Consider the following 72,089-nt stretch of genomic DNA (forward strand, 5'->3'; position numbering starts at 1 on the left):
ACTTAACTGAAGTATTTTTGGAGCTGGATCATGAACCCTTCTCTTCCTGGAAGTGCTCTATGTTTTCAGTTTTCATCAGAATTATACTTGGATGAATTTTGTAGAGATTCAGTGAAGGTTCACCCTTGAATTTTGCAATCAATCATTGTATACATCAATGAAATAAATATTTTGTTGAAAGGGTTTTTCTTTCCATAGTTCTAGCAAAAATTTGTAAAAGATTATAGAAAATATTTAAAAAGAAATAAATGTTTGATTTTTCGTTGTGTGCTCTACTTAACAACAAAAAACAAATTGGCTCAATTTTTTGTGAGTTTACATGTCATCTCCAACTTCCCAAACGTTGAAATTTTTTCATAAGGCAAACGTTTCTTGTCTCCTGGTTTGGACAACAAAACATTTTATTGTTCATTGGGCTGGCTTTGTCATCCTCTTCGGGTTCGAAAAACTCAACTTTGTCATTGATCTCTTTGTCAACATGTTGGTATTGTTGTACCATCACTCTCTATCTAAAATCTTGGCAACTTGCTTGCATCACCAGTCACCCAGTTTTTTACGACAAACTGGACCGACCTCGTTCGACAAAACCCAAAACGGTCTAGACAACTCAGTGTCTTTTTAAAACTGACCCGACCTTGTTTGGGGAGACCCAAATGGTCTCGACAACCGAGTTGTCCCTACACTATCCCAACCTCGTTCAGTGAGACCAAAATAGTTTTGACAACCCAATTGTACAAAAACTGGCCCGACCTCGTTCGGTGAGACTCAAACAGTCTCTACGACCCTGTTGTTCCTAAATTAGCATGACCTCGTTCAGCGAGATCTAAAATAGTCTCGTCAACCCAATTTTCATTTTTAAAACTAGCATGACCTCATTTAGTGAGACTCAAAATGATCTTGGTGACCCAATTATCTCCAAAATTAGATTAACCTCATTTAGCGAGACATAAATGGTCTCGATAACCCAATTGTTTCCAAAATTGACCTGACCTTATTCAGCGAGACCCAAAATGGCCTCTGTAACGCTCCAATTTTCCAAAACAAAACTTGGTAAAAAATTCATGGGTTTCTTTTTTTTTTTTTGCAGCAGCAAAATTTAGAAAATGTTTTTAGCAGTGAAAATAGACGATAGTTAATCATCAGTTTTAGAAGATGCCAGGCAAGTCACAGGTATGTGGCAAAACACTCATTGACCACCAAAGTATTTCATTTACAGAAACCAAAACAAGTTATTCATTATAACAACACTGCTTGGTAGAATAGTATTATATAAAACTGGTTTTATAAATGAAATGTCCAACACAGTTTGGAAAACCCTAGAACTTGATGCCTCCCTGCTTTGTATATTATATCGCAAGTTTAGTACCTATATCCCCCATAAAATAAATTTAAAAGCATCGCTGGTTTGGTAGGAAAGTATTTCAATTCTAACAAGTATAAAACTTGAAAACACAGAGCCTCTTTAGGCCATAGTTGAAAACAACGTAGCTTAAGTGTCCACGACTTAGCATATAAACACGAAAAGCCTTTTCAGGGCCACAATTAGAACATTGTAGCTCAAGTCTCCACAACTTAGCATATCGGTATCCTACGAATCAAAGCAAGAGCTCCTCGAGCTTAGCTTAGCCATGTATATACAACTTGGGTCCTTTGCCCAATCAGTCTAGCAATGTACCGATATCAATACCTTTCATAAGGTTATGCATGAGTAATAATAACACACATTCATTCATTCATTCATCGTTATAACTATAACTAATGCATTGTTTTGATATTTACTTGTTCACCCCTTGATACGCAAGAAAACTTAGTTTCGGCATCAAACGAAGCCATTTAGAGGTTTATTATGCTATGTATTTTGTATACCCTAGAGGCCTGAGTGACCATGTTCGTAATGGGGCAACAGTTTTTATGCCTGAAGACCCCTACCAGACCATTTCAAATGCATCCTTCTACTGTAGTAGCCGAGTTCAATCCTTAAAATTTAAGGATAACCCAACCTCCTAACCTTCGAGTGACGGTAGGTCACCTAAACTCTTTGGTCTATAACATCATACAGGTCACTCGAGGTGGTACCATCATCGTCATGCCACGGTGAGCGCAAGGCCTGAATGGATTCGATAACATAATCTTTCTTATTAGAACGTCAAGTGCCATATAAGCAATCTAGTGCATTATGCACTAAGGAAACATGTACCCCAAATCCCACTCAGTTTTTCAAAGCATGCACCAATTTCTATGAGGTCTAGAGACTACCATTATGTTTTATTCATATGCATGCAGGACTTCGCTCACGACTTATATGGCCTTGACGAGCGCTTCACCCCTTACGGGTAGACAACCAACTTTGGCACAATGACTCTTATGAGTCTTGTTGTTGTAGTACAATGTTTTACATGTGTATGCATAGACAATGATCACTTTGAATCAACTGCTCGACGTTTGTAGCCGCAACAAGCAGTAACCTAACAATACACAATTGCTACTCTAGCGCATCGGCTCTTACGAGTACGGAGCCCTTGAAGGCAGAAATGGAAGGAGCCATCCAAGAAGGGTTTCGACAACGGGGTCATTATCGTGCCATTCATACTGGTTCAGGCAAGTATTTTGCTAAAAATTTTGGTTGTGCTTCCTCTATTTGATGGATAAAGCATGGCGTTCCTTTTTACTATGAAAGGTAACTTATCAAAAAATTTGGCAACACCTCCTCTGTTTGACGAAAAAAGCGCTACGCACTTTTAGGTGAGCATCTTTTCAAAAAAATCAACAACACCTACTTTCTTTGATGGAGAAAGCGCTATGCTCTTTTAAGCTCGATGAGCATCTTTTCGGAAAATTCAGCATCACCTCCTCTCTTTGACGGAGAAAGTGCTACATTCATTCAGGGATAGATGTGCACCGTTATGCGTACTTTGCATATATAAGGTTTATTGGAAACCCAGGCCTTAGTTACGCCATATGCTAGTGACTTAGATGTTTACTTAAAAGTGGTTTTGCACAAATTATAAAACATTTTCAATAGGGGTTTTTTTGCCAAACAACATTTTGAACAAGGAAGGGTATTTAGAATCGCTTTTCAACAAAGAGCATGGTACATTTGTATGCTTATTATGCACAACTATATTTAGTAAAAGCGAGAGCCTGTGTATATATCAAGGCGACAATAATATAAAAACCATATGTAAGGCCCAACGGGTGAAACCGAACTAAATAACTTGCAGAAAGCTAGAGCCATGGCATCATTTGACATGATAGCAATATTAAATGCATAAGCAAAGTACATAAATAAATTATGAAAAGTAAGAGCCTTGGCACCGTTCAACGCAACGATAATACAAAATACATAAATAAAATACATATATATTGTAGAAAGAAGAAGCCTTGTCACAGTTCAACGCAACGACAATACAAAATACATAAGTTTATATATATATATATATATATATATATTGCGGAAAGCATGCGCTTTGGTGTCATACAATGCGATGACAAGACAATACATAAGCAAAACATCTATCAAGAAAAGCATGAATCTTGGCACTGTTCGGTGCGCAATCCTATCAAAGATCGACGATGGTGGTTCAACGCACCAGTTGAGGCACTCCTAGGTCATGGCCGACATGTCCTTTATGTCCGGTATGGTCACAAAGAAGAGTGTCTCTTACAGAACTCAACAATGCAACAAAACGGCAAGGTTTAGACAAAAATTGGATTGGACCTAGTTTAGGTCCAACTGGGTTTGAACCTACCTTAAGTGGGCTAGGCTAGGTCAGATGAGTTAGACCTGGTCAAGAAAATTAGAGTAGGTTAAGCAGTCAAGGCTAAGGGGTTTTGTTCCAACAGGGTTCGGTCTAGGTCAAGTATGTCTGACCTAGGCGAAGACCAAGATAAGGGAAGAGAGAGAAAAGTTGGCCTAGTAGGACAAGTTGACTTGACCCAACTAGGCTCAGCCTAAGCTAGGCAGGCTCAAGCTCACCTCGGGTGGGATTGGTCTAGGTCAACTAGGCTTAACCTAGGCTATAAGCAAGAAAGAGAAGAGAGAAACAAGAGAGAGAGAGAGGGCTAATTTTTTTTTTTAAAAGAGGAAGGGTCTCTTCTTATTTATAGACAATAATATAGATCTTGGATCCATGTGTGGTCTGGTTTCGAAATCGTTAGTCCACCTGATCCAAGATCCAAACTTAAGGGCAAATTAACATAATGACATCCATGTCCCTGTGGGGCACACTTAATAATTCAATGGGATATTTATGTGGGGCCCACAAGATATTTTTGGCCAGATATTTTCATGGGGTCCACCAGATATTTTTATGGGGCCTACGTATTTTTTGGGTTTCGTCGATATTTTCACAAAAAATATGAGTACACTATTTTCTTTGTATCGACAAGACGAAGCAGATTGACTCGTTGAAATCTTCTAATTTTGTCAAGGGAGAGAGTTATGGCTCCTTGATTGTTTGAGCATATATCCCCAAGGATATATACATCTTAAGTATAATTGGCTTGTTGAAATTTGTTCATTTCGTATTTCGAGTCAATATGATATTTTTACATAAAATACCTCATAGTTTTATTCAGAATTTTTATTGAAAAATTATGGGTCTTACAATCTTGGCAACCCAGTTGTCCTTAAACTGGCCCAACCTCATTCGATGACATCCAAACAATCTTGACAACCCAATTGTTTCTAGACTAGTCTGACCTCATTTGGCAATACCCAAAATGGTCTCGCCAACACAATTACCTTTAAAACTAGCACGACCTCATTCAATGAAACTTAAATGGTCTCAACAACCCAATTTTTTTCTAAAATTGACTCGACCTCATTCAGTGAGACCCAAAATGGTCTTCACAACCTAATCCTTAAATTGGCATGACCTCGTTCAACAAGACCCAAATGGTCTTGGCAGCCCAGTTGTTCAAAAACTGGCTCAACCTCGTTTGGTGATGCCTAAGTTGTCTCGACAACTCAAATTGTCTTAAAACCGACCTGACCATGTTTAACAAGACCAAAATAGTCTCAACAACTAAGTTGTCCCTAAACTAGTCCAACCTCATTTGGCGAGACCTAAACGATCTTGGCAATCCAATTGTCCCTAAAATTGGTCTAACCTCGTTCAGAGAGAACCAAACAGTCTCGACAACCTAGTTGTTTCCAAAACTGGCCCGACCTCATTCAGTGAGACCCAAACGATCTTGGCAACCCAGTTGTCCCCAAATTAAATTGACAACTCAGTTATCACTAAACTGGCCTGACCATATTTGGCGAGACCCAAACAGTTTTGACAACATAGTTGTCTCAAAACTTGATCGACTTCGTTCAAGGAGACCAAAACGGTCTCGACAACCTTGTTGCTTCAAAAATTAGTTGATCCCATATGAGAGTGTCTATTTCTTTGTTATAAATCAAATCATATTCGATTAAATACAAAGAGGGTTATCTATAGGCACCCAAATTTTCACGATGCTCAAATGCTAACCAATTTTGAAAAATGTGTTTTCAGAGTTTAAGGTGGACATTTTAAAAGAAAATTAATAATTTTATAAAAAAAACCAAAAGATGTCCCTTTCCCATGTGATGACAAAGACTTTTTTCATTTGATCCATTGGATGACAAACCAATTTATCGTCCTATCATGGGACGACAACCGTGTTTGTCATCTTGCCATGGGATGACAACCCAGTCTATCGTCCATCATATGGGATGGCAGGCAAGTTTGCCATCTTGCATTGGGGATGGCAAACTAGTTTATCCCATTTGTCGTCTGTTCGCGGGACGACAATCTGCTTTGTCATCTATCTGATTGAAGATAGGTATATGCCTCAAAAGAGGCATATCCCAATCAAACTCAACCTCTTCCTACGAGTTTCTAAGCAAGAATCTTCATGGATGAGCCTTATCACCATTTGGGATAAGCATGGATCCATTGAAGTTGGATTCGGATCCAAAAAACCCTTGATCCATATCTCATCCATGATTATTATAAATATGGGCTATCCCCTAGAGCCAAAAATCATATGAAAATCTCATGTCTGAGTGTTGGCCCTAGAGAAAAACATCTACCCTAGCCCTGCCTTTACTCTAAGCCTCTCTTGGCTCGATCCCTAAACCATTGTACCCACGTGAATGTGTTGCTGGACCGAAGAGGAGCAAAAAAGATCTAGCGAACCCAAAGTCCAAAAAGGGTGATTTTTCAAGATCTCTTTGATATTTGTGTGCATTTATTTTAGTTTTTGTTCCTTTTTCATTATTTCTTGCATAAATACTCATGCACATTTGATTTTTATTACATATATCGTATTGTTATAAGTTTAAACCTCGAATCCGAATTTTCTCGTTAGTGTGTTATGAGTTGTGGAGATTGAAAACCTGCTTCTGCTTTACCTTCTCATCAAGAAGGACAACTAAAGCTTGAAATGAGCATCCCACATCTTTTAAACAATTTATAAAGGGTTTTGCAAAATCCAAGTGAGTCCATAATTGTTTTACCACAAAATTTTTGTTAATAGTTTATAATCAATGATCATAAATATGATTTTAGTTAAGATAAAAAATAAGATCAAGCTTATTCAAATGAACATCTGAATCTACTAAAATAGAAACTATTTGATTATCATGTTATTTTGGATATCAAAGAGGAGGAATTTGCTTTGACTTAAAAAGAAAAAATTTAGAAAATTGAATAAGCTTTCTAACACATCAAAAATCATTGAATTATGATATACATTTGTAAAGTTACGACTTTCACAAGCTAACTATATCAAGTGCTATTCAATTTCGGGTATGATCCGACCCAAATATATGTATAGGATCCATGAATTTTAATAATATACATAAATCAATAATGACATTAATAAAGAGAGAAAGAGAAAGCTTACCTTTCACTAATCAAGGCTCTCAAATCTATGTTGATTGAAAAAAAAAATAAGGCACAAGGTTAGACCAACTTACTTTAACTTGAACAACCATAAAAATATAATCGGGCTCAAGCTTTTTGTGTCCGCCTTAGGTTTATGAGCTCACCAAATGGGGTCGGACCTGGGTTTGCCTCTTAGCTACATAACACAAGGCTACTCAGAATAATTTCTCCATTGCTCCTTCCTAGGGTGTGAGCCTCTATTTATAAAATATGGGGGTTCCAGTCCCATATTAAGAAAAGAAGTCCCAATTGATGTCAACCTCCAACCACATTTTCTTAATTGACAAGGCCATCTTTTATTAGGTAATATTTTTAATTTAAAATAAGACTCTAAAAGTTTTAGAGATTTTAGAGATACAAAAAGTAAAATTTAACAAACACTATAATTATAAATATATCTCAAAAACAAGAGTTACAAGAAAACTTGTTTGGCATGTATATATTATATACACACATGAGGAATGAGAACCTCCCCAATGAAAATGGTCCCAAACCTATCTAATGGAAAAATTTTGGTGTTTTTTTTTTAAATTTTGATCGTATAGATGTATTTAGCATAATTGATTTACTAGAAATCAACACTTGGATCATGAATTTTGGATAGAAAAAATGGTATTTGAAGCCTCAAAAATTTATAAAAATTGAATGTTAATGATTTTTGAAACTTATAAAAACATATTCATGCATCAGAATCAAATGCTCCAAGAATTGATTCCTATAAAAACAAGCATATAGATCATATCTGTATGGTCAAAATTTTGAAAAAAAATAACAAAATTCCAATCAAACATCTATTGGATAGGTTTGGGAGGGCTTGCCATTAGGTAGGTTACCATTCCTCTATATATACACACACACTAGCATACTAACTGAGAGTACATTGAAAGATATACTAGAAGTCTGACTTTAATATAATGCGCTCACACCAGTTACCATTACGAGCATAAAAAAGTTTTGCTCACTCAATACATAGACATACAATGCCAATATAAGACATGTTGATTGTCTAAGACCAAAGTTCATGTAGCCAATCATATCTCGAAGGCTTCTAACAAGTATGATTATTAACTATTGCCTCTCAATAGGGCTACTTGCCCCTACACATATGAAATTACCTAACTAGTAGATAAACAAGTTGCATGCTAGCCCTTGAGTGATTTTTTCATACTATCAGTATGAGTAGGTCTATATATTGAAGGCCCAATCTCCAAGAGACCCTACTGCAGAAAAAGAATAAGGGACATTGCCTTTGATGTTTCACAAATCATATTAGGGGTATATGCCTGTGAGTTTGAGTATACCCCTAACCTTATTTGTGAAACATCAAAGGCAATGTATTCAAAGTTCTGAGGTTGGGGTATTTTTTTCATATCCAAATTGATTTAACTTATATAAAATTCTAGATGAGTTCATCGAATAACCAAAACTGGTAAAACCATGATAAGATCTTGCATAAGTCACAGTTGCATGTAATACTAAAACAACAGTTCATGAAAATAATCATGGTCATATTTGAATATTCATAGATATCATAAAAGTTATGCAAGACCATATAAAATATCCAATATCTTTTGCTTCGAGTTTGTTTACCAAGGACTTCAATTCTACAATTTTCTCTTTATTTCTCCTAAGAAGTATGAAAATGGTTGTTAGCCATGGTAATTCAAATTACCATACACATGGATAGGAAATTAAAAATATTAAAACAAGCGTAAACTATTTGTTTTTTATTTCTCCTTTGAAAAAAGAAGAAGGTATGCTATTATGCTTATAGTGACACTATTTTTCTATCATAAACGATCCTCGTGGATCAGGGTCCATAAACTTTCTACTAGAACAAAATGACAATAAGTTGGGGTAATTAAGAGTAGGCTTAAGATTGAGTCCATACTTCATGCACAACTTGAAGAGAGAATGTGGAAAGGACAAAGAATTCACACCTCACACATTATTGGTACAGATTTCTCTAGTCGAATGTAAATCTATATATATTTTTAAGGCAAGTTGGCGTTAGGCAGACCCCCACCAATTATTATTCAACATCCCACCACAAGGAGACATGCACTGACAGCTCCTACCAACTATATAGAGCTTGTTGGATCCAGTGTGGCCATAGGGTCTCACACCATATTTTGTAAGTGCCACACAATGGTGGGTAGGTAACTCATGTAACGTGTGAGTTAAATATTGGATTGAATGGGATTAAAAACACCATTCAAGGCTAGGATAGCAGCTACCCAGGGAAGGATTATATATCCTCAGCCCCTGTGCACTACATGTAGAGAACTAATAAGACCCCCGATGTAGGCTGTCTCTATCGATAGGGTGCTTGCCTTCACTTCCCACACTCTTATCCTAGATTTCCTACATTGGTATTAGAGTAAGGTACTGGTGTGTGCAACAAGAGGAGTCAACTGTCTGCCTTGGCATGGACTCGGCCATGCCAAAGCAGGCTCATGCATTATGCGATGACAGTGCAGGGGTGAGGCCACCACAAAAAAAAAAAAACTACCTGAATCAGCTCGTAGGGGAGATCGAGCGTATAACTCATCGGGGAGATTGACCATACACTATGGATGGAGATATAACATTGGATAAAGGGCCAACTCCTCTCGAGAACACCCTCCATCTCGTCCGCCTACAATATGAGGCCTAACCTTCGGCTGCTGCTCGATTGATTAAGCCTACACCAGCCATATGAGGGAAAAGGAATCAACAAAATTCACCACCTTGGCATGGAGAAGCAGCAACCATGCACACACACTCAGAGAGAGAGAGAGAGACGTCATGGCTCCAGAGGGGGTTGTTGTTGAGGCGGCGGTGAGATCGGGTGAGGGATGACAGTGGTCATCTTGTCTACATTGATCCAACACCAGGAACATCCTCATGGCAAAGGTGCTATCGAACCTTGTCTTTATGCACAGGCAGAAGACATCCTTCCCTAGCACAACGACATCACTCACCTTCTTTCTTCGTAACCTTTGCCAACACCTCTGTTGGGACAACCCCTCGATCTGGTACTCCTTGCAGTTGAAGTCCCCTGCGTGCACCTCCACCATGACGAACGTGTTGTGGTTGCCCGTTTTGATGATAGACGACCTCCTCACACTGAAGCTGGGCTCATGATCTCAATCTCGTGGAGGTAGCAGAGCCCCAGCACAATTGAGCATGTGTGCCACTACCAGGGTCTCCACCAACTCAATTTGAACTAACTGACATGAGTCAGTTGCTGATAACTTGTTGCCAACAAGCCCATTTGAATCATCATCAGCACTAGAGCTGCCTGAGGTGCAACAGACCTCCAAACGTGTGGTTGCTGCTGATGAAGGGGTTACAGAGGGGGGCGGAGGCCTTCCTTGCCGATTGCCTGGGCCTTGCAACCCGCATGGCCTTTGTGCTGTAGGAAGGAGCAGGAGAGGCAGAGGAAGCCCCTCTGTCGAACCTCCACCGACCAGATGCTCTGTGTCAGTGGTTCTGGAGAGGGGCAAGTAGAGCCTGCCAGTGGTGTGGGAGAGAGAGATAAAAAAAACACAAAAAAAAAGAGGGGAAGAAGGAGACCCGTTGGGGCCATTGCTGAAATAAAGGCAACAGTGGTGTGGTTGTCGATTATGTAAACAAAAAAAATGGGTGAAGGGCAATGGAATAGTCGAAGGCACAGGCGACGTTCGTAGAAGACGGAGACATCCCGATTCTAAGTGAGGTCTGGATGCAGAGGAAGGAGTTCGCAGCGGGGATTCTGCTGGAGTTATCGGGGGTGGGGTCAAGCGATGCTGCCGACATCGTATCTTGCTTCCAAAGCCGAAGATGGTGGAGTTACCTCCACCAGACAGGAGGGCCTGCGGCCCGTCGGAGGCAGCTGCCGGAGTTCGGTGACAGTAGAGGAAACAAAAAAAAAACAAAGAGAGGAAGGGGGCAGCAATTGCCGCCTTTCCCTCTTCCCTCTCATAAAGACAGAACCCGATTGTCTATAGAAAAAAAAAGGAAAAGATTTTGATTTTTTTAGTTATTTTTGTTACATCAGAGGCACTGTTTCTAGGTAATTTCATAAACAGGCCTATTTTCTAGACAATACCTGAGACATGATTATATTTTATATTTTGTTTAGAACGATCTTCGATCTTTTTAAAATTACAGAAGCACCCATTTTTTTATTTAAATCAAAAAACTTATGAATATTCTTCTTCAGGGTTTAGGTTTGTTGTTTTACCTAGAACTACCTTCCAACTTTTTTATTTTGCAAAAAAATGCTTTTGGTAACCGAAATACCTCCTAAAACTTTATCTATAAAGGTTTGGATTTGGATTGGATCAAATTGGTAAAGGTAGTTTTCTTATGAACCTGATTGGATCTAGTAAAATTTTTTGAACCCACTTATGATCTGCTTTGGATTTAATTATAATTTAGATCAAGGGTAAGTTTAGATCCAAATAAGTTTAATTGGATCCATAAGTTATTTATTTGCGTAATTCATTAACTATGTATGCTTTGTTTGGTACCTATTTGGATCCTCTGGTCATATGGGTCCAGATCTATATTTGATTTAGTTTTATGATAAATTCAGACAGTGTAGATACATTTTGGATCTAGGTATTGATCTAATTTTTGGGTGCTAATTTATATGGGTCTGGTATGACTTAGTATTTGATCCAATTTTTATATGGATCAAGTGTAATTTGACTAGGATCCATTAGATCTGATGTTTGGGTCAAGAGTAGATATGATCAATATTAAAATAAATGTTTAGATCTAGTAAAGTGACATAGACCTAGTTTGATCCATTAAAGCAATATTGGATCGGGTTGAACCGGTATGGATTTGGATAGATTCAGTTGAATAAGTTTAGATTCATTTAAGTTAGTTTTAGAACCAAACAATGCTATTGGATCTTGTTGAACTTGAATGGTTCTAAATATATTCAGTTAATAAGGTATGGATTCAAATTTGATCCAGAGATAAATCAAGAAATACACTGCTGGATATTGGATGTAAAACTAGTTTTGATCCATATTTGATCTGGATTAGGGATGGCAGTGGACTGAGGCGGGGGGCAAGGTCTTCACCCCCGCCCCGTTTCAAAATCTGGACCTCCATCCCCGCCTCCATTCTCGCACGGGGATGGATTTTAACCTCCACCTCCGCCTCCATTCCCATTTCATGTCCTCCATCCTCGATCTAAACGGGGGCAAGGTAGGGCGGGGCCCCGTTTCCCCTTGGTCTATAGTCATCCCTTGAAGGATTGGGGACGAGGCGGGGCAAAGTGGGGATTGAGACGGGGATGGGGCGGGGCGGGGCGGGGGAAAGCATAAGTCCATCCCCGCCTCCATCCCTGCATGAGGATAGATTTTAACCTTCATCCCCGCCTCCATCCCCGTTTCATGCCCTTCATCCCCGGTCCAAATGGGGCGAGGCGGGGCCTCGTTGTCCTCCGGTCCACTGCCATCCCTAATCTGGATAGTATCAAGACCGAATATTGGATCTAATAATAGTATATCTTGGTTGGGTCTTGGTTTGATCTAGATAGATCCAGATAAGAATAATGCTGGATGTAAGATGTGGATCCATTTCAATATTAATATGGATCATGTTAGACTTGATAAATAACATCTCAAATAAGATTTGGTCTAATGGATTTGAATCTAGATTTTTTGAGTGGATTCGTTAATGGATCTAAACTTATATATTCATAAGCTTGTGGTTTGATTAAAACCTTAGAATTGACTTGTCATGTTTGACATATCCAAATGATAATGAGATAACTCTCATGAGATTTAGATCTGAATATATCGATTAAAAAATGATTAGGTGGTGATTAACCTGATAAGAATTTAAGCATGTTATATATGATAATGCACATGGATAGTGAGATCATAGGCTATGGTGAAATGTTTGAAAAGTGCGAGTATTTGTTGTGTTTGACAAATCATATTTTATCATGAATCTATGAATTAATAAAAAATCATAGTACTCAACTAGTGTGTATGTGGACATAATTATATTTTATGGCATAGTCATGGAAGAGCAATAAGAACCTCATGATTTATGTGAGACCCACACTATAACGTATTCACTTTGCTCTAGAACTATAGACTGCACGATTGCATATGTAGTGGATGGTAAATACTGAAAATATATTGTTGCATATTATATTGCACATTAAGGGTTATGATAAAAATTATAACATGATGTGAAATCCATATAGTTATATAAAATGAGTGCATGAAAAGATTATGATGGAAAATCAACCCAGTATGTGAATAGCATCATGATAGGAAATATATCATGAAGGAAAAATCCAACTAGTGTATGTAAAACTTCATGATGTCATAACTAAACTCATAATATATGTGAAAAAGTATCATGGTTCATATGATGATAAAAACCTATATAACTGTGGAAAATAACTTATAACATATCTGAAAACCTCATACTTGAAATTGAATTATGTAGGAAATAACCCATAATGTGTGAGAAAAACATCATCGATATAATCCAAGAAATTATGTATGGTTATTTGGTGCATGTTTTATCATAAAGTGTTATATGTTATATATGATGCATGGGTTACGATACAATATGGGTGTTCACCCCGTATGACCAAGTGAGAGATATTGGATCCACTGTGACCATAGAGTCTCACACCGAAATCTAAAGTGCCACACAATGGTGGGCTGGTAACTCACATAACGTGTGAGTTAAATATCAGACTAAATGAGATTAAAAACCTCATTCAAGACTAGGACAACGACTACCCAAGAGAGCATTATATATCCCCAACACCTACGTATTGCCGGTAGAGAACCGTTAAGGTACTCCCCTGATGCAAGCCGTTAATCACTTTCTCCCATTCCTTTCCCCTCACTGTGCACACCCCTATCCTAGATTTCTTAGGGAGCCCCATTGATAATGTAAATCCATATTCCATACAACCTTAAGGCCCTGTTTGAAAACTTCTTGTCTGTGGCAACTAGGGATGCAACTATGAAATCCCCAAAAATTGTGGTTTTGATAAACCCACATAGTTGTTTGGGATAAGTGGAATGGTTCAGCTGAGGATTTACCACCTCCACTACTTTGACCGTTTGGGATGCATATGGAAAGCTGAAAGTAAAACTAAAAACACCCCTGAGATGGTTGTCGGAGCAGTTGGATTGTTCACCGGTGTGGGAACTGGTGGAGAACTTGGTAACTACCACCTCATCCAGGTGGGAAGTGAATTGAGGATCTGGAGTTAGAAAATACCACTATAGTTCCATCATTTCCTATAACAGCATCCATCCCAAATGGTTTTGGGAGCTGGGTATTCCCCATCTCCACTTTGGCTGCCTCTGACCAGTAGTTTTCAAACAAGGCCTAAAGCTTGTTGAATTTGTTTGAGTGGTGGTATTGAGAAGAAATTGATGAAAATAAAATGGTGATAAATATAAAAAGAATTGAGAAGAATAATCTTACCTGGAAGCATCTTGCCATGAGCTTCAAATGGAACTAAAATCCTTTTATAGAAGAATTCGGCAATTATGTCCTAAGGAAAACCAAAACAAAGATTTGTAAAGAATTGGTTAATGTGGAATCTTTTCCTATGTGAAGATTTCACCAATTATTTTTCCTCAAACAATTGTAGCAATTGAAAACCTTGATTCCCTCCAATTTCTCTATGATTCCCACTTCCCAAACAAACCCATATGAAAAGACAAGTAAATCCAGTTTTAGAAAGAGAAGAACCATAATAAACCATATCATATTCACTTTCAAAATTATATTCGTTGTATGAACAATGCTGCTTACACACTAAAAATTTCTTTGCCAAACCACATGAAATAAATTGCTTTGTTTTTTTATTCTCATTTATTTTGCTTAAAAGTTTGAATTTTTCTAATGTTCTCTGTATTGTGTTTGTTGGTGTTCCTATACTATCAAGCTCACTTTTTTTCCAATAAGAGGTTGTTGTAGTCGGGTGGGGCCCTGGTCACTATACAGGTGGTGGTCAAGGTTCAATTTCCATAGGTGTCTCCTTTCTAATCATAGTGAGCTAATCATTGTTTAATTATTTATGATTTAAAGTATGCTTTAAAAGCAAATTAAAGACCAAAGTTCCTATCGAAGCTAATCATTGTTTAATAGAAAAATAACCTTGGCTTAAAGGCAGGATATTCCCTTCTTTCAAAAGATAACCAAATTTCAACCAAAAAACTACATTTAAATCCAAGCACACAAAAACAAATCAAATTCTATTACCTGTTTTAATTTTTTCTTCATGAAAATTAATGGATTTCACTCATTTTCAGCGAACTCAACTCATATTTGACCTAGGGCTACATTCTAAAGCCTGAGTTAGGATCTAGACTTGAAACAAAGACCTATTCTTCAATAAGTGGAATTTTGAATGAAGTACCAAGCCCAAGCACGATCTTACCTATATATAGGCACGTAAACAGTTTGGATTGGCAAATCAGGGCCAGATTTAGATTCGAATTTGGATGGAGAAAAGGCGATGCCAAATCCAATTAAAAACATGCATTCAGATTGGAATATCCGTCTGTTTTGTTAAAATATCTTAGACCAAATCAGAATCATGGAAAAATCAGAGTCTGATTATTGATAGGATTTAGTTTTCTTTACCAAATTCATCCGATCAGAGTCAAATTCAGACCAAATCAGAATCATGGAATAATATTTGCTGCAATCGATTGTACTTATAATCAATTTAACAAAACTCTTTCTTTTTTTGTAGTAAATCAAACCTCATAGGTGTGATCTATATGTTTTTATTTACCAAGAATGGACTTTTGAATCAACAAATTCTGACATGTATAAAGTTTTTTTTTACAATGTAAAGATCACAACATAAATATATTTTGTTTTACCAAAAAAGATGTGCATTTTTTATAAAAAAAACACGAACCGACATGCAAAGCTCAAATTCCCACTGAGGGGCTGTTTGGACGACAGGGGTCTAAATCTGGTATTTAACAAGCTAGGTTTTGCCTCAAACCAGGTTATTGGCAAACATGGCTTTCCCAAAACTAGTTTTGTTGGGTTGTTTTTAGGTTTTTGGTCACAAAAATAAAATAATAAAAGAAAAAAAATTGGGCTGTTTCTCGGCTGGTGGCCGACCGGAAAATGGCCAGCCAGCCATTAACTTTGAAAAAAATAAAAAAAGGGGAATGGCTGGTCAGCCATTAACCCATCGGCCAAGTCAAAAATGAAAAAAGAAAAAAAAAATAATAGGTGACTAGTCATTTTCCTACCAGCCACTAGCTAGGAAATGGCTGGCCAGCCACGACAAAAAAGAGTTTTCCGACCATTTTTCAGCTGACTGGTTGGTACCAATTTTGTCGGGTGGTACAGTCCGGTCACTTTCCGACCAGTGACCGGATTTAGAAGTTGTGTTGGTAGGTGGGGAAGGGGGGAGAGAGAAGAGAGAGAGACAGAGAGTTGGAAAGGCGGGGCGGGGGGGGGGGCTGATAAATCCGGTGGCAAACCTATCAGGGTTGAAAACCAAGTTTTGGTGTCACCCAAACATGCTAAAACTTAGTTTTTAAGCACAAAACCCAACTTACACACTGGGTTTTGGGTGTCATCCAAACCAGTACCTAAATCGTATACACTGAGCACAATTACCAAGTTAGTTCGACTCCCACGGGCACTACTACCTCTCTGCATAAGCCGAAGCTCAAAATATGAAACATAAAAAAAAAAAAAAAACGCATAAATAAATTTATTTCAGTTATTAAAAATTAATTTAATCTATTGGTGAGAACATCTCGCCGTGGCCACACAAATGGCTTGTCTTTAGCTTTTTTTGTTGCTCCTCTCCTTCTCTTCCCAATGGGGGAACGTCCTCCGACTGCCAGTCCTCCACAAAATCCCACCCTTCCATCCCTCCTCCTCCCACTGTTAGACTTAGGGTTAGGTTAAGGGTTTCTTTCTTCCAGCAACCAGAATCTCTCTGCACCTCTGCGTCTATCATGTTGATGAACACCTGCCACTCGCCAAACTCCTTGAACTTCCCGGCGTCCCTGGGTTTTCCGGCGACGATCCCGGCGCACTCTTCCCGTAGTTCTCGGAAGAGATATGTCCTCCCCCGCGCTCAATCGCTCGCGAAGTTGTCGCAGGGATCGAGGCGTTCTGGTGGGAGTTACGCCGGATTCTGCGTCGGAGTGGGACCGGCCGGTAGGGGGCGGCCTTCCGTCGTCTGCAGAATCGCCACCGTGAGCGAGAGCGAGTTTGCAGAGGAGGTCTTGGGGTCGGAACTCCCGGTCCTCGTCGAGTTCGTTGCGGATTGGTGCGGGCCGTGCCGTCTCATGTCGTCGACGGTCGATTGGGTGTCTGAGGTATGGGAATTTTCCGATTTAGTGTAAATTTTAAGTGATAGAAGATCCTAAGGGTAAATTCTGCATGATGGAAGATGCTAAACACAGATTTTGGTCCGATTTTGTTTCATTTTTAGTTCGTAATCATCTTCACCCATCCAGAACGTGGAAATATAGGGTAAATTTTGCGTGATAGAAGATCTTAAGGGTAAATTTTCATGATAGAAGATGCTAAACACACAGATTTTTGTCCGATTTCGTTTGATTTTAGTTCGTAACCGTCTTCACCCATCCAGAACGTGAAAATTTTGCTGAATCTGACAATTTTTAGCGCATAAGGTGTCCTGTATTATGAAGGATTTGCGCATAATACTTCCGTAGAGTTATGAAATTTCATTTCGCAGGACGTGATTTGAAAACAAGTAGTTCACATCATGTTGCCTCAATCAGTGAGGTTTTTATTGGTGTATAACCACGGCCGCTGGGACTCAAATATGTCGACCGTCTCTTAGATAGGTTTGTATTGATTTAGCAGAGAATGCGTGGTTAGAGGGTTGCGCTTCCTTAGTATTTTGTTTATGCAGCAAGATTCAGGATCGAACACGCTAGGTAATGGTATTGAAACCATGCCCAAGACCCACCTGGTTTTTGTTCATGAAACAGCTGAGCTCGAGCCTGGTTTTTGTTGGTACCGAAGCTCAGCCGAAGCATTTCGAGAGCTTGGATTGGCAGAGTTTGAGCATTAAACAGATCTTAAGGAACTACATTTTTGTTACATCATTCAAAGTGAAGGAGGAAGAGATGACGTCTCATGACCTCCCTCATACAAACCCGTGCAAATCCAACCATAACAACGCTACTTTTCTATGTCAAGAGAAACGCCCATGATGGCGCAGTTATTTTGTAGTCTGTCTGCGAAATGAAACATACAGGACATGCATAGGTTTTCTATTGATGCACAGGCTGAATGGCAGCTTTGTCCAAGGTTCTAACTATCCTAGTTTTTATGCAGAGATCATCTGATGGACTAGCAGTTAGGTAGTTTTTTTATTTATGCCTCTGTCTGTAGGAAATATTGTCTCCACACTTTGACCTAGCATTGCTTTGATGCTTTGATCGTCTCACCAACCTAGGAGATGGTGGTCTTGTATCTTGAGGGAAGATGGCATGTATCACGGGCACATCTCAGTGTTGATTTTCCTCCAAGTTATTTTTGTGTCATATACTCAAATTTGAAGACGAATTTGGTTTTTGTGGCTGTCCAAACACACTAAAAATGAAATGATGAAGGGATAGGAAAACTTGCAAACAACAATATTGTCTAAAAAGAAGATCATGGCAGATATAGATGATCAATGTAGATCCAAGTGGAAAAGCAATCTCTCTGCTTTTCTTTCAGACAAAACAATCCTTGTATACTGGAGTGAAATGTTTGATTCTCGTGATTTAGCTCTAAGATAGTGCATATGAGGCGTTCTCACAGAAGTACTAGATTCTCTCACAGGCTTCACCTTTACAGCTTTGTTTGGGAGGAATTATCCAGCATTTGCATATGAAGACTTTAGAGCAAGAAAGAGCAATAGGGTCCCCAAAGTGAGTAATTCACTGTTGGATTTTTTTATTTGCTTATTCCATTGATTGTATCAATGACAAGAAGCCTACCTTGTTGAGGTGGTGCAAAGTAGAGACACTATTTTTTTGTTCCTCTGAGTAACGCATGGTAATTGTTCCTGACTTTTATGCTTGTTCATGAAATTCCTTTCTTCACCTAACTGATTGCATTTTCATAATTCTGGTTCCTGCTTGTATTCTTAACTAATTCTGATAGAGGAGCTGTTTGTGTTTAGATTGGATAGGATTATTTTTTGCATTCTTATGAGTTCCAGGAGGGAAAAAAAAAAGAAAGTGACTGCAAATTTCATGAGTTTTAAGTAGTGTTTTTTGTTTTTTCAAATGCAGTGGTGCTTTCTATTCCTTCCGAGTTGATAAGCTAAATCTGTAGTGGCTGAAATTGGCGTACTGGTACTTGCTGATGTGCTTGTCACAAATGTTGGTCCACGAGAAACATATATTTTATATTTACGTTTCTTGGATAAAAAACTATGCATTTCCTAGTTTATATCTTCTAATTATATTTTTATAAGAGCTGTTGCAATTTTGCAGGAGTACAAGGATAGATTAAAGGTTGTAAAGATCGATCATGATAAGAATCCTCAACTTATCCAAGAATACAAGGTTTTTGGCTTGCCCACGCTCATTCTTTTCAAGAACGGGCAGGAAGTTCCAGAAAGTCGAAGGGAAGGTGCCATAACAAAGAATAAACTCAAAGAATACATTGATAATCTTTTGGATTCTGTTAAAGTCACATAATCCATGAACATGCTTCTCTAGTAGCTGCCAAAAAGGGATTCAATCATTTCTTGAGCACAATACCTGATTGTTTTATCCTTAACTGCCTCAAGGAGACTGATGTTTTCCCTATTCTTTGTTCTGGGAATGTACCGAGGATCGTCTTGAGATTTAGTTTTTAAGTGTGTTGTGCCATTTTTTGAATGGAAGGTTTTCTCGTGTATAAACAATGTACAAGTGAACACCGATTTCTCATGAAACCATCCGCACCAAAATCGTTCATGGATGATGATTAGCATGTAATTTGCAAAACATTTGTCATATGCATTGCTTAAGCAGAAAGTCAGGGTTTCATCTAATACTAACCATTTCACCTTAAGTTGGCAGAAACTTCTTTTTCTCTTAAAAGGAGATTGCTATAAATTATTTATGTCAGCTTAGGTTTTAAGCATAGGAATGAAATCATGCTGCCTCAGCCAGAGACCACTTTTACAAACTCTCAAGCATGCTTGCAATTGAGGTGACAAATTGAGCTGCTGCTGTCAACCTGTCACTTGAACTCAGGAGTCAGGATAGCATTTTATCTGACAAGCAGTCTGTTTTGAGGTATCTCACAATTGTAGTTGTTATACAGGCACAAAGAAAAAAGCCTTAACCGCTTGTTTTAGCGTGTTTCTTAAGATATAGGCTTTCCCAGCAGGACCTGGATGATAATTTATTGTTATAATGCTCTTTCTACAAGGAAGATACAGATGAAGGCTACCTGTTCATTTGTTGGAGGTGCAATTCTTGTAAGAAATTGTTAGAGCTTGGGACTTTTTTGCATCACATCCGAACTCTGGGTCAGGAAAGAAGGGGAAAGGGTGCATAATTTACACCTTCATCCCAACGACTGCATGGACCACCCTCCACCATGTGATACTCTTGGAATACTGGAATGCTTGAGTTCAATCCAACTGCATCCAGGATTTTTCTTCACTTCCCTTTTCTCCATCATCTTTCTCACCTTATCCACATCATCCCAACTACACAAGTCTGCATAGATGTTAGATAAGAGTATATAGGTCGAAGGATCACATTTATCTGATGCCAATGCACGTTCTGCTGCTCTTTTGCCGGCCTCCAAGTCCCCATGCATACGACAGGCGCCAAGCAAAGTCTGCCATACGAATGTGCTTGGCGGGTTAGGCATAGTGTGAATCAAAGCCTCCGCCTCTGCAACACGTCCAGATCTACCAAGCATGTCCACCATGCAGGCATAGTGATCATCTTCAGGCTGAATTTCATGTTCTTGTATCATTGATGAGAAGTACTGCATTCCTCTGTCAATCAACCCTCCTTGGCTGCAGGCATACAAAACACAGATGTAAGTTATATGATTAGGCTTCACACCCTTGGCACACATTGCATCGAAGAACTCAAGTGCTTTATCCACACGCCCATTCTGCGCACACCCCATGATGATCGTAGTCCACGTCACAACTGACTGTTCCCTCATCTCTTGAAACACAAGGCGTGCGTCGTCCATGCACCCGCACTTCGCATACATGTCTACGAGTGCATTGTCCACACAATGGTCGGCTTCCTCCCCTAGCTTCATCCTTAGTCCGTGGACCTTCTTTCCTTCCTCCAATGAAACCAGACTAGCACATGAATTTATGGCTGTTGCTAGTGTAAACTTGTTTGGCATGATACCAATCAACTTCATCTCTTCAAAGAGTTCAAGGGCCTTGTTGGGCTGTCCATGGTGCAGGCAACCGGCAATGATCTCAGTCCAACTGATAACATTATGACAATGCAACTCATTGAACACTTCCAACCCTTCTTCCAAGTCACCAGATTTCAGATACATATCAATCAGGGCATTTCCAACGCATGTATCATTTCCGTAGCCAGACTTCACAAGCTGCGCGTGAACTTGCAGCCCGTGTTCTTTGACAGCAACAGCGGCCAAACCGGCAAGAACGGTAGCAAAAGTGAATTGATCAGGCTTGGCATCTTCGTGATTCATTCGCCACCAAAACCTCCAAACCTCTGAGCATGCAAGCTGCACATAACCTGTGATCATGGCGTTCCACGAGACGACGTCCCTCACATTTGCTTTCTCGAAAAATTCCACCGCTTCAGCTAAGTTTCCATGGCGAATGAGAGCGGTAATAAACGCATTGATGACGAAGACATTCCGTTCAAACCCAAGCTGCACAACACTAACGTAAATTTGCTTCGCATGGGACAACAGGTCGGACAGCGAGCACGCATTGAGTGCGCTAACAAGAGTGAAGTGGTTGGGCATGATCCCCTGCCTCTGCATCCTGAGAAAGAGGGCCAGTGCCGAGTCATGTTGGCCGTGCTGCACGTAGCCGGAGATCATGGCTGACCACGAGACGACATTTCGTACAGGCATTTCGTCGAACAGTTTGTGGGCATCGTCCAAACGACCACACTTGGCGTACATGTTCACCAAATGGTTGAGCAGGAAGGTGGAGGCCAGGTGGGTCTTTGTGATCCGAGCGTGGATGGCTCTCCCCTCGTCCACACGTGCGTCGTGCGCACGTGCCTGCAAGAAGGAGGAGTACTTATCCTCGTCTTCCTCCATGGTGGATTCTGCTCCACGGGGGAGGCTCCCCGAATGCCATCCACGGCGGGTTGTGAGGAGCCGAATGCCGACGTTGGCTGGTCGGAACGGCGGTCTCATTCTACACACGCCATCACTTTGACAGTCTCCGGGCCTCCTTGGTCAACTAAGTTGGCCAGCTCAGGTTCCGGTCCGTGAAATATTGAAATATCTCCAATATCTAACACATCCATATGGGCCTCATCTGGCAACAACCTGCTCCCAATTGTGCCGTATAGCATGGTTAAGTGTGGGCATCAACGTCACAAAGACACGGAACTGACTCTACTAGGACAATGTTAGTTTTCTTTTTTTAGTAGTTCTCATTTTTTTAACCCATTGATGTGTTTTAAGTAGGTTTTCATTTTTTTAACCCATAGATGTGTTCAGCATGATTGAATTACTAACAATCGACACTTAATTCATGCATTTTTTAATGAAAAATGTTAAAAATTTATTAAAATCATAGGCCGTTGATTTTTGAAACCTTATAAAAACCCATCATTGTAATATGTTTCATTTAGCACCATACCCATTTAATAGGTTCTCTCTTTCTATATATGTACATAGTCCCTAGAGTATGAGAATTAGAAATATGGGCATGTGGATGGGCTTGACAGGGTGAATTTGTATTTTCCATGGATTTTTTTTTGAATGCTTGAATGTTTAAGAAGATTATGAGCCATTGATTTTAAAGCCTTAAAAAAATCTCATTTATGCATCAAGATCTGATGATTCAAAAGCGATTTCTTATAAAACCAAGCATATAGATCACATTAGTACGGTTAGATTCAAGAGAAAAGAACAAAAAATTCATAAAATCATGGTTCATACATTAATTTTCGTATTTTCAGTTCTCATGTTCTATTAATTATATATATAGTGAGTGGTAGCTTACATGCTCAACCACGCTGGCCGTCCATCATAGGCATGATGGATGACAAAAAAAATGCAAAATAAAAGCAAAAATATATATTTTTTTTGCATTTTTGCCCTCTTTAGTGGTGGTTTTTAACAACATAAAGGTCCCATTTTTCGTTAGGACCTTTAGCTAAAGACTCTAAAATGAAAAAGCATATTTTAACATTTCTTTTTTTTTTTACTTTTTTATTGGCCGTCCATCAAACCCTACGATGGACGGCCAGTATGGTTGGGCATATCTCTCTCTCTCTCTCTCTCTCTCTCTATATATATATATATATATTTTCCACCTAATAGAAATGAGAGATCTATATTGCATTTTCGCGATTATAAAATAAGATTTGAAAAAAAGTTACACAAACATCACAATCGCATGAAAAAAGTTACACAAAAAAGTTCTATTTAAAAAAAATGCATGTAAATTATATCTATAAGGTATGACTAACAAAAAAGCTCAAAATTTTAGAAAAATCAAAACTTTCACTAGGTGGGAATAGGTGCTCTCGGAACACCCCCATCATTAGTAAACCACGCAGAACTGGTTTTGACCGTCGGATCAAATTTGATCCAACGATGCTCTCCAATTTCAAAGTTCATTAAGGTTTCTGACGAAAGTTTTGTTGGTTCTTTCAAAAAAAGACAAAAGGTGGGCTTCATAACTTATTTATTTATTTCTCTCTGACTCTCATCTCTCTATTTTTACGAAATGCAGGTTCTCCTCTCTCCCAACCCTAAGGCAACAGACTAAACCCTCTCTCCCTCTCTCTCAGGTGACGACTGTGGACTCTGCCAGATAGGTTTTCTCTTTCTCTCTCATTTTGTTCTTCTCTCTACCGGATTTCATCGACGACACCGGAAAACCCCTTCTCTGCCTTCTTCGATGACTACAAGGACCCGATCGGCCCCGAGGAGCGCTACTTGGTGATCAGCGTCATCCGAAAACCAGCCACCCTAATCATACATCAAAAAATGCATCCCCCAAAGCCCTCGCTCCAAGAGAGAGAGAATAGAAATGAGACATAGAATGAATGGTGTTGGTTTGGGGACATAGAATGAATGGTTTGCAGATTTGGTACATAGAATGAACGGTTTGCAGATTTTGGTTTTCTTATAAGTGGCTTTATCCTTCCCCCCTTGAACCGCACCATTTATGCTGGATAGGTGTGTCCCCAAATAATAAAAGTTAAGTGGGCTAAAAATCCTAGAATTTGTTAAGGGGGGACAAACACATGTCCAGATCCGGTCCAAATGCATGATCCAATACTGTAGGGTGATTCTACGCTGATCTGGGCCAAATCTAGCCTTATATGCTCGATATAAATGACGTCTCCTTGACTCAATCCATCCTCTGGCAGAGACTAGTGCCCCCTCTTTTTATCTTTTATTTATAGTAGTAGCTCTATTCTTGTGTCTACTATGGGATACATTCTCTTTGTACATTTTTCCTTGCACAACATATCGCTGCCATGTTTAGAACCAGTTATGACTGTGCATCAGTTATTCTGCCCTGCCATAGTCATGATGAATCCTGCCTTCCATTGTAGTTGTATCTTTTATATTGTTATTGCTTAATTATATTATACTTATTTTTCTTTTCTGTTTCTTGTGTTCTATAATGTTATCATGAGCATCCATATAATTTTGTTTCTGGTATTTTCATTATTCATGGCTTGTGGGTTATTTGCCATTGTGAGATATCTTAAAACTTGTTTTTTGTTTGTTAAACATTTAGGGGCGTAAAATATTTCCTCACGAAAAACCATGTCTGCAAGCATAATAAGGAATTTTTCAGGAGAAAAAAAGGGAAAGATAGTGAGCAACGAGATAACACAGTATGGAATTCATGCTGATATTATGTTGCTGACCGTCTGATGAGATTATGTTGTTGACCGTTTGCTGATATTATGTTGTGATGTTTCTTTCCTCTGGTTCTGCTCAAAGGTCATCTCAACTCTTTATCGCCTGAGAGACTCACAGTCGTCGCCTGAGAGAGAGAGAGAGAGAGAGAGAGAGAGCCGAAAGTAATTCAACATTGCCACTCATGAAGATCAACAAAATGTTGAACCCTGAATAAGAACAAAAGCCAAAACAAATAAAGAAAGCACAAGAGAAAAGAACATCAGACAGATAAAATGAGCTCATGCCGGAGCTGCTTGCCCAGATTGCGACAAAGGATAGGTAGCATCAGCAGGAGATAGTGGAAGATCACTAAGATGAATACACAAGATCGCATAAACATCTAGAAAGAGGTGGAGGTTCATCTGGCGGAGAGAGAGAGAGAGAGAGAGAGAGAGAGAGGGGCTTTAGTATATGTTGCATTGGGTTGAGAGAGAGGAGAACCTACATGTTTTAAAAGAGAGAGATGAGAGAGAGAAAAAAATAAAATAAAAAGTTAATGAAGCCCACCTTTTGTTTTTTTAAAGAACTATTTGATCTTTTGTCATAACCTTTAATGAATCTTTGAAATTGGAGAACCAGTCAGCACTGTTGGATCAAATTTGATCCGATGGTCAAAACCAGTTCTGACTGGTTCTCAAACTTTTGAGTTCTCATATTCGGTTAAAATTATTAAAAAATGACGTGTCAAACGTGACCCCCCTGTGTTCCTATGATACAGGTGGATATGCCGTTGGCCACCTCCAGCCAACCTTTTGAATTTTATCATAAGAAATCCATGTGCCATGAGGCTGCGTTTGTTACACGTGCACTCACTTGGTAAAGGGTTTTATTTTCGCATGAAAATAAGGGTTTTCAGTGTGAAAAACATTGGGGCTGATTTCATATTTCCCACTGGTGCTTTCGATCCAACGGCCGTGGGGAAAGATTCATTTTCATCATGAAACTGGCTTATTCAAATCCTATTGCTTCCACCTTATGAAACAATACATTTTTTTTCCAGCTTGACCTCAACGGAACGAATCTAGAGCTTAAATCCAACCACTTTCAACTTTTTTTTAACATTTAGATGGGAAAATCGCTCCCAGAGACCTAGCCATGCTTGGCTTTTTTTGTGGTACTTACTACTTATGTTCGTTGTCCTTGCAGCGGAAAACTCTTTGGGTTTACCCGCTTGCCTTTAGGGAGTTGTCATGCTTTAACTTGTGCAAGGGGAAGATTTGAACCTAGACCACATGCCTAGCGGCCTAGCTCCTATCCCACTATGCCAAACCCCTTTGGGGTCGATCACTTTCAACTTTTAAACAATGTATTCTTTTTTTATGAGCCATCTGCAGATGGTTATGGCTCAAGCATGGCTAGGCTCACAAAAAACAAGCCAAGCTTAGACACCTCAAGCTCAGCTTGTTTGGCTCGTTTACCAGCCCTAACCCATATTCACAGATGGTTGAGAATAATCCAAATTTCGGTTTAATCCATATTTAAATGGTTCCACCTAACTTTTTGGGGATATAGGAAGGGATGACCCGGATCCATTTTATGGGATGGTACATAGGGATGAAAATGGATCATATATAAACCCAATATCCAATTTGAATCTTACATTTAAATTCAGATCCTTACATTAAGATTTAAATGTGGATCCAAATTTATTGATTTTTGATATTCTTTTAAAATTGGACTGGGATCAAAATTTTAGGTTAGATCTAATTTGAATCTGAATCAAAATCTGATTCAGTTAGTTTTTATTGTTTTTATCAGGTCCAGTATTACCTACAAGAAGAGCAAGTTGTGGAGGTCACAAAGCTGATGAGATACATCACAAGTTCAAAACCCACGGCTGGTATCCCTTGCCACAAGGACGAAGCTGGGTGTACTCTCTGGTGGGCAGGAGGGACCTCAAGGGTTTTACCGTTTAGAGGGCAACCAATGTGCCATCCATTGATTTTGAACCCGGATCCGATTGTACCATACTGAATGTGGTTGGATTGGATCTTTATCATAGAATTCAAATTTGAATCTAGCAAGATCCGGCCCGACCTTCGCAGCCTAGCATGTGAGACTAGAGGCAGCATGCCATTAAGGTCTTAGATGACCAAGGATTCAAACAAGGGTACATGAAAGCTTATAGAAGATAGTCTTTTGGAGTCATGGTTGCCTTATTGACAATAATGCACAAAAGCAACTCAACACTGCAAGTTTTGAAGTACTTTTATGTATTATCATGATTAAGTTTATATATTTGAGTTTATTAAGTATGTTAGATTCATGTATCTTTAAATTTTAAATTGCATAAGATTTTTAAGTTTTGAGAAAAATATAAAAGATTGAAAATGATGAATAAAGTCAAAGCTGAATTGAAGCAAATAGGTGATCCTGAGGTGGAATATCACTCAAATGATGCCTTAGAAGACTCCAAAAACTTAGAAGACACACCTCACTTCATTATCAAGAAAAGCTGGTGATCAATATAAACATTTTATTGTGTAAGTGTTTGTGATGGCCGATGAGTGAATGATATATTGTGCCAACATCAAAAGATCCGTTGTGTAAAAGTTAAAATGATCCATTTGAAGCCAAACATTTGCCATCTTAACAAAAAAAAAAAACACTAATACACAATTTCATCTAATAATAATTTAAAAACAAAACAAAAAATGAAAAATATGTACGACAATAATGACATGTTTCCTAAAAGACCTTAAAATTTCATAAATTTGTTTGTCGTACAAAATAAAAAACATTGTTATTTTGAGGACATTTTTAGCTTTCATACATATCATTTTCGGTGCGAATTTCCTTCATATGTGATTCTTTCGTCTCCACCAGAAACGCCTTTGCCACTGCCATCACTGACAAACCTCAATCAACACTTAATCTCTATCACCTTGTCAAAAACCAATCTTCAATGGATCTCCTGGTGATGCGGGTATAACGGATTTTGTCGTGACTGGAGGAGCCACCACTTGGTGGGGGAGAATGACTTGGGTTTTCTGATCGAAACTCTAACCTCGAAACCTCACAAATACTTGAGTTATCACGCATTAAAAATTTATCAAATTCATATAAAATAATTGTGAACGAATTTTCTTTTAAGCTCAAATTGACAAACATCGTCAATACTTGAGTAACTCACATAAAAAATATAATATCGTCACATAAAAAATGTAATATCACATACAAAATCTTTAATTTTTTTTTAACTCGAACGGACAAACCTCGCAAGTGATGGCTCATCGAGTCGATGTAACTCAAGTATTTGCGAGGTTTATCGATTCAAGTTAAAAAAAATTCATAGATTTTTTATGTAACATTATATTTTTTATGCAAGATAACTCAAGTATTTACGAGGTTTGTCAGTTCGAGTTAAAAAAAAAATTAGTTTTTTCATGCGAGGTAACTCAAGTATTTGTGATGTGTGTCAATTCGACTTTAAAAGAAAGTTTGCTTGTACTTATTTTATGTGAATTTTAGCAAATTTTTAATGCGCGATAACTTAGGTATTTGCGAGGTTTCGAGGTTCAAGTTTCTACCAGAAAACTCAAGTCATTCTTTGCCGCTAAGTAAGTTGCGGCAGAATTCACCATACACGCACCACCGAAAGATCCACTAGAGACTGGTTTTTGACAGAGTGATAGAAATTAAGCATCGGCTGAGGCCGATCGCCAGCGGCTAAGGCGTTTCCAATGAAGATGGAGAAAATTCACATATGAAAAAATTTGCACCTAAAATGATAGGTGCAAAGGCTAAAAAGTCCTAAAAACATCAGTATTTACGATTTTGAACAAGTGACTAATTTCTGAAATTTCAAAGTCTTTCATTTTTTCTTAAAATATCATCATTTTTTGAAAAAAGAAAACATTCCAAATGAAACTGGGATCATTGTTTGCATCCATACAGATGCACCAGATCAACTAAGTAAACATTCCTTAACAAAGTCACATTTGACGCAACTCGAAGTCGTGCCTCATGCGGTAGAAATAATCTCCACATGAGGGAAGTTGTCCAAACACTTGATAAAGGGAAAGTGAGACCTGATTACGACCCGAGTTTGGGCCCGAAGGTCCGATTAATACATGGACCTGGGTATAGTTTGTAAAATTTTATATCAATCCCGAACCTAAGTTCCAATTAAGACCCACAGTTTTCCAATGTAAAAATGATAAAAAATATGGTTTTATCTGGTATGGTTCATGTTGTTCTTATTGGGTCTAGGTATGGTTTTTCTTATAATATACCTGATTAGACCTGAGTTTGGACCTGATACCGTTCTAAAAAATTAGGTCCAAGTCTAGTACCATTGGGTCCGAACCAAACCCGACCCGTTGACACCCCTACCTGGGTTTTAAATTTGGACCCAACCTACCTTAGGATATCTTGTTTGAACCCTCAAAAAATCCTGATTTTACAAAGTCTCTGTCTGGAGATATAGATTTTACAAGTCTGGTGTGTCTGTCTCAAAACCCAGTCTAACCTAACTGTCTGTCCCATTCTTAAAATCGTACCAACTTGTCCCGATGTTGCTTGACCCTAAAATTTGGTATGTGCCTAGTCCAAGATGTCTGAAATCATCTCTTTAAACTTGAGATTTTTTCTCCACATTTGAGCATATCAAATTTTTTACCGAAGCTTGTCAAAATACCAAACACTGTTTACCCGATTTTGACATTAACTTAACTGAGCTCACCTAAGGCCCAAACCTTGAATCTAGGTCCACAACCACACACAAATTGGTATCAAAGCCCATCATGTGTCTAGCTTGAGCTTGCTCGGCTTGTTGTGCACTCCTGCCTATAGTCCTAATGAAAATATGTCTAATAATAATAAATGAGTGGTTTTAATCTTAATATTGCTTTTCTTGATTATTGCATGTTGGAGCAATTTGATTGTGAATTTTACTGTTTCTTTCAGCATTCTCTAAGATGCAGTCTTTATATTCAGAATTGCTTAGTTTGAAGCATATCCATAAGTCAACCATGAGATGATTATTTATTTGGCTTGATCAAATGAAAAAGTCGGAGTAGATGTGTATCAAATTTGAGAGAGAGAGAGAGAGAGAGAGAGAGAGAGAGCTCATGTCAACTAGATCATGGTCCATTTGACAAGCTTTAGCTTAGTGGTTTGGATGTTGGGAGTCTATTGAGAGAGAGATCATCAAATAGATCACAGTCCATTTCACAAGCTTGGGCTTAGTGGTTCAAGTGTAGGGAGTCTATTTGTTTGACTTCCATACATCGTGCAATTCAGGCCATTAGCTTTTTGTGTCAGCATTGACATTTGGGGAATTTAATTTTGTTCTTCTACATTAGGTAATACTGGCACATTTGTTTGGCCCAAGTTTGAATTGTCTCACACCACTCATGATGTGCATCATATTTTTCATAGGAGATTACATCTAATACATGACATGGTTTTTAAGACAAGATCAAACATTTTATAGTGTACATCTTCACGACATTCTTTGCATTTCATATATGTCAAACATGGCATTCTACAATCATTTCATGGCATCATTAAGGAATATCATGTCATGGTTCTTATTCAAAACATGCATCACAGTTTACATGACATTCATTCCATGACATGATGTGCAAATTTTATGGCAAATTATAGTTTATTTATGAAATAACATGTTGATTAAGCATGTTGCAAATGAACTAATCTACTATATATGCTCATATCAACTTTATTTATCATAAAACATCAAAACCCTAAAACGTTTTTGTCAAAACCTTCTTCAAAATGATTTTTATGTATCTTTAACCAAGATCTATGCAAGAACCAAATTTACAGCATCAAGATCTATGAAGAAATACTAAAAAATGTTCTTCTATATTAATTATACATGCTAAACAAACAAATAAAATACATATCTAAATATTCATATGATTTTTGCTTTTTAGGGTTTTGAAACTAGCCTTTTTCAAATCATTTTCTCAAAACCAATATTCCAAAACACCGTTTTGGGTTTTCAAAACTCTTTTTCATGCAGATCTAATAGCCATAGACATTCTAGGTATAGATTATATATAGATCCATGCTCTGGATAAAAAAGAGTGCATACTAATGCATTCCAAAATCAAACACCATGAAAGTCTCATTTTTTTTATCTATGCGTACATCGTTCTGGGCTGATTTAGACATTCACAAAGGTAGTTACATGTCTCTAATGGAGGTCTGAACTACTTTTAGGGTTAGAAGGAAGAAGGAGATGTGAGGAATAAGAAAGGAACACAATAAGTTCTCTTTCTTTTTTTTTTTCCTCTTATTTTTTTCTTAGAATATGTAACAAGGGGGGTCATGAGCCTCTCTTTCACATGCTTTAGATTCCTAAACCTAAACAAACTCTTAACCTTTTATCTTAAAAAAAACTAAATTCTTAAATCCCTATTTTTTTTTCAACTATTTAATTATTATATATTATAAACTATTTCATCTTTCATCTTTAATATATATAACACATATGCTTAATTTGACTTCATATTAAAGTCCACACAAGAGGGCCCACTATGGAGGACGCCCCCTCGTGGATAGACCTCTCAAGAGTCCAATTTATTTGGTCTTCTACCTTACTTTATCTTTTATAAATTTAAAAACCTTGATTTTCTTTTTTCGTTCTTTATCTCTTTATTTTGTTATTATTTAATATTTTATATTTTTTTCCAAGCGACCTGACCATATGTGGGGTCCACAATGGACGTCCAGCCCATTGGACTCCATGCCGATAATCAATATAAATTTTATTTTTAATTAAAATCCATGATTTATCCTTAATTGAATATTTTATTAGATTTTTTTACTGGATTTCAAATCCAATTAAGATCCAATCTACTAAAAGTAAACCATATCAAATCCATATCTATATTTAATTAATAAAACTCACATCCTAATGAGGATCCAAAATTATCTTAAATTTTTATCAAATTAGATTAAATTCCTGTGTGATTAAATTTCAATTTCATGCCTAATTAAATTCTATTTAAACTAGTGACTCAATTCAATTTATAATTTCAATCTCAAGTTGAAAATTAGATAAATTTTTAATTTCATCAATTTATGGTATAAATAACGATTTAATAATTACTACAAATCGCAGGCATTACATGTTTGCTTGGCGCGAATTGTTCTCACACCACGGAAGGGTTGCCCGCGTGGCCAGCAGATCAAACTCCACTGACCTGCGTGTCAGTAGGTTTCAGAGGTGAGCCACACAAGGCAGGGTGATCATGAGCCCCCCCCCCCCCCACCCAGGGTATTTTTCACTTCTGCGAGACTTCCTTGTCGTAAAAAGAAAAGTGAGAATTGTTGTAAGAGAACGATTCTCTTGTTTTCTCACGTTCATTGCGAGAGAACTATTCTCATTTGCCCCATGTCCCGGGTGCAAGCAAATGTAAAAGTGAGGCAGTGAGATTTGAAATAACATTGGGGCCATTCTACTTTTCATATGATTGAAATTCACATTGGGCACCCTGTGGTTTAGAATCATATGATTTCCAATCACATGTGATTTCAAATCACATGTGATTTCAAATCACATAAGATGCCATGCCTTCAATAAAAAAGCTGACACTGTAAGATCTGATTACACAAAACTTTTATGCGAACCAAATCCAGCTAGACACAACCAAGTCCGACCACAGCATTCAATTGACAAAAATTTATGATCATAAACAAACATGTTGCCATGTTTGTTTAATTCAGTTTAAAAAGGGTTAATTTGTTGCGGAGTTTTCTTCTTGAGGAGAAAATCCATATAATATGATTTGTTACCATGGTTGGATCTTCAGCAAGCCTGACTTTGAGTCTAATCTATAAAACCAATCATACTTAGCGGATGTGGTAGTCTTGATCCAGTGGGGTCTGTCTGATCCAAATTTGTTGTACGCCTGGATCTAGTAAGGTTGTAGGGGACCATGGATAAACTCAATGCATGTGCACTTGAAAGAAATAGAGGTTGCTTTAGATGATCCAACTCGTGCTCTCCCGATGCCAATGCCTGTTCGAATCCACAGATCACCAAGGTCGAGTGGGATTACGGATTACCATCTAAACTGAGACCGGTTAAAGGATCCAATTATCCAACCCGAGTGTTCTCTTATGTATTTCCACGTGAAATTATCTTGAACCATTTTTTAACTTGGTTAACTATCATCATATATACTGTGTGGAGAGACGGTAGAGAAAGAGGGGCACATATGGAGGTGGGAAAAAGATGGGAAGAATGTGGATGGAAAAGAAAAGGTACCAATTATGTGATTATTTCAACAGAGAAAAATTTTCATAGGAAAAAATTTCCAAAACGCTTTCATGTGAGAAATTTCTCCACCTCCGGAGGTGAAAAGATTTTTCATATGACTGACAGCCGGGGAGAACATTTTCATATGCCAGTCTCTCTCTCTCTCTCTCTCAAAATACTGCTTACTTTCTCTAGTTTTCATGCTGATGCTATTCCTCCAACGAGCAAAATACCTAAACCCCACCTCTCCATATGACCAAGCACTCTTGTTCCACACTAGTTTTCTACAATTGCAGCAAAGATAATGTAGATGTTCTTCCTTTTTCTCTGTTTTCTTCCTGTTGTAGGACAATCCTTAAGGTCCTTGTCCACTTTCGTTAAATGGATGAGGAAGAGTTCTCCAAAGACGCCTCAAACTGATGTGAATGGGTGCGTTTGTGAGGTTTCGCTTGATGGTACGTGAGGATTGTGGAATTTTGGCTATTTTTCAGATGGGTGGAGTGATGTTCAATCTGAAAACAGGCGCTTGGTTGATACTGATAGCATTGAGGTAGGAAACAAAATTGGGGTATTGCGTAGTACACCTCAATTATCACAGTGTACGTGTGCCTTCCTTTCTAAATATGCGTCTCATCAAAATCTCCTCTGAGGCATAAAGAGGCGGCTCACCAATTGTTTGTTGATATGTCTCAACAAACAATTACAGATTAAAATGTACAGTGTTATTACTTCTCTCAAGTATTTTTCGCTCGATGTTCTCATATCACACAAACGATATGGAGATTTTGTTTGGGTTCTCGAATGTAATTTCTTTTATAATTTTTTCTTTTTTCACTTCTAAAAGTTTGCCTCGTTAGAAAGCCATTGATTGGAGAGTAGGAAGGAAAAGTTAAGTACATAAAACGCCAGGTAAGAGAGAGTGCGTGTTATGTGTGACTGAAAGCCTACATCCTTGCCTTATGTCAAGAGGGTGTGGTCCCAATTCCACCATGTGACCCTCTCTCTCAAATCATCACATCGGTACCTCCTACTCTTCTCTCCCTCCACAGCACACGCGCATACACAAAACCCTTCAATACAAGGAAAGATTTCAACAGTTCCGCCTCTCTCTCTCTCTCCAGTTGGATACATACCCAGGAAAGATTTCATTAGTTCTCTCTCTCTTCTCTCTCTGTGTGTTCGATGTCTACGGACGGTGGGGGAACCACCACGAGCACCACCACCAGCGGAGGAGGAGGCCCAAAGCTATCTCACCCCAACCACCAACAAGATCAGCAGCGGTCCACCACCGCCACAACCCCCTCCTCCTCCTCCACCGCTCTGGCTCCCGTCCCGACGCCATCCCAGCCGGCGAAGAAGCCGCCTTCGAAGGACCGGCACAGCAAGGTCGACGGCCGCGGGCGTCGCATCCGCATGTCTGTCATCTGCGCCGCCCGCGTCTTCCAGCTCACCCGCGAGCTCGGTCACAAATCTGACGGCCAGACCATCGAGTGGCTCCTCCGCCAGGCCGAACCCGCCATCATCGCCGCCACCGGCACCGGAACCACCCCCGCCAGCTTCTCCACCTCGGTCGTCGCCGTCCGGAGCCCCTCCTCCTCCGCCACCCCGGCCTCCCTTGACCAGAAGTTCGGTTCTTTGCCCCCTCAGGCCTTCATCCTCGGCAAGCGTCTCCGCTCCGATGACGACCCTGCCACCGCTTCCTCGGCCTTCCTCCCCTTCCCTGCCCGGCCAGAGTCTGGGCAGCTCTGGAGCTTCGCCTCCCCGGAGCTCGTTGCTACGCAGGCGACCGCCGGAGCGAGATCTGGCTGCTTCGCCTCGTTCCCAGCTCCGGCGCCCTTGATTGGCGAGGCGTCCGCTGCCCGGCTTGGGAACTACCTCCCTCTCGGGCAGGGCCACCTGAACCTCCTTGCTTCCTTCTCCGGCTCCCCCTTCACCGGACGGAGGGAGGAGGACCCACGTTGACAAGGTGGAGGGATTAGTTTCCCCTGGTCTTCTTGAGAATGGTGGTGGTGATGATTTGTGTTCCTTGTTATATATGAAGCGTATTTGTGGGTTCCTGTGAAGAACTTGGAAGGTGGAGGATTTTCCAGCGCGTAAGTTTTTCTCTTCTTTTTTGTTCTTAATTGTCTGTTTTTCAAAAATGTTTATTTTTTCTGCTATTGGGATCCGGGGATCAAGCATTTTTATCAGAGCCATTAGTTTGGAAAAATAACGAGTCATGTCGTGTGCAATTCCTCTGTTGCTTCTGGTGTATTTGGATCGTGTGATTGGACCGACTTTGTGCAATTTGATTGATTGGCTGGCTCCCTCAGTGTGAATAAATATTTAGTTGGGTTTTTGTTCCCATTGTGTAATTCTTGTTTTTCTCTCTTTTGTTGGGCTTGATACATGGTAGTTGTAAATTTGTAACAGTAATGAGTTATCGTCTTGTTTTGAGATTGTGAATCTCGAGTGTGGATTAAGCGAGCATCTTTGAGCTTGTTTGATCGATCCCTGTAACTTTGCTGAACTTCTTGGCATTGCCGACCGAATTGTGGCGCAATTTCTTTGATATGAGTAGACTAATGGCCTTTGGCATGGCTTTCTAACTGCAATGTGAAACACCCATATTGAATTATGTAAGATGCTTATCACTTTTGAGTAGGCATTCTTGCCGAGTTATTGAGTTTCATGGTGCCCTTTAGTGATCTTGAGTGCATAGGCTTTTCAGCTGGAACCTGTTCACTGTTCCGTCTTCAAGTTTTGATTGATGCCTTCATTCTCTCCACCTCTTTCCTGGTTTACTTTAAATTCCGAATGCACCAAAGGGATTATTACTAAATGATTGAGCTCGTTTTAATTGTTTTTGTCATCATGGATTATAGTTGAGGGATCATACATACTCCTGGCTGTTATTTCACATCTTAGATTCATCTGAGGCAGAGGATTGGGTATTGTAAGTAGTTCAGTAAACTCCAAATAAAACTTGTTGGGACAACTTTTATTTGAATTTGCAAGGTACCGAGATGCATATTGGAGAGGGCTACTTTAAGCACGGAGATTAAATGAGGATAGAACTTTTTATTTTTTGTGATGAACAGTGTTTCCCGAGTTCATAGCAGGATATTGTAGGCGACAGTGGTCAGTTTTCCATGATTCTTGACAGTCAGCCCGGTTGCATAGATTTATTATTTGCAGACTGTCTGAATAAGAGCATTTTTTATCTTCTTTCTGGCAGTCATTCTTTAAAATTAGCTTATGGTAGAACCTTTGCTGGTCTCTCTCATCTTGAATGCTCCACTGTTCTCATTTCTTCTTATTCTTTCTGGTGATAAAAAAATCTTTTATTGCAGTATGCATTTCCTTTTCCTTTATGGATAAGGAAACTGCCCCAAAATTCACGACTGAGCAAGTTTCATGTTTTCCTTTCAAACTATAAGGTGTTTTGCATTTTCTCCTAGGATGACTCCTTCACCTCAGTGACTTGATTAGTACTTATTTCACGAATTTATTGCTTCAGATGCATTTTCAGCATGATACACGAGTCTCTGTTTCTTTTACCCTCGTTGAAGGTACCCTCGTTGAAGGTTGCTGTAATTAAATAATGATAGCCATAGTATGATGTCTTCATTTCTACTTTTTCTTTAACTGAAATAATTATAACTGTTCCTAGAGGAATCATGTAAGTTGACGAGGTTGCTTCTTATTTTCTGGTTACTCTTGTCCTCAATTTTCTTCTTGAATATAGTGATCTTCCATTTGTAGCATGATTTTGGCTGTTGTGTGAATCACATGAACATTCTTCCATAACATGAGATCTCACTAGCTCTTGAATAGACTTAGGGGTGTCCCCACAATTAGATTACAGCTAGTTTATAGTAACCTATGATGTAGGCCTTTCTACATGTCTTTATTCAACTGCTGCCCACCTGCATAAATGAAGTTGAAAACTCTGCTTTTGCCCTCTAGTATGCAAACATCTTGTAACGTGCCAAAAAAAATCCTTGTTAAAACTTTCCCTAAAACTCAACATTTCGAGAATAAAAAATTTTCATTTGTTATAAAGTTTTATCCGAGTCTCATGAGTAATGAGTCAATGAGTTCATCTACGCCTGAGCGCAAGTGCGGAACCAACCTTAGAAATAACCCGATTGAGGTTATTACTATAAGTGATGTCATATATGAAAATGTAGAAGACGACATTTATTTAAGGTTTAAGACAATTGAGGAGTTAGCGTAAAAATTTAAGATTTGCAATCATACACACAATTGTTGCGTAAAAAAAAAGATAACATTTATAAGGATTCTCATTCCAAAATATTTACAAGTTCTTTAAAGATCCAGAATCACAAAGTTTAATTGTTTACAAGTTTATCAAAATCAAAATGTTTAGATCTCCCAGGAATCATAGTAAGAGTGGTGTTTTCAAGTGCGTAACAACCTGTCTCTCGCTCAGTCCTTTAGGATAATATCTGTAATGTTGTAGGCCATTAACTACATGCCTCTAGAAAACTTAAAACCAAACTTGAAGAATACAAATCAAGTTTGTAATAGTATAACCAAAGTGCGATTTCTATCATTTATAAAATGATGATCAAGAGAATTCACAACAATAAACATTCGCATAACATATATATTTATAAAGTTGTATATGACAAACATGTCAAAATCTCATTCGACCATTCCAGCGGACTTGATACTCGCATGCTTTTCAAGTGAATAAGACATAATAGTCTATAAAAATGTAAGCATTCACATTCTTTTCTCAAAAAACGCATACACATGTCTAACTCATGACTATGCTATGGTTTCTTACATTTATCAAATCATTATGTATGTTCTTAAGACAGTCAATGCACTTTAGCATTTAAACAAATAGGGAATATGCTCTAACTCGATCATTCCCGTGTGTCTCACACATACAAACACCTCACATGCAAAAATATCAAGTTCGTGACTTGAAGCAAAAGGTCAACCAGTTAACCTTAAACATGAATTTTTCATTCACATATAAATTCATATGCAATGACATATATAAACATTAGAAAACTCTATATGTCTATATCTATATGTTTATGCACATGATTGCAGTGATTCTAAAAATCTAATGCATTATTTCTTTTATTTATTTAGACTCATTTGGTACAAAAGAGAGTATAGCTGCCTAAAAACAATTATATGAGTATTTATTATTTTATGTATTTTATTTTTCCTTCTATAGCTTAATTGGGTCTATCTCTGGTTGTCAATCATACAATGCAATGATTGGAAGATGGACACAAAGTTCTCATTATCAGCCTACGCTTGCGTACGCCGCCCAAGCTAAAAAAAAAGAAACATTTTTCCTTACTATCTAGAGCTTTGGCCTTACCTTGTAGGTCTCTCCCCCATACCTCTGTGGGGTGGGGGACGGGGCACACGTAATCCTTCAACTTTCAAATTATCCCATGAGATTTGTATCACATTTTCTCTCCAAGGAAGACAAAATATTAGGACAAATCCGAACATCTCGTTTGAGATCGGGACAAACACTTCCATCTTTGAGAGCCTGACTTCATTGGCGCTTGAATTGGACCCATGGTCATAGTAGGGTTATCTTTATTATTAAGTGATAGGTCATATTTAAGTGCCATTATCTCAAATGATAACTCTCTCATGCCTTTATGCATGATTCAACAGTCCATGCCACATGCATGATTCAAACAAATATTCTGTGATTTATATTACGTCACGATCCATTCATGTCCCTATGCATGAATCATTCAATTCAAAATTCATATGCATAATACATTTATTGCATACATCACATGCAACATTTGTACAAACATTCAATTTTAACCATGCAGTCATAGCAATCACGCAATATTCAATTCAATCATGCATATGCATACATGTACTTACAAAAAATACTTCATATTTCGCTATCTAAAATCATGTCAAACATGATCTCCTAAACCACAATAAAAGAACACTTATATTCTCATACATTCTGTGTAAGTTTTATGAAATAGATTTTTAAAGAGATATTTTTGATAAAAATATTTTGTGAAAGCCTGATACCAAATAATAAAAATTGGCTCACACTAGGGTGAGATTTGGGTCGAACTCAGGAAATGAGAGAAGAAACTTTGTATTTCACAGGATGACAAACTTTATTGCCTTTAAAAATAAATAAGTAAAAGTAACTAGCTATTACAATAAATTACCCTCTTGCAGAGGGCTAAAAAAGAATAATAAATGACCTTATTACAAACCCAAATTAATGAAATAAATAAACCTAATCTAAAAGAAAAGAAAAAAGGTTTTCAATTGCTTGAGCTCTAGTCCCTTTGATCTTCACTACTTCTCTTTTAACCATCAGGCTTATAAAAGCTACTAATCTTTTATTCTGAGGGGCTCGAAGAGCCTTTTCAGGAGACTTTTTGGGGACCTTAGAGGGCTCTTGAGGGGGTACTTTTGAGGGCCTTTTGCACGCACAACCGTTTTCCTGCAAAACAAAATGACAAAACAAAAACCAAGAAAACTATGTCAAAATCTAAGGTTAGTTTGATCCAGAAAACAAGACAACAAACTAATCTAACAAACTTTAACAAACTAATTAACATGTAACTAACTAACAAACTAAATAACAACTATGTAACAACCTAACTTACTTGAAACAATAAAAAAACTAACTAATTAACTGGGAAATAAGTAAAACAAACTAACTAATCAATGCAAACATGAATTTAAACTAACTACATTTTTTAAAAGACACAAATATCAAACAAAGTACTACCTAACGTGAATAAGAATTAAAATGAACGATTGAGAAACTGCAGCACATTTTTAATTACGCGGGCCGTGAACAACTAGCGTCTATCACAATTGATTGCGATTCATGCATGTCGTGTTGGCTTGGTATGATATGGTACAAGCGCTGTGTGTTTTGGAAGACAAGCACTGTGTTGAACCCAGCATGTATTAAGATCACACAATGCCAGCCGATCAGTTTGGTTGATCGGTCCCAAAAAAATGTGCTATGCATGATCTATGTTATACATTTAGCATTAGCTGGAAAATTACGTGATCTGTAAATCACACAGTACAACGTGTTTTCAGATCATTGTATTTTCTCGATTATCCAATACAGGTAGTGCTTTGTAAAATCGCAAGATCATACACAGGTCGAACGATCGAACCATGTGCTAATGCAGATCACAACCCAACGTTCGATTCAGTGGCCTGAAGAGTACAATTTCACTATGCTACATGTTCTTTAAATACTGAAAAACGTTGGGAAGACTTGGATATTGGTGATTTTAGCTTTATTTTGATTTTAAAGCAGTTTTTCAAAAATATTGATAAGAATGAGTTTTTAATGTTTTTTTTCGATGGATTGTGCAGATTAAATTCCCTCATGCTTATCGTTTGTTAGTCCTTGAGCAAATTGACCCTAAATAAAACAAAAGTAAACTAACAAAACAAAAACCTAACTCACTTTTGTAAGAATCACGGTTGCATTTAGCGTATGCAACACACCCTTTTAAACCCTTGGGTTACCCCAGTGGATGAGTAAGGTCTCGTGAGGGTTTGTAGTGATGTTACCCACAACCATCCTTGCCATGTATACATAAGGATTTCAATTTCACGAAATATTAGGCAATTAAGTTGTTTGTTTTCACGAATATTTTGTGTCACTACACTTTCAAAACATAATTAGAGCCTTTTACCTGCCACTATAGAGTAAAACTTTTTCTTTTACTTTTCTAAAAAAAACCATAATCATTTATGTTTTATTCTTAGCAAATCCAATACACACGTGCCATTGTTTATTTATCCTCACTCATATGTTTTTTGCATAGGTTTCTCAAAAATTATTCCTAAGCAGTGAACTTTATCTTTATGCTCTTGATTTTCTTTCTTTTTCTTTTTTTCAGATTTTCAATTTTTTCACACTTTTTCTTTCTTTTTGTTGAGAACTATATCAAAATTCCAGTTTTTGTGACCCGTTTAACGAGCTTTGAGTCAGTGACTCTCAGACTAGACGACCTTAGGTCACCAGATACAAAGTATCCCTTGGATTTAATTGCTCGAGTCATTAGACTTTCAAATTTTATAGTTTTACGTATAACTTTCTTCTTTGCATATGCAATGTCAACATCCCTTAGTCACTCTATAAAGTCCATGTAACGGGCTCTCGGGTCGGTCGCTCCCAAACCAGATGGCTTTAGGGCACTGAGTGTAAACACCTCTCGGTCTCTACTTGCTCGAACCAAATAGGCCATATATATCAATTTAGACAAAAAACTGATTTTCTTCGTTATCTTTTTTGACATGGGAATCAAATATTTCAACTTATGTCTGAGCCCAGTTACTGAAAAATACAAAGAGATCAAACAACTAAACATATGCTCATTTTCACCTTTTGAGCACTTATTTTCAATGTTCATTTGCCTAGTTTTAAAAAATAAACCGTGCATATTCATACTTGTGATTCAAAATAAAACTCTATCATGCATCTATCATCTTTTCTTTCAAATCCACACAAGCGACCCCATTTTTCTAGATTAGTGGCAGATTTTTTTTTCGTGGGGCTTAAAAATTCTCTAAAAATGTTAGATTATGTAAAGCATTCATATAGGTTAAGACTCCTTCCTTAAAAGCCTAATTTTTGTGAGTTTTCATCAATGTAAATACATGGACAGAAAGAAAAAAATTTGGGTGTACAAACTACCCCCCCCCATGCTTGAATGACACTGTTCTCACTGGCACTCCTTCATGCTTACATGAAACTAGATGAATGCACATTATGAAACAAAAGACATGTAAGGAAAGGAGTAGAAGTCACCTGATCCGTGCTATGGAATCTATCCTGTCACATGTAACTCATAAATCATATAAAAAAAATGAAATGTATACATGATCTATCATATATGCTCAGAAATCAAGACAGAAAGAAATATGCAAAAGACTATGAAAAACTATAAAAGAAATCAACCTAAATACTAATGGTACAAGATACATGCACTGTGCACTGCCTCACATATCAACGAGGTCAATGACCTCGATGTTCTGACTAGTAACGGCCTCAGAAATGTAGGGCTTCAACCATTGCCCATTGACCTTGAAATTGTTGCCCGTTCGTGGGTCCAAGATATCAATAGCACCATGCGGAAAAATTTTCTTGACTATAAACTGGTCATCCCATCTAGACTTCAACTTTCCTAGAAATAGCTGGAGTCGTGAATTGAAAAGCCAAACCTTCTGACCAGGCTTGAACTGTTTCCTCAAAATATGGTGATCATGAAAATGCTTAGTTCGAGCCTTGTAGTTTTTGACGATCTCATACGCATCGTTTCACTCATCTGCAACTTGCGCTCCACGTCAGCTTGTGCCATATGAAAATTAGACTTCTTAATCACCAATACGCCCTGTGCTCCAACTCAACATGGAGATGACATGGATTCCCAAAAACCAATCAGTAAGGGGACATGCCAATCGAAGTCTTGAAAGCAGTCCTGTATGGCCATAATACATCGTCTAGGCACTGGGACTAGTCCTTTCGGTTTGGCCGGACTATCTTTTCAAGAATCCATTCGATCTCCCTGTTGGAGACCTCGACCTGGCCACTTGTCTGTGGATGGTATGATGTAGCAATTTGATGATGGACCGAATACTTCCTGAGTAAGGAAGCAACATGCATATTCTTGAAATGCTTACCTCTGTCACTAATCATAGCTCTCGGGACACCGAACCTACTAAATATGTTGTGCTTGATAAATTGAAGCACCTCTTTGTGATCATTGGTTCGTGTGGGCACGACCTTGACCCACTTGGACACATAATCAACCGCCACTAAGATATGGACATAACCGAATGATGGCAGAAAGGGACCTATAAAGTCGATATCCCAAACATAAAAAATTTTGACTACAAGAATGGGCATAATATCACGCTTGAAAATACTCTCTGTCTTTGCTGACATCATAAGCATCTCCTACAAAACTTATGAGCATCTCGATGCAATGTCAACCACCAAAATCCAGACTAGAGGACCTTCGCAGTGGTCTTTCGACTACAAAAGTGGTCTCCACAGGCCAATGAATGACAAAACTCTAGAATGGACGTGAACTCCTCCTCGGAGACACACTTTCAAATCATCTTGTCGGGACATAATCAAAACAATTCTGGATCCTCCTAGAAATAATGTTTCACCTGCACCATAAAACGATCTCTCTCATTCTTGTTCCAATGCACATGGAACTCCTCAGTCACCAAGTAGTTGATGATGTCCGCAAACCAGAGCATACGCTTAATATGAAGAAGTTGCTCATCTGGGAAGAAATCATCAGTCTATCCTTGATTAGTAGATGTCTCCACAATCGGTCTGGACAGATGGTCTGCTACAAGATTTTCGCATCCACTCTTATCTTGAATCTCAAGATCAAATTCTTGTAGCAGAAGGATCCACTAAATGACATACAGTTTGGTATCTTTTTTACTCATCAGATGCCACAAAGCAGCATGATATGAGTAAATGATAACTTTGGTGCCCAACAAATACGACCAAAACTTCTCTAGGGCAAATACTACAGCTAACAGTTCTTTTTCAGTGATTGTATAATTCATCTGATCATCGAAGAGGGTTCTACTAGCATAATAGATGACATGATACATTCGTTTGATCACTTAACAAACATACGAGTTTCTGTTGTTGCTCCACAGTTTGGCTGAGGCTGATATGAAACTTTTTGAGAAGTTTCAAGTTATGACCATCTTGAAAAAATTTCCTAAGTCTTGGGTAGACTTTGGTATGTCTCTCAAGCACCGTAGAAGGAAGATATCCTTGGATGATCTTATGGTAGCTATAGCCATTAAAGAAGAGCATAGGAGTCAGAAATAGGTTGTGATGCAAACTGAATAACGTAAAGTGAACATGATGACCAGATCTTTTAAAGGCAAGGGACAAAAACCGAAATCTGCAATGAAAAACCAATTTAAACCTAAGGCCAAAATTCAGAATAAAGCAAAGAACAAACCGTGTTGGAACTGTGGACAGGTTGGGCACTGAGCTAAGGAATGTCCTTCCAAGAAGGCCAAGGCTCATGGGACCATAGATGGAACGCCTCAAGTCAATATGGTGACTAAGGTCATTGGGACTAGTACTAGGTATGTTTCTATTAACCTACAAATCTATCATGTTTATGAGCCAACTGAGTGGTTGGTTGACACTGGGGTTAATGTGCACGTTTGTGCTGATAAGTCTGTCTTTGTCTCATACCAAGCTGTTGCAGGCAGATCCGTGACTATGGGCAATTCAACGGCTGCAAAGGTGTTAGGGATTGGACGCGTGGATCTGAAGTTTTCTTCGTGACGAGTTCTATCTTTACACTAAGTGCACCATGTGCATGTAGTTAAAAGGGATATTTTAAGTGGTTCATGTTTAGTTAGAGTGGGTTATGCATTTAACTTTAAATATAATAAAGTTGTTATTTTACATTCTAGAATCTTTATTGGCAAGGGGTATTTAGATGATGGTTTATTTAAACTTCGTGTTGAAAATGTTTGCAGTAATAAATTAGATAATGATGTTTCTTTTGATTCATTGTCTAATGTTGCTTATAACATATAATCATCTGATTTGTGGCATAATAGATTAAGTCGTGTGAATTTTAACTCTGTAAAATGCATGATGAACTTAAAGATGATTTCTGAGCATTTCATAGATAAAACTAAAAAATGTGAAATCTGTGTGCAAGCAAAACAATGTAGGAAACCATTCCATACGATTGTTAGAGATTTTGAAATATTGGATCTGGTACACACAGATATCTGTGAGTTTAATGAAGTGTTAACCAGAAATCATAAAAAATATTTTATCATTGTTATAGATGATGACACTAAATACTGTTACGTGTATATGCTAAAATCAAAAGATGAAGTTTTTAATAAATTTCTTATTTTTAAGAATGAAGCAGAAATACAAACTAGTAGAAAACTTAAAAGATTGAGGTCTAATAGAGGGGGAGAATATACCTCTAACAAACTTGATGAATATTGCAAGTTTATTGGCATAGTTCATGAGTTTACTGCTCCATATTATTCTCAATGTAATGGGATTGTAGAAAAAAAGAATAGAACCCTAACTGACATGATTAATACTCTACTAGAGAGTTCTGGATTACCTACCTATATGTGGGGGAATGCTCTGAATACAACTTGCCATATTCTAAATAGAGTTCTTCAGAAGCATAAGGACACTAGCTCTTTTGAACTCTGGAGAAATAGAAAATCTAGCTTGAAATACCTTAAAATGTGGGGGTGCCTTACAAAAGTACTTGTCTCATAATACAACAGGAAGAAGTTGGGTCCTAAAACCGTAGATGTTGTCTTTTTGGGTTATATAGAGAACATCTATGCCTATAAGTTCTTAGTAATTAAGTCTGAGATATCTGACATAGATGTAAACTCTATTGTTGAGCTTCGAGAAGCTACATTCTTTGAGGATGTATTTTTCATGAAAGTTGGTATACCTCAGGATCTTTCTTCTTTAGACATACCTTCAACTTCTGGTTCTATTCCCGAACATGTGAAAAGGATAACAGATGTGGGGGTTGAGCCATCTTATTCCCACCCTAGATCAATCGAGTCTGATAAAGTGATTGAACTAAGAAGAAGCAAGAGATCACAAATTACCAAGGATTTGGAAAGTGATTATATCACTTACCTTATCGAGGATGATCTTCCTACTTTTCGTGATGCAATGGCTTCTCCAAAAGCAAGGCATTGGAAAGAAGCCATAAAGAGTGAAATGCACTTCATTGTCTCTAATGGTATTTGGGAACTGGTTGACCTCCTTCGTGGTAGTTCCACTATTGGGTGCAAATGGATCTTTAAGAAGAAGTTAAAATCAAATGAATCCATTGATAAATACAAGGCGAGACTGGTTGTCAAGGGGTTCAAACAAAATGAAGGAATAAATTATTTTGGCACCTATTCTCCGGTTAGCCGGATGAGCACAATTAAGGTGCTTATTGCACTGACTTTCATTTATGATCTCTCGATCCATCAAATGGACGTGAAGACTACCTTTTTTACATGTTGATCTTAAAGAAGAGATCTATATGGATCAACCTGAGGGTTATGTGGCTCCTAGTAATGAAAACAAATTTGTAGACTTGTTAAGTCATTATATGGACTAAAACAAGTTCCTAAATAATGGCATGAGAAGTTTGATAATGTTATTTTATCATTTGGCTTTGTTGTCAATGAATCTGATAAATGTGTTTATTGCAAAGTTAAAAGTGATGCATGTATCATTTTATGCCTGTATATAGATGATATTCTATTGTTTGGTTCCAATATGAGAATTGTGAATGAGATCAAGTCATTTCTTAGTAGTAAATTTGATATGAAGGATATGGGTGTTGCAAATGTGATCTTAGGGTTAAAGCTGACTCGTTCAGCTGATGGTATAACTAATTTTCAATCTTATTATGTTGAGAAAGTACTTGAGAAATTTGGCTATAACCAATGAAGATCTGTAGCAACTCCATATGACTCTTCTACTCCTATTTATAAGAATATGACTGGTGTCCCTATATCGCAATTAAGATATTCTTAGATTATTGGAAGTTTGATGTATCTTGCAAATTGCCCGAGACCAGATATTTCGTTCTCCGTGACAAAATTAAGTAGATACACAAGTTGTCCAAATCACACTCATTGGAAGGCATTGGACAGGGTGATTAGGTACCTGAAAGGAACTATTTCCTTGAGTTTGCATTACAAGAGATTTCCTGCCGTTCTTGAGGGATATAGTGATGCGAGCTGGATAGCCATGAACTTTGGAAGTTATGGTGTAATAGGGTATGTATTCACCTTGGGTGGCGGCGACGCCTGGAGATCAGTAAAGCAAACCATCTTGTCACGGTCTACTTTTGAGGCTGAACTCTGTGCTTTAGATGTCACAAGAATGAAAGCTGAATGGTTAAAGTGACTTTTAAAGAAACTTCTTTTAATGAGCAAACTAATTTTTGCCATATCTGTGCATTGTGACAATATGGCTATAATCGCAAAGATCAAAAGTACAAAATATAATCAAAAGCAGAGAAGACACATCCAAGTCAGAATAAAATATGTAAGAGAACTGATGTCTCAGTTAATGGTTATTGTAGACTATGTTGGATCCAAAGAGAACACAACTGATCCATTAACGAAAGGACTAGATAAGTCATTAGTCTTGAAATCCAGAGAGGGGATGAGACTGAAACTCATCAGTAGTTCATCTATACTAGCAACCCAACTTATCTGAGTGGAGATCCCAAAAAGTAGGTTCAATGCGGTAATAATAAGTTGTAGGCTGAACTGGATCACACCTTCTTTTGTGATACTATGTATATGTGTCTTTTCCCCTGATTACTCTGGAAAGGTGCTGAAGCTGTTAGTTAAGGAAGAGTGAAAACTCTGAATGAGTTCAAAGTCTTCTAGGCGAGATGTTAACAGTGCATCTCTCAAGAAGCCCACTTATGTGAGTGTGACTATGTGGCCGCAGTTAAAAAAATTAGGTTATTTCTAAAGTCACTCATGGAATAGGATTCGGGCGCATGGCCTTTAACGCGTCGCCCATAAAGATTACAACCAGAACCTTTATCGTGTTGTTGCTAATGGACACTCCTACACCAAAGATTCAAGTTCAAGACTTCATTTCACTTTGTGCCTGTGGGGGTAAAGTTAGTCAACTAAGATAGTGGTTCAAACCGAAAGGTACCATTACTGAAAGCATGATATGTCTTGCTACAGATTATCTCATCTTGCATCTTAGTTTCCTCCTGTTTTTATTCTTTGAATTTGTGGATGAATATTGGGTGTAAGTAGAGGAAAAAAGGGAATTTAAATAATGGAAAAATATGGGGACCACTCTTTTTTGGAGTATGTTTGGACTTGATGATGTGGAATAGTCTCATATTGAAGAGTTTCAAGAATTTTGTGGGCTTTATAACCTACATGGAAGCTCTTACAATTGTTTCAAAGAACAAGGGAGTGAGATGACTACAACACGCGCGTGTGCGCCTGCCGCGCCGCGTCGGGCTCGGGATCAAGTTTGAGTTTCGGTAATTGGCCCTTTAGGGCCATATCCAATCCGAGTTCAATGTTCTTTTTGCCCCGATTTTTCATCTTTTATTTGGATCAGATTATGGGTTATGAGAATGGATAACAGATAGTTTCGTTAACGGATCACGACCCTTCATATTCCGTAACGGGTCCCTTCCACGTTTTGTAACCGTTCGTGGGTTATAAAACAGGGTTAGGGCTCAGGTTTCGAACACAAAGGAAGTCGCCTGACTCTTGGTTTTCCTCTCTCCCTGCTGCTCTCTCTCTCCTGCGTTTTCCCTGAAAGGGGTCTTCTGCTACAACGGTTCTGAGAGGTTGTTTTCGAAGGACGATCTACTGTCGGAGTGCACCGATCCAGATCGTTGAGGCTATTATATTCTGGGGGAAGGACGCTGGACCCTATTTGCACCGTATGTGAGGGAAGATCTTCTCTAAGGGAAGTACTTTCGTACGCCTTAGCCTATTACATAATATTAACATATTTCTGTCGTTTATATTATGTTCTTTGCATCTGTTTGTTCATTTGCATGTGTCTGAATTTTGGTATATTGTGGAACTTGACATGTTTTCTTTCTGTTCTTGTTTCGATCGACTGTTAATCTTGATTACCATGTTGATTTATATCCTGCTGTGTGTCATGATGTCGGTTGGGAAACACTTTGATCTGATTTTTGAACTAACATATAGTGCATATGGCAGGGTTCGATATCTGATATTCTTTTTTATCTAAGTTTAGGTGACATGGCATCAGGTAGGAATGTAAACCCTTAGGATTCAAGTCAGACAATCCCCCAATCTGAATCCATTTAGTCAGATTCAGCAGTGATATCCTATTAATAATTGGGTCTAGATTCATTATAAAGTATTACATCCTAATCTGAATCTAAACCAAATCCGAATCTGAATACATGTAGCTGTTGCATCTGATTAGCTAGTAAGCTAGTTATATCCTGATTTGGTTTTAGCATTTGATTAGATTGGATTCAGTAATTACTTAGATCTGAACCAAATCCAACCCGTTTATATCCCTTGGACGTGGTGGTGGTGGTGGTGGTGATCAATCCCTTAGAATATATTTTTCCTTCTTTCAGAACAACAGGAATTGCATTGCACCTTATAATGTGCAACATCTTGGGGTCTGTGGATTAGAGGGTGCCACCATCAGGGCGATTGATCCCTTGATGACAGGTGGGGATCAGGGATTTGTTCCTGCATGCATGCGTGACACTAAAATATTCAATAATCCCATCCCATGAAACTTCAATAAACAACTAAACTAGTGGACTGCCATCATCTGTGGGTTTTCTGTTTTCTCAATGTTTCTTTAGGAACTGTTTAACATGTTGAAGGGTCATGGTGGCAACTCAGGGGATACACACACACACAGAGAGAGAGAGAGTTTTGCTTCATTATACCATATTCCAGATGATATTAATATATTTTAAACACATTTAGAATTCAAACAAGTGGAAGGAGGATTATGACAAAGCATTTTGCTTCATTATACCATATTCCTAACGATATTGATATATTTTAAACACATTTAGTATTCAAACAAGTGGAAGAAGGAATTTTTAATTTAGAGAGAGTAGCATATTTTAAACAAATTTAGAATTCAAGTGGAAGTAGAATTTTTATAATTTTGAGCTCTCTCCTTCCAAGGGCCAAGCTAAAGACATCCTCCTAAAATTCCAGTCTGCACTGAGTAATCAACATCAAGAAATGTAAACCAACATAAATCTTGTCAAGGTTAGGGCTGGTAAACAAGCGGAACCAACCAAACAGAGGGTGTTCAAGCTTGGCTCATTTCTTGTGTTGAGCCCAGCTTGAGCTCATGAAATGCTCTAGCTAAACGAGATGATCATGAACAAGCTAATTTACAAAAAAACTACATTTTAAAAAGTTAAAAACAACAAAATTTAGACTCTAAATCTACTAAGATAAGCTCAAATCAGCTCATTTATAAAATAAAACTTATAAGCAATATTTTTTGAACTCTCAACTTATTGCTTTCCTGCCAAACACTTCAGCCATCTTCATTAATAATATAAAATATACACAAATATAGTTATGTCTATACGAGTGAGCCTAACATTGGTTGTTTATGCTTAAGCTCTCAAGTCTATTTCACAAGTTCGAACGAGCTATTAACAAACCGAGCCACCAGCTGCTCATTTCTTTTTCCATCCCTAGTCAGAGTGGCGGAGCAATATAATGCTGTATTTCTTTTTATCATTTGAGATTCAGGCTGCTTATAATAATCAGTAAAAGACCCTTAACGTTCTTTGTAGAACGGTTAAAAAGCCAGTACCCCCATTATGTTTTGCCAAAATTTGAGCCTTAACAGGAATAGTCAACAACTAATTCTTCATTTTTTATTAGATAAGGTACGTTTGGTTCCATCACATGAGATTCACTTCTTTACTTTAGAAAGTAAATCTCATTTGAAGAGTACGCAAAATCAATCAAACATAAGACATTTTTTGCACAAAGCCTCAAAAGCAAGTGCCATAAAACGAAAGTTGGCACCAAACCCAAAAGTGAGATTTATAAAGTGAATCTCATTTGTGTGAGATTTGAACGGTATTTTTCACTTTTCAAAAATATAACCAAACTTAACCTTAGTGATATATTGAATGCATGACCTTCAGTTTAAAATGATTTATTCCTTCCCACTGTGGATAATGTTTTCCATTTAAGAGAAGCCACTTTCCTTTGAAAGGGCAACTTTGGAGGAAAATGGCTTCCCAAGGAAGAACGTATGACTCATTTTGATAGGAAAGCTGTTTTTTTTTTTTCATTTATTTGGTGCGTCTCATTGTATATTTCTCATAGGCATATTTGTTTCACCCTCTGTAGGAAAGATGTCTTATTTCCTACAAAAGAGGGCTTCTTTCATAGAAAAGAGCATGAAACAAACGACCCTTAAAAGTTTAGCATTTTAACCTTGCATCAAGAGACATTCTTTTGGGTTTTGAATTATAGTCATCCCATCTCAGGTGCCAAACCATGGTCATCTCTCGTGGGGAAGGTAGTGCTCTCATGGGCTTTAGTTAAGAATGCTTTCCTCTTAGTCTCTACTACATGCATATATATGTTATGGTTCAAAACCAAATTTTGAGTAGGGTAATTTACTTATAGCCATTATAACTTATGGGTATTTTATATTTAACCGCCTGTGGCTTCAAAAAAGTCAGGTAAATGCCTGAGTTTTTCAGAAATGGCTCAAACAGGCATCCAAGTTGTTACCGTTAATTTTCAAATTGAAGACCATTAAATTTAGTGGTGAGATTATGATCTTACAATCCAATAACATTAATTATATCCCTTGAACACTTGTTTCATTTTGTAACATGAAATAAAAGCATAATTTTTATTTTAAATTTGCTAAAAAATACATAAAAGCGACAAATGTAACCTTTTCATCATGTTTATTTGAGGTTAACCCAGGACGAGTCTCTGTCCTACAAATTTTTACCCTCAAGGCGAGTCAACAAGTTACTTGGTCAAAACTCAAGTAACTTATACATGATATGATTTGATAAGACTTGGCTGGGTGATGGGCTAACTTGTGACTCGGGTCGAGTCAAACGAGTTCCTGTAGAAACTCGGCCAAGTCTTCATAAAACCAACTTTACCTTATTTTTGACTCATTGGTTGCTTGATCCAAGATTACTCAGCCAAATCACAGCTTAACACGACGAGTTTGCCAACCATGATCGCATCCCATAAGAACCATTTAATCGATAAATCAATTACTCACATTCAACCTAGCCAGCAATGTATCTAAACATTTTCAAGGTATGATCGCACTCCTTGAAAGTGTTTAGATATATTGCTGGCTAGGTTGAATATGAAGCAATTGCAAAAACAAAGGGGAATCTAAGGGCACACACAAGGTTATAGCTCTTGAAGAAGAAGGTGGGATTGGAAGGAAACGAAAGAAGAAGAGGTTGATGTTGAGGAAGAATGACGACATAATTATGTACTTGCATCAAGTGATGATAATGATCATGCTGATGCTGAAGCGACACTTAGGTTTGAAAAGAGTGATGGAAAAGAGATTGAGATTTGGAAAGAAGTGAAGAACGGATGAGTGATTAGTGAATTCTAATGAAGAATATCATTCTTTTTTCCCCTTTCATTGAGATTAGGATGACATGTTTGACATTCAGTACTCTTTAGTTTTTATTTATGGTAACCAAGTACTACCTTACCATGATCATCGCTTTCTACTTTTATTAGATATGTAAAGTGAAAATGTGGAATGATGTGGATTGTGGAACAATCATAATTTTTATGCAATTATTGCAAATAAAGTTGTGTTAATTATCATGATTTTTAATTATTTTAATTTTCTCTTTTTATTTTTGAACGTTTTATTTCGAGCAATGTTGTAGATGGTACCTAGGTGTACTTACACCAAACCAGGTGTCCAGGCATCTTGTTCAACTTCATGGTTAGGATTGCAATGCTTTGCTAATGTTTCTGATTTTTAAGTTTGTAATTCCACATTATTCTATTGAGATTTCCCCTCACCAAGAAGATCCTAAGACTGAAATTTGTGACATTGGACTTCATGCGAGGCATGTCCAAGTTCATGAACCCTAATGATTGTTGCTGGTTTTGGCATTTGTAACATGAACAAGTTCACGAACTGTGATGTCGTTAGCAGTTTGGTATTGAAATAGAAACAAGTTCACCAACCTTGTGCTATTACATGAGGTGTGACTAAAGGTGTCAATGGGTCGGGTTTGACTCGGACCCAACCCATAGGCTCAGGGTTTGGTAGTAAATGAGAAGGTCCGATATTAGAATCTGGCTTGGACTCAAAGGACCCAATTAATATATGGAGCCAGGTATGGTTTGTGAAATTTCATACCAGACCCGAGTTATGATTTCAATGTAAAAAAAGATAAGAATAGTATTTTACTGGGTATGGTTTGGGTCTGGTTCATGTAATCTTTACAGGATCCGGGTATGGTTTCTCTTATGGTGAGTTCAATTGGACCCGGTACCATAATATCAAATCAGGCCTGGGTCTGAACCAAACCCGACCCGTTGACACCCCTAGATGTTACCATTCCTCAATTTCAACCTCCTCAAGTTCCATGATGCCAAGGACATGAGGTTGAACTTCATGAATTTGGTCAAGTTTCACATGATGGAAAAAAGAATTCTAGGAGTTAAAAGTTGGAGTATGTCAAACATATGCATTAATGGGCCTTTTGTTACACATTCTCTCACGAGAAGGCACATTCCCATGAAAGGGACTCCTATAAGAGAAAATGCTTTGCCATGGGGAGGGGTTGCGACATCGTTTTCATAAAGAGGCATTTGCATTCCACTATCTCTTTCTCACATGAGGGCATTTGTTTCACTCCAAGTGAGAAAAGAGGCCATTTTTCTTATGGAAGAGCGTCTCTTTCCAAAGGCAGATCCTGAAACAAGCACTCACTCATTGTTTCTACTGTTAGCAGGAATGTGGCACATCGTGAAAATGATAATATTTTCACCTGACACCCAAAAAATCAAGTTTATGTCCAATTTTACACTCTTAGTACAAAATAAATATGGAGATATTTTCCTGTCCTCACATTTCCCCCTTCTTACAACCAAAAGGCTAAAATTAGTCAGTCTTTTGTTTTTTTAAAGGCAAGCTGGGGTTAGGCAGACCTCCACCAGTTACCATTCAACGTACCACTGGGGTTTTGAACCTGCAACGTCCCCGCACAAGGAGACGTGCAAAACACACACACACACACACACACCATCACCCCCCTTCAAAAAAAAAAAAAAAACTCCTTGTGAGTTTTATGTTCATTCTTTGTATAAGGTATACCTGTTTGTCTATCAATTGTAGGATTGGTAAACAAGCCGACTAACCGAGAAGACAAATCTCAGCTCATTCTTGTGAAGAACTGGGCTGATCACTTAAATTCATGGCGAACTCGAGTTAAATGAGCTGAGCACAAACTGGTTAAATTTACAAAATGAATACATGGATTCAAAACCAACGCTCTGCTTGTCTGGTAAAAGCAGCTAGTGCACGTCACTTGTGTTGGGGTCGTTGCAAGTTCAAAACCCAATGGTACTATTGTTAAGCAAAAAAAACCTTCTTTTCAACATGAGCTACTATTGTTGTTGGTAGGGAGGAAGAAAAGACCAATATGTTATCTTTTCTTTTTCCCTTATGTTAACAAAGAGTGCTATATTGTTGTACTTACCCTTTTTAAAAGGGTAAGTAATAGTTAGCTACTTCTTTTGAGAAGGGTAATGATTTTTTAGCTTACCCTTTTCAAAAGGTATTGTATTGGTGAGAGAGTATGGGTGACGTCCCATACTATCATACTATCTCACTTAGGCACTGAAATGGCAGCTTTCTATTGAGTTTAATCTTTACTGCTCGCTCACCAACTTTTCAATCTCATTATTTTGGCTATATGGGTACCGGCATGGTTTGACCGAGGTAGGCCCTTAGCCTGGCATATTGTTGATGTGGTGGTCCTGAGATCACTTGGGAGGAAGCTCCTTGGGCTCACCAAAAACGTCCTCAAACTGCCCAAGCAAAACCGCCATATCCGGGTGCACAACTGGTTCTACCGATTCTTCCAAACCGCAAAGACTAAACATGCAATCCAACCCTGTTGCCCGAAAAATCCTCACAACACCAGCCGTGTCCACCTCATCTACCTCCTTAGGAGGCTGAGCATGCAAGCATATGGACTATTGATCTCAGTGCCTACAACTCATTTGCATCGATCCGAAGTCCCACTCAACACGGCCAAGTGACTTAAGCCATTGCATACCAAAAACTACATCAACACCTTGAATCGGTATCACGAACAAGTCAACCTCAAAGACGGTTGATTCCAAGGGTGTTGGGTGGGGAAGGAAAGGGCCCACAACTATAGCATCTGGTCCACGTTGCCTAAGAAAAGCTCTTGTACTTACGAGCACACAATCAATTGACGACCCATTTGGAAGAACGAAGAAAAGTTTGTTGTGAGGTCATTTACGCTACCTATCTCAATCTTTTGTATCCTATCTCAATCTTTTGTATCAAATGTCAGAGTACAATTTCTTCTTTGCCATAGCATTCCTGTAGCTTTGCCAACCCTGTACTTCCAATTATCGAGAGCGAGTGGAATTACCAACCTTCTATCTTGCTCACCAAACTGACTTTATTTATCTTAATGTAGTGAGAGATTTCATCCTTGGAGCTTCTTCGGATTGGTCTAAATGCACTAGAATGATGCATCTACAGGAGATGGCTTTTCATTCAATGTAGGGAAAGAAATATGCATCACATATCACATTGAAAGGCTTTCTCTCTCCACTACTAGCAGTTCAAAGATGCAAAGTTTACGGCACAAAAGAGACCACCTACCTATAACTGCTCACTCAGGTCGATCGGCTGGGATCACTGAATGTTATCATAGAGTATGAACTCGATCGACTGACTGACCGATGGGTAGCTAGTCAAATCAGATGTAAAGTCGCTTGTCGTAGTTGGAGGGAAGACACTTCTTGTGTGCACTCGCATTGGCGCTGGGAGGTCTGTTAAGCAAGTGGCGCCTGCTCCACGTCGACTTGAAGGCCTTTGGAACTTTCACTTGACTTAACAAGGCCTTCAGAACTGGACTCCATAACTGTGCCTTGATGGATTTTTGGAAGACCATAGTGAAGCAGTCGTTCACTTTGAATCCTCCTGTAGTCACTTTTTGTGTTCTATCCATTCACAAGTTGGTGAATTTTCTATACATTCACATAAGTGAATAGAAAGTGAGTGATCTAATAAGAAAGATCTCATCAAAGAGATGTCCAGGAGTACGCTCGATTCACTAGGTTCTACCTTTAGCAGGGCCAATTCACCTCAAAATCAGAGTTTGATTCTGGTTCAGAACGAACACGAGCTATATGCTTGACACATGCAAGTCGAACATTGTTTTTAGGGAGCTTGGCAGAAGGAAAAGAGACACCTAGCTTTAAAAAGGTAGCTTGTCTCGCCCATATTGTGGAGGGAATGATTATTTCCCTCCACAGAAGGTGGGAACGGTTGAGAACAAAGTGGCAAATGGGTGCATAATGCATGGGAATCTGCCAAACAGTTTGGGCCAAATCCTGAATCAAGCTAAAAAGTATTGTTTGATGAGCCTACATAGTTTTAGGTAGTTGGTCAGGTAAAGGATGATCAAGCCAATGATGCTTAGCTGGTCTTTTTGGATGATCAACCACACTGGGACTGAGACACGACCCAGACTCCCACGAGGGGCAGCAGTGGGGAATATTGGACAATGGGTGAAAGCCTGATCCAATAATATCACATGAGTGAAGAAGGGCAATGTCGCTCGTAAAGCTCTTTTGTTGAGTGCTCGATCATGACAGGACTCAAGGAAGAAGCCCCGGCTAAATCCATGCCAGCAGTCGCGGTAAGACGGAAGCAAGTGTTCTTTGAAATGACTTGGCGTCAAGGGCACATAGGCGGTGAATCAGATGGAAAGTGAAAGTCGACAAAAAGTGGCAGAATGCTCTTGAAACCAATTCACTTGAATGAGACAGAGTTGAGTGAAATTTTGTGTGTAGGGGTGAAATTAAGAGATCTACAAAGGAATTCCAAAAGCGAAGGCAACTCTCTTGGTCCCTACTGATGCTGGGGTGCGAAAGCATGGGGAGCGAACATGATTAGATACCCTGGTAGTCCATGCCATAAACAATGCGTGTTCGTCCTTGGTCTACGCAGATCAGGAGCCCAGCTAACATGTGAAACACTCTGTCTGGGGAGTATGGTTGCAAGACTGAAACTCAAAGGAATTGACGTGGGCCTGCACAAGTAGTGGAGCATGTGGTTTAAGTCGATACAATGCACAAAACGTTACCAGCCCTTGACATATGAATAAGTGTGCATGTCCTTAAAGGGATGGTACTGACTTTTATATAGGTGTTGCATGGTTGTCGTCAGATCATGTCGTGAGATGTTTGGTTAAGTCCTATAACGAGCGAAACCCTTATTTTATGTTGCTGAGACATGCGCCTAAAGAGAAAGTTGAGGCAACTAAAGTTCGCTTTGGCACCGAGTGACGTGTCAGCGCTACAACCAGCACAGCTACGTGCTGGTAGGTGGAGTGAAGGCTCGAGAGTAGACAACAAGCTTCGGATTGTGAAGCGAGCGAGTTTGCAACATGAGCTAGGTGCCTTTCGATTAACTTTCATTTGTGAACCAACGAGCAAAGCCTTGATACAAAGCTTTGTGAGTGCTTTTGCCTCACACCAACCTTACATCTAGTTAAAGCACCAGTAATAGATCTTTTTTAGGCCTTTTGTTAGTTGGTATGGATGAAGGCAGCCTCACTCCTTCCAGTCATGACGTTGTGAGTTGACTGGGGGCTTAAATGTTGATATGCATGCCTACTTTACTGCAACTACCATGATTAACAAAGGAAAAGTGATGGTTCGATGATAGTTGGTGATGAAGGAAGACTAGGCATGCCGACGAGCTGCCCAGTGGTGTGGTACATAGTGGTAATAGTACACATCGCCAAAATAAAAAGGTGTTGAAACATTCCATAAGGTGCATGACACACTCACGAGGGACTGCCAGTGAACTACTGGAGGAAGGTGGGGATGACATCAAGTTCGCAAGACCCTTATGGGCTTGGCCACACACGTGCTACAATGGCAATTACAATGGGAAGCAAGGTTGTAAGGTGGAGCAAATCTGAAAAGATTGCCTCAGTTTAGATTGTTCTCTGCAACTAAAGAACATGAAGTTGGAATCGCTAGTAATCACAAATCAACATGTTATGGTGAATATGTACTCGGGCCTTGTACACACCGTCCATCACACCCTGGGAATTGGTTTTGCCCGAAGCATTAGACCAATGATCACCCATGACTTCTGTGTCCCACTAGTGCCACAAAGGGTTTTGGTGGTCTTGTTGGCGCATACTACGGTGGGGTCTTCAACTGGGGTGAAGTCATACCAAGGTAGTAGTAGGGAAATCTGTGGCTGGATGGAATTCTTTGGACCCAACATATAGGCGGGGGAGGCCAAGGCCTTCCATTGGTAGCAGGTTTGCGAAGGGAGCTAGGCGTGGTTCTGCAACAAGCGAAATTACAGCAAGGTACTCTTTCTCTTAAAATAGAGGCTATTTTGCCTCCCATTCTATCCATCTTCTTCTTATGTGTAAAGACTAGCATGGCATTCTCTTGCATCAATTCCTTGCTTTCCTTCACTCCTCGATATTGGAAATTGGGCATTCGAGTTAAGAACAAGCTCTTTCCCACCCAAGGTTTAGAATCCATTAGTCATGAAGGAATCCCGATCTCGGTAGTCAAGTAAGCATTCACTTCACTCGACCAATTCATGTGCAGCTATTCTTCTTTAATTCCTAAAAAGTCATTCTTTCACACGTTGACTGGGGCAATAAGGAATGGTGAGATGCTAAATGAATACTAAACCAGTTGGCAACTATTTGATCATTTGGAAGGAAAGTTGTAAGTCAAAAAGGGCAGGGCATCCTCTTCCTATTCCGAGGAATGGGAAACCCTTGGGGATATTGTTTAAGGCAAGCATGTGGACATAAAAAAAAAGGAATTGATAGAATCAGATGAATGTGCAATAGTCTGTTGACTACCGAACAACCCAGATCTGATTCACGAAAAGAAACTATGAGTCATAAGCCCCTTTCATGTGCACTAATTAATGTCAAACCTGAAACTTGCTAACAACAGGGGATTCCTCAACTGCAGCAGGGCGCTAAGCTCTTGATTAATGTCGTTCTGCTTTCATTCTTGGCATTTGTCCATTAATCCTATTCTATCTCTATGTAATCTTATTTACTATGGATTCAATCTCTCGATGCTCTCCTTGTTTTTTTGGGATGTTGAAAGCTTCAGTCAACACAGTCCTTAGCCCACATCTATCTAATAAGAGTCCTTACCCCGCATTCATCAATATCAATAAAAGTAGCAAGTGTGAAGAGTCATGAAGTGAAGGTCTAGTATACTCACTTCTAGTTACCACACAACGTCCTATCTTCATTCCCTTGGAACTATGTGTTGTAGTTGGCCGATCACAGAAGGAAGTCAATAGCATACTGCAAGTAGAGGGTAGGGGGAAGGAATTGATTTAGCAATACAGCTAAACCACTAATTATCTATAATAGGTGCCTATCTCTTTTCTTTCGTTACAAAATGAAAGAGTAAGACATGAAAGATCAGAGAAAAAAGAACCAGTCTTAGAAGTTTATAGATGGTTGGTTAAATGCAATCATCGAAGAATAACTAGGAGAGAAAGAACTAGGAAGAAATAACTCTAGCAACAGGAAAATCTCACTACTAAGAATAAGAGCAATCCTTCGTTTAGGAAGGTGTAGGAGTGAAGCCACTCTTGCCCCTTCATCCACTAGTCTTAGAGCTAAGAACTGAGAAAGAATAACCGAGAAAAGGCATGAAAGGTCTTACTAATAATAAAGATAAGGCATGAATAAAGGAGGTTACTAAGGAATGAAGGAGCCTAGTCTATTTGAGGCAGGATGCCCAAGAATAGAAGTAGCCATATGTCAAAAATTGTCTTATGTGATGTCAGGAAAAAATCGTCTGCTTACTTGCGGCAAGAAGTTTTCCATTGAATTTTAGCATAACTGATTCGATGTCAAAGGACAAAGGAAAGGTGGCAAAAGCTCTTATTCCAACAAGCCCGAAAAAGAAAGAGGAGAATCTGGCTAAATTCTTATAATGATATTACCAATTATTCCGACAATAACTTATGATATCTGTAATACCCCAAAATTTTTATCCCAAAAGTTATAGATTTTTTTAAAATGATTTTAGAAATCACAACGAAAATTCGAAACAGGATAAAAGCTTTGGCGTATTACAAATCTATCATATCATTCACACATAAATTTAAAACTTAACATTCATATTTAATAAAAATTTATTATAAAATTTTAATTAATAATATCAAAGTCCTTGAACAAATATAAATGCTTGCAATCCAAAGCACTAGCAAAAAAGGGTAAAGATTTGGTGCAGTTCCCATTGCAACCTCCTGCCATTGCATTGGTCCTCTAATCGCTACCTGAAAAATATTTTAATAATAGGGTCAAACTTAACAAGTCCTCAATAGAAAAGCGCTATTCAATACACATAAATTAAAACAAGCATGCAAAAGTATATTCTTGCACTCACACATGCTGATATCAAACAACACCTTAAAGACAAATATGATGCAATGCTTACACGACTTCCAATTAATCACATTTGCATATTTCTTTTAACCAAATGCAATTACATATTCGTAAACATTTAAACATGCATGAGCAGTTAATAATGCATGCAATTATCATTGCAGAATGGTCAATTCTTTATGCATTAGTAGTTTTAACATCTTTAATTAATTAATTTTTTTAAATAATGCATGTCATGCCTAACTAAAGGCACAGCCAATTTAGGTTTTAGTTATTAGCCCTGTGGGTACTAACACAAGTAGTAACCTGGATCAGGGCCATGATGCAGGCAATGTTCTCATACAATTGTGGCTTTAGCCTAGCCAAACACCATTCACCAGTGTCGGGTGAGAAACGACTAAAGCGAGATAAGTGCCCAACACCACCAACCTGATGCATAGACTTTATTCATGAGATTTTATTCTCTATGCTGCAGTCTAATATGGAGGGTTCTCCTATCTTCATGGTAGGAGAGGAGCAACCTTCTGTGCTAAAAAATAGTATCTACAAAGTCAGAAGTATCATTTACCCTTTTCTTGTAAGCATCAGTATTTAGTGTTACATGTTTAACCCTTTTTAATTCATTGATTTCATGCAACACACAATTTGAATCAATTTAAATGACTCAAACCTCTTCAGGGCTCATGGATGCACATGTTTTAAATGTGAGTTATTAACTATGCATCAATTCACTTATATGCATATTTACCTTTAACATTCATTTATCAATATGCAGTGGTGATAAATAATTAAAGCATTTATATTTAATTACATTTCATTCAGTTCAATAGCAAATGACGACAAAAGCCAAGTAGTGCAAAATACCAGTCATTATATTTCATTCCAGAACTATTAACCATATCTACTAGAGTCCTAGTCATACTTTCAACTACACCATTATGTTGCTGAGAAGTATATGAACTAACATTTTGTTTATGTATCCCATAAATTTTACAAAATTTGATGAACTTATTTGTAGATATTCACCACCTCTATCAAATTTAAAAGGCATTTGAAAATCTTAAATTTCTCAAAAGATTCATCTTTAGCTTTCATGAAATAAATAAACATATTTTGAAAAACCATCAATAAATATGATAAAGTAATTATTACCCAAAAAGTTAGAGTAATTTTCAAATCACATCACATACATCAGTATGCAATACAGAAGTCTTGATTTTCTTTAAACACTTAGAAAATGTCTTTTTGTGAAATCACTTGCATGACAACCAAAAAGCTTTTGGATCATGAATGTGGTCAGTACTCATGATATGCTCCAAAAGGGATGTCAGAATAGCCCCTACATTGGGTTTCGATGGCCAGAGGAAGCAAACTCAGACCAGCCAAAAACCCAACCTGACGTAGGGCGAGACCCTCGAGTTCGCTGTCAACAATCTGGGTGCCATGGCAACAGAGAACCTTGAGGCGGAGGTCCACAATGACAAGATCGGCAAGGACAAGAAAAACCACTTCCTCGGCCAGGTCAGAATCCTGGAGACTCAGTTTGCAGAGAAGGGGAAGGAAGCATTGGTCTACTTCCCACTAGTGAGAAATAACGTTTTCAGCTATATCGAAGGTGTGCTTGGCCTAAGAGTTTACTATGTGATGAACCTCTACCCAAGACACCTACACCACCACCCGTAGAGACATGAACTGAAGATTCAATAATATCACCACTATCACCACAACCAACAAAAATTGCACCAACTACAAATGTGACACAAAAGAAGACACCACCAACAGCTAACCCACCTCCAGTTGGGCAGACACCACCTGAGGAGGTAAATCCAAACCCATCTACTCCACAACAACAACCACCGAAAAGTCAGCGATCAATAGTTGTATGACCACTACAATTGCAAGCATCAACACCACCAGCAGTGAATGTCAAATTTGCGTCAAAAGCGCTGGAGAATGTTGTTTTTTTCTTAGCAGAACCTGCATACAACTTTCTGGAGTTGATGTAGTACCTCTCCATTTGGATCGTGAAGGCATGAGCCATCACCAACAGTGCCACTGATGTGTTCATCAAGATTAGGACTAACGAGCACATCTGCTTAAAAGCACAACTGGAACAAAGCAGGGGATCTCACCAGCTAGCCTGAGTGTTGTTCACCTTCAGCCTTACATGAACATCAGGGCTTTCTAGATACGTGCTCTGTTTTATGGGCAGCCCTTGTTTTCTCGCATACATTACCGCTACTCAGTTGGTGTGGTGCAGCAGTATTAGCTCAGGGGAGCACCCCGGAAGATGGTGACAACCTGGCATGGGCTTGTGTCCATAGGTTGTTTAGTGCATAATTGACATAGATTGGCATGTGTGGAGCATGAGTGTGCTTATATGGGCTGTCAAATTGGCAAGATGGGTGGATCAAATCAGCCAGTGGAGACACCCGGTGACTGCCATCTTGGTGCATGTGTTTATTCCTAGTGCAGATCTGATACCCAGAATTGTTGATACTAACATTTTTTGTTCTATGTTTTTTTTATGGGAGCATGGTATTACAGGTTTTGGCCAAGAATTTTGTTAATACAAAAGCCGAGCCGAATGAATAAGGAATCTCTTAATTGAGATTTTATGGGGTAGTAAACCTTTGCCTCTTGTAGCAATTCATTGTGATAGCCAAGATGTTATATGTTATATATAAAGCATAAAGCAATATATACAATGAAAAATCTAGACATATCGGTTTAAAACGCAATACTATAAATAATGTACTCAAACAAGAAGTAATTTTAATAGAATATGTAAAATCTTGCCAAAATTTGGCAGATCTATTTATGAAAGATCTTTAACAAAAAAACATTTAAAAATACACCAGAGTGAATATGATTAAGACCTACTAAAAAATTACCTATGATAGAAACCGAACCAAGTGACTCTGGCCGACTAAGTTCTTGGTTCAATAAAAAAAAAGGTCATTAGAGTAATTGGGTGGACACTATAAAATATATGAAGATAGAGTTCTTTGGGGTGTCATATAACGTAGGACAATTAGGTCATATATGATATTGTTCATGGCAATGATGACAAACATTCTTTTTGTAGCCACCATTTATAGCTATTTTTCCTCTCGAAATGTGGAGGCTTGTAGATTTTTACATAATTGTCGGGCTTAGACACGACTCACACTTTATCACCTCCTTTTATCATAGCAAGACGGGTCTCTTCTTGACATATTTCAGCAATGACATATTTCAAAGGAAAAGGCTTAGATCTATGAACAAGAGAGGATCTAACTTGTTCATATTCAGACATAAACCCATGTAAGAATTGAAAAAATTGCTATTTTTTCATTTGCTCTCTTTTGATTGGCATGGGGATCTGACTCTCTCAAAGGAAAGTCATTAATCTAGATGGACTTAACCAAAAACTCAATGGGTTCCAATGTCAAAGCTGCCATAAACCATAAGGTTCTGGCAAGATGGGCTAAGAAAAATAGCAGCAAGGATACAAACTGTATTAGAGGTTTTTGAAACGCAAGGGGAGGTTTCAGGCATTGTTGAGTTGGCGGGATCCGCAAGCAACTCGGTGTGCATTGGGACATGTCTGCTAGTATGCAAAGATGGTGGCAGTAGTGATCAGGTTCTACATGTTGAGACACCCAATTTTTAGGGACCCAATGTTGCTAGTGCACCTAAATTGCTTCTGGTGATTGCTTAGTTTGCCCGGTTGCATGATACAAGATTGCATAATGGTATAATTGATCAATGGGGAAGAAAGTGCATTGGAAATGATCTAAAAAAAAATGACAGTAACATTAACAAGTTATAATTGAAACTTTGTAATAGCTTACAATGAAATAATTAGGAATGTGGGTGGAAGAAGAAGTTGAGCATTGACAATCTTACATAAGTTGAGCCTAGAAAATCAAATGTAACCATTGAATTCCAAGTTAAGAAAATATGAGGAGGGAAGGAAGGCATTCTCGGCCTTTTTTTTTTGAGTTGTGCATATAATTGGTCTATTAGTGAAAATGGAGGGCTGCTTTTGAAATTTAGTAATAATTAAACAAGCATTAATGAATTAATATTAAAAGAGATGGTTTATGACATTTCTTCAAATTCTTGTGTACTATATGAAAAAAGTAATTTGATACTTTAAAGTGCATTTTGCTTTTATACGGAGAGATTATAACAATTGTAATAGAAACATAAATAAAGTTCTACTTTTGCAGGTATGGAGCACCTCCAACTTCTCTTTTGATGTCAACTTTTAGCTAGCTAGCTAAAGTCTACATGCAATTTATGGATGCTTTTTAATAACATCCTACAAGGAACATTCAAATAAAATCATCTCCAACCTATTTGACTTGGTAATATGGTTATACATTGCCTTCAATGTATATGTTCTTGCATATGCACTATTATTGAAATATCACATTGCACTCAGGCCATGTTTATGTAATAAAGACTATAGTGGTAGTTGTTAGAATATCATACTCGGACCTAATAATTGACTCTAGATCTGGCACCGAGAAGGTTCAAAAAGGAATCAAGAAGACTCAAGAAGTCCACATGAATCAAGAAGCCTTATCCAACAAGGAGTCCAAGAAAAGCAAACCAACTCAAGATTGTATATATTGTGGTTCTCTCACATACCAAAGACTCCTCACATAAAAAATCATTCAAGTGTTCAGGTCTCAATGGGACTCTTCCAAACCATGAACTCTTGTAAGCCATTTATCATGGCCACCTTCCTCTTGTACTAAATATATATATATATATATATATATATATATAGAGAGAGAGAGATTTTAACCCTCATTAGAGAAAATCGTTGAGGTGAAGGGACCGTGGGCGTAGGTGAATTCAGATCTGAACCACGTTAAATCATGTGCAGTGTGTGATTGTTTTTCTTCCTTTCTCTCATATTCGTTCTTGTTTATGGTATCAGAGTTAACCCTCGGCAACATGTCTGCATCAAGATCAACAAGCTCATCTTTAAGGATAAGTTCTATTCTCCCTGCTTTAACTACCGTACAATATTTTTTTACCACAAAGTTGTCTACAAACAACTATTTATTGTGAGAATCTCAATTTATCCCACTATTATTTTTGTATGATCTACACAAACTCATAGATGGATCAAAATTGTGCTCATACAAATTAATTACTCTGGATGGGAAACAAGTGCTCAACCCTGAGTTTGTCAAATGGCAATGCCATGATCAACTTCTTCATAGTTGGCTTATTTCCTCCTTATCTAAAATTGTTCACACACATGTCGTTGGCATAAAAACCTCATATGAGGTCTGAGCAACCCTAAGAAAAACATATGTTGCTCACTCCTGATGGCGTGCATTGCAACTAAAAGATCAATTGCATGTACTAAAAAAATGAGAGAAAAGTATTGATGAACTTTTTTAAAAAACAAATCCATCATCTACAAATGGGCTGGCTGAAAAACTTGTTCCAGATAAAGATTTTGTTTTGTTTATTTTATAGGCTCTTCCACATGAGTATGCAACCTTCAGAGTTTCTTCTGTAAACCAACTTCACAGTTTGCTCTAATCAGAAGAAGCTCACATAGTTGAATCCACCATAGCTAGGCATGATATTGCTCCATAAGCAAATTTTAACCATAGGTTTAATAATAATTTTAACAACTTTGGTAAAGGATGCGATGAATATCTCTAATAGGGGGGTCGATTTAGGGATCGTGGGCATGAATGTCAAGATGGGAATTTCAATGGTTCTCAGAATACTCCAGGTGTTTTATGTGAATACTATAAAAAACTAAATTATACAACATGTCAGTGTTATCTCATTAAGAGAGAGCTCTCATCAGAATCATCACCCATGACATATCATGCATCCACATCATCAAATTATTCAAAGGAAGGTTGGTTTCCAGACTCCAGTGCCTCTCACCACATGGCGTCAGACATGAACTCGTTATCCCTCAACTTTGACTATCAAGGCACTGATACAATTAAAATTAGTAACAGGGCAAGTTTGCCTATTTGACATATTGGTAATCTATTATTTCTCATGCTGGTACCAAATTTACTTTAAGATATATTACATGCTCCTAAAATTAAAAAGCAACTATTATTTATTCAGCTATTCACTCGAGATAATAATGTTATTTTTTAGTTTCACCTGTCTCACTGTTGTATTACAATTTTGATAACAGAAAAATAAATACTCTAAGGAACAACCAAGAATGGATTGTACCACATCCAATGTTGAAGAGTGTACAACTACTTCACAGTGGCATTGTCGATTGGGCCATTTGGTGTTCAGAATCGTGTAGCAAGTTATTTCTAGATTTAGTTTGTCTTTCATTAAACGTATTGACTCTAAAGTGTGTGTAATGCTTGTCAAAAAGCAAAACACCATAAACTTACCTTCTCTAATAGTATGCATGAGATTTTGAAACCTTTAGATTTGATTTTTGTTGATGTGTGGGGACCTTCTCTAATCTCTGGCACTCAAGATTTTAAATATTATCTTAGTTTTGTGGATGGTTTTTCTCGATTTACTTGGATCTTTTTATGAAAAATAAATCTGATGTGATTGCTATATTTCGAAATTTTAAAGTTTATGCTAAAAACGTTGTTGGCTCTAAATTCAAGTTTTTACAAACTAATGGTGAAGGAGAGTTTAAGGCCTTAGATTTGTTTCTACATAGTTCTAGGATTGGACATCAAATTTTGTATCCATGCACAAGGGAAAATTGGAGCAACTGAACGCAAACATCGACACATTGTCAAAATAGGGCTCTCTCTAATGTCTCATGCCCATGTCCCTACCCAGTTTTGACCTTATGCCTTCTCTACTATAGTCTATCTAATTCATCGCTTACCTAGTCCTAACCTATATCACTAATCTCCCATGAAAATTTTATTTTAAAATAATTCTAATTATACTTTCTTAAAAAATTTGAATGTGCATATCACCTGTACCTAAAACCTTACTAAGCTCTTAAATTAGATTACAAGTCCTCCCATCATACCTTCCTTGAATACAACCCTACTCACCATGGATACCTTTGCTTAAATCCCACCACTTACAAAGTCATTGTCTTCTGATGTGTTATCTTTGATGAAAACTCTTTTCTGTTTCAACTTCCTCACATATCAACCCCACAAAAACCCATGCCTCCAATAGAACCCAGTTTCTTATTACCAATTAATACCCCTCCACTTCCCTCCTCTAAGTTCTCTGTCTTTATCCATTCCTCTTATACGTTATGCATATCCTCTATTGTTCTCAGCTCTTTTGTTACTTCTCCACTTATCATGGTGTCTTTGCCCTCACTCACTCCTAATTTTCTTGCACCTACTCCCCGTCTTGCTCGCACTCACCATATAGTCACCCATGCACAGAATAGGACCCTTAAGCCCAACCTTTTTAAAGCAACTAATCACCCCCTCCCTATTGCTCTTCGTATTGAACTATTCTCTAACATTGAACCCACTACCTTTAAACAAGCCCAGACCGAGTCTCAATGGCGTGATACTATGCAAACTGAATTTTTTTCCTATTAAAAAATAACACGTGGACTCTTGTCTCACCTCTCAGAATCTCATTGGATGCAAGTGGGTCTATTAGATTAAAAGGAAAGTGAATGAATCTCTTGAGCTATATAAAGACCATTTAATTGCCAAGGGCTATCATAAGGAAGAATGTAATTATTATTTTAAAACATTTAGCCATGTTATTAAGCCTTCCACTATTCATGCATTTCTCTATGTGGCTCTTAGTTAGCGCTGGCATGGTCACCAATTGGATGTTCACAATGTGTTTCTTCATGGCTCTATAAATGAGAAAGTCTATATGGAACAACCTCTAGGTTTTTAGGATTTATGGTTTCCTCATCATGTATGTAAGCTAAATCAGGCCCTTTATAGACTCAAATAGACCGCTAAAGAGTGGTACCAACTACTCTTATGAGCAATGGTTTTATTGAATCTCTGGATGATGCTTCTCTATTTATTTTGTGCAAACCTCATTTGGTTGTTTATATCTTGGTATATGTTGATGATATTCTAGTTGCAGGCAGATCTCTCATGTTTGTTCGATCCTTAATTACACACCTAAGTCAGAGTTTCGCGTTAAAGGATCTTGGCCCCCTATATTACTTTTGGGGATTGAAGCAGTTCACAGCGTAGATGGTCATATGCTTTCACAATGCAAATATGTTATGGACATCCTATATTGCACATCTATGCTTGGAGCCAAACCGATCAGCACACCTATGTCTCTCTCTGCACGACTAACATCAGACAAACTATCCTTTCATGATCCTACACCCTATCACAATATGTTGGGTGCACTATAATATGTGACTCTTACCCATCCTGATCTTATCTTCCTGATCAACCACATATGTCAGTACATGCACTAATCTTCAGTCCACCACTGAAATGCAGTAAAAAGGATTTGGTGACATCTCAAAGAGAGTTCATTATGGTCTTATAATAAGGTTGTCCACCTCGGTTTTACTTTCAGTCTTTTTAGACACTGACTGGGCTGGTTCCCTAGATGATCAAAAATCTAATTCTGGCTATATTGTGTATCTTGGTCCCAACATTATTTCTTGGAGTTTAAAGAAACAACATGTGGTTGCTGGTTCCAGCACAGATGTCAAGTATAGAGTAGTCACAAATGCAATAGTCAAAATTTCTTGAGTTCATGCTCTTTCGAGAATTGGGTGTTCTTGTCCATTCATTACGTACCCTCTAGTGCGATAATGTGTTTGCAACCTATCTAGCCGCGAGCCCTATTTTTCACGGTCACAACAAGCACATTAAAATTGATGTTCACTTTGTTCAGGACCATGTTGTTAAAGGCAAACTCAGGGTGTCTCACATTTCTTCATTTGATCAAACAGCAGATGTTCGCACAAATTGGTTTTGCAATTACAGTTTTTATGTTCCAAACTTAACGTTCATCCCATACTGTTGTGTTTGCGGGAGGATGTTAGAATATCATACCTAGATCCAATAACCCGGTCTGGATCGGGCACTAAGAAAGTTCAAGAAAAAAATCAAGAAGACTCAAGAAGTCAACATGAATCAAGAAGCCTTAAAGGAGTCCAAGAAAGGCAAACCAACTCAAGATTGTATTGTGGGTCTCTCACACACCAAAGACTCCTCACATGAGAAACCATCCAAATGTTCATGTCCTAATGGGACTCCTACAAACCGTGAACTCTTGTAAGTCATGTATCCAGGCCACTTTCTTCTTATACCATATATATGTTAATAAAGCTTAATCCTCACCAGAGAAAATCATCGAGGTGAAGGGACCGTGGATGTAGGAATCCTAACCACGTTAAATCGTGTGCAAGTGTGTGGTTGTTTTTCTTCTTTTCTCTCGTATCCATGCTCGTTTAGCAGTAAATGGCGATAATACTATGTTTGGTAATTCCCAATGCACTCCGTACTTGTCTTTGAATCAAATATGATGGCGAACATGCAAGCCTTAAATGCTTCAAGCAAGATAACAGGAAGCCAAGATATTGACGTGATGCAAACAATCAACGCAGCTTGTTTCATGTGGACATTGGCAAAAGAAAACATCAAATCAATTCTACAACCATACTTTGTATATCTGAATCATTACAAACTACATATTTGTTGATCAATAATATGCCAAATGTCACACGGCAAAAGAAGGAACTTGACAAACATAGCACTAGAATCATGGAAACTATTTGCAAAAGGCAATATTACGCACATTCGATCACCTTTCTGTAAAAACAGTTTACATGGTATACATAAACAGCTTATAATACACTCCCATTGTAGGTGTGTCCACACAGTTTACACATGCAGCGTCATTTGCTCTTAGTCTGTACAAGCACAGTGATTTCTCCCTAAAAATCAGGACCAAATGGCAGTAGCAAATAATCAGAAGCACAAGCTATGCGATCCTCTGATGGAACATGATGCTGATGGTGGACGAGTCTCCCTCAATATGCAATCCCCTCACGTTACAAACCTTTAGATATTCATTCTTCCCACCCTCCCTCAGCTCTGCAGTCTTATGTACCACTATCTGGAATCTATATTAAAATTGCAAAAATATTTTAGTTTTTTTTTCATTAGCAGCAAGCCAGTTGTTTAAAACAACATTCCAAGAGAAAAAAGATGAATTCACTGTTAAGGTTCACAGCATGTCCATTTGGGACAGATGCTACAAGTAAATAACCGATGATACAGAGTCCCACACTGCCAACAGAATAGCGGAACCCCTTCTATGACCCAAGAGCCACAAAAGCATTAGCCATATCATCCCTACCAAGAGGCAAGAATCAATTTCAGCATATCAAAATATATTTGTCTAATGATGGTGCAAAAATTTAACATGAACTTCAAAGTTCCTACTCTTCTGGTCATGCTGACATGGCCTATGAAGGACGTTTCTTGGACCCGTACTATTTTCATCGCTTGTACTGCTGTTTTTGAAAAGCTGTGGGTCGATATCTCATTGCCTTAAGCCATGCATTTTCTTGAATAAAATTCCGTTTACTCTTTCTCAAAAAAAAGAAGAAGAAAGTTCCTACTCTTCTACTTCCAGTAAACATCTTAATTTGTCATTAGTATTCATTGATTGTCTACGGAATTTTGTGGTCCTTCATGCAATCTTAAAGTCAATTATACTTCAGCTTTACTTTTAAATTCTTTGAATAGTTCATTGTTTATTTTCCATTTGTTGATGTTACAATCATGTGCATGAATACTAACTTGTCAACATTATCATCAAGCATTCTCAAGGTTGGAGGGTTAGTAAGTAAAGTAGGAATGATAGTCTCAACTCGATTCTTTACAAACTGCTATTGGAATTAGTCCAAAAGCTATAAGTTACAGCGAAATTTGTGACTAGGATGAGGGCTTGGTGGGTGTTGGTCCTCGACCAATCAAGGGTAAGACGTAACTTATTTTATCATTCACATTAAACTAACAAGCGGGGATAGCTCAGTTGGGAGAGCGTCAGACTGAAGATCTGAAGGTCGCGTGTTCGATCCACGCTCACCGCATTCTTCCTTTCCAAAAGGCCTTTTCTTTTTCCAAGATTTTATTTCGGCTGTATATCAACTCACTGAAAGTTCCTTCAAATTCTATCTATGGTGATTCTTATTTTCCTCTCCCTTTTTCGTATGATTGTATGTTCCCATCATCGATGCGCATGCTTATTTCTTCTTCTGTTTCTCGCATTCCTGATCATTTTTGCGCCCTTACGGCACGTGGTTAACCCCACCGATTTCCAGTATCAGTTCCCAAAGGAATCGATAGCAGAATGCAGAAATTTTAGCGAGTTGTAATCTTGGCGCTGTGTATGAATTTATCTTCACTTGGTGCTTTTGTTTTTGCCAATTTTGTTTGTTTTAGGATCTTTTTAAGAATCTGTAGATTGGACGTTTCTTGTGGTGTTGCGTTTAATTCCGTGGCTTTTGTCGTTGGTTTCAGTAAAAAATATGGTGTGCTCTATTTGTGGTTGCAAATGAAATGTGACAAAACTCATTCCAGGGAAAATCTCGTGACAAACTAAAAGCTATTGTTTTTCTCGGGAAAATATCGG

The 72,089-nt window shown here is 38.2% G+C and overlaps 2 protein-coding genes, 1 non-coding gene and 1 pseudogene across 3 annotated transcripts; 3 read left to right on the plus strand and 1 right to left on the minus strand.

Moving 5' to 3' along the window:
• The first annotated feature begins 16,688 nt into the window (after positions 1–16,688).
• LOC149842352 (thioredoxin X, chloroplastic-like) lies at positions 16,689–19,921 on the plus strand. Its single transcript, XM_089999078.1, has 2 exons — positions 16,689–17,251; positions 19,394–19,921. Exons 1-2 carry the CDS (start codon positions 16,886–16,888, stop codon positions 19,598–19,600), a joined length of 573 nt encoding a protein of 190 aa, XP_089855204.1. The 5' UTR covers positions 16,689–16,885; the 3' UTR covers positions 19,601–19,921.
• A 538-nt stretch (positions 19,922–20,459) lies between these two features.
• Positions 20,460–22,274, minus strand: LOC149842353 (pentatricopeptide repeat-containing protein At4g33170-like). Its single transcript, XM_090000643.1, has one exon. It carries the CDS (start codon positions 22,272–22,274, stop codon positions 20,460–20,462), a length of 1,815 nt encoding a protein of 604 aa, XP_089856769.1.
• An 11,757-nt stretch (positions 22,275–34,031) lies between these two features.
• Positions 34,032–35,795, plus strand: LOC149842354 (transcription factor TCP7 pseudogene; annotated as a pseudogene).
• Positions 35,796–71,474: 35,679 nt separating this feature from the next.
• On the plus strand, positions 71,475–71,547 carry TRNAF-GAA (transfer RNA phenylalanine (anticodon GAA)). The gene has a single exon. It is a non-coding gene; the product is annotated as a tRNA-Phe (tRNA).
• The last annotated feature ends 542 nt before the right edge of the window (positions 71,548–72,089 follow it).

The sequence above is a fragment of the Nuphar pumila genome, chromosome 3 (genome assembly GCF_984573655.1).
Source record: "Nuphar pumila chromosome 3, dmNupPumi1.hap1.1, whole genome shotgun sequence".
In the NCBI taxonomy this organism is placed as follows: Eukaryota; Viridiplantae; Streptophyta; class Magnoliopsida; order Nymphaeales; family Nymphaeaceae; genus Nuphar; species Nuphar pumila.

Coding starts and splice junctions, on each gene's coding strand:
- LOC149842352 (XM_089999078.1), top strand. CDS start 16,886: ATGTTGATGAACACCTGCCACTCGCCAAACTCCTTGAACTTCCCGGCG. Junction 17,252..19,393: donor CGGTCGATTGGGTGTCTGAG/GTATGGGAATTT, acceptor GCAATTTTGCAG/GAGTACAAGGATAGATTAAA.
- LOC149842353 (XM_090000643.1), bottom strand. CDS start 22,274: ATGAGACCGCCGTTCCGACCAGCCAACGTCGGCATTCGGCTCCTCACA.